The sequence below is a fragment of the Centrocercus urophasianus genome, unplaced genomic scaffold, assembly GCF_019232065.1.
Source record: "Centrocercus urophasianus isolate 14NV4802_14NV808 unplaced genomic scaffold, USGS_Curo_1.0 seq_12, whole genome shotgun sequence".
In the NCBI taxonomy this organism is placed as follows: Eukaryota; Metazoa; Chordata; class Aves; order Galliformes; family Phasianidae; genus Centrocercus; species Centrocercus urophasianus.
The window spans coordinates 55,570,753-55,642,841 of NW_024884364.1; the positions used below are offsets into that span (position 1 = coordinate 55,570,753).

Here is a 72,089-nt window from a genome sequence, read left to right on the forward strand (position 1 = left end):
CTTTGACCTTCAGGTGGCACTTAAGCACTTGCATCTCTGAATGTGTGAGATTTAAGAGGAAAGTGCAAGATGGTTTGACGATGCTCGTGGATTCATTTGGACCTAGGGCTGTATTCACTGTAGGTGGTGAGAACAGTCTGCTGAGTGCCGTGAGGTGTTTTGTTGCAGGTGTAAATGACATCAGTAGCCCGATACTGTTCAAAGTATATCTGTGATATGTTTTATTCTGGTGTAGCTATGGATGGTAAGCTCCAGGAGGTTAAGCTCAAGGAGGAAAGGTTGAGATTGGATGTCAGGGGGAAGTTCTTCACAGAGAGAGTGGTGAGGTGCTGGAACAGGCTGCCCAGAGAGGTTGTGGATGCCCCGTCCCTGGAGGTGTTCAAGGCCAGGTTGGATGGGGCCCCAGGCAGCCTGGTCTAGTGCCAAATCTGGAGATTGGTGGCCCTGCCTGTGGCAGGGGGTTGGAGATTCATTGTCCTTGGGGTCCCTTCCAACCCTGGCCATTCTGTGATTCTGTGATGGTGGTTATGCCCAACTGATGGATATGTAGGAATCTTGAGGTTTCTTACGGTTTTTAGGCACGTCCAAAACTTGGGCAGGTCACATAATTGCCTAGAAATACAAAGCTCTCACTGAAGTGCTGTTACTGCAAATATACTTTTCCTGTCATTCTTTAGCATTAAAATAATGCATAGTTGCGTTAGCCTTTAAAACTGTAGGTTGTTTCTTGAGGAATCATTTTCAGGTAAGCTATGAAGACTTTGCAACTGACAAGTTTTCCATGCAAATATTTGCCCTCTTTCCCAAAATGCCTCCTTATCTGCTCAGCAGTGTTATAAGTTTCAGCTAATCCTCCAACAGCAGCTGCCACAGTTCCAGATAAGCAACTTTTGAAGTGGTGCAGCTCCAAGCTGCTCTCCTGCTCTACAGGAGTTCAAACGGTCTTCTGTTTGTGGAAGGGCTCATCAAGGTACAGAACGTGCCATTTCAGTTCTTTTTTGCTGGGCTCTGGGAGCAAACCTGAATGTTTTTCACTGGTTTTCGGGAAGGTTGAGCAAATTCTGGGTCTACAGAAGCATCACAAGTTTAGGTTTATTTAACCTGTCTTTAAAAATCTCTCTTGGGTACTTGGAAGAGCACTGAAAGGATTGGTTTTCTTAAACCTAAAGGTGTAGTAGTGGTAGAATCTCAAGGGAACAGAGACGTTTTAGGTGAAGGCGTTTGTTGATTGCTAAAAAGATTTTAGGAAAAGCCACCAGTGTGTGAACAAAGATCACTTAATGAAGGAATAGCGTTTTGTGAATTTCTGACTGGGCTTATCTACCCTTTGGCAGGCACTAACATGAGCCTGGACCACCACAACCAAGGAGACCGCCTTCCCTCCCCATGTCTTGAGGAGAGCAGACACTGATGTGGGCTAGCATGAGCCAGGGTTTCCGTGAGTCACACTTCTTCTAACAGCAGCCTTCACCACTGCAGTAAGAGCCTCAGACTGCAGTAATCCCCACCATAGGGGGATTAAAGACTTCTGGTGGCTTTGAGTGCCTTCATCCTGAGGTTTCGGTGTGCTTTGGATTGTGCCTCATTCATCACATGGAACAACTCCAACTTTCAATACAAAAGATACAAGAGAAGCTTCTCCCAAGTTTAGCTCCACAGTTCTTTTCTGATACGAGCTGTTTGCTCTTAGGGTTAGCCTCAAACCCACAAAAGGTTGTGATCAATTACCTGCAGTTCCCACTCTGTGTCTGTGATGTACATCTACACGTCTGTCATGGAATCATTCAGACTGGAAAAGATCAAGTCCAACCATCAGCCCTTCCCCACCACACCCATTAACCATGTCCCTGAAGTGCCACATCTACAGGTTACTTGGAACACTTCCACGACTGCTGCCTTCACCGCTTATACCTGTGCACAACTTCAGCTATAATGGATGGGCCTCTCAGTGGTACTGAAGCAACCAGATACGTTGAATTGTAAGGTCAGTAGCAGGACATGTGCACAATGACCTGCCTGGTGTAGCATTGCAGGGATGTCCCCAAACCCCTGCTGTATGAGGCTGCATTGTGTGGAGCACTGGAACAGTCTGCCCCAAGACTTGCTCTTAATTGCCTAAATCTGTATATAGTATGAAAATAGTGGCAATCTTTGAAGTTCGTTGGACATATCTGAACTGCAGGGGAACTGACAATTGGCTCTCTGAAAATGAGTGGATCTTTGCAGCACAGCTTTTTGCAGTGCCAAAAAAAAAAGATGCTTTAGTGCTTCTCCGTCTTTTTGTGTGCAGAGGCCTCTGGTTCTTGCTGAACTGGGCACCTGGAGAGGCTGCTCAGGGTGAGTGGCCTTGGTGGGGCAGCTTCTCCAGCAAGAGGAAGGGGAGAACAACTGCTGGTGATGAGACCAGAAGACTAAAGAATTAAAGCCTAGAAACAAATGGGCCAGATGTCCAAAGAGGCAAAAAACTGAAACACAAACTACACGTAGGGCAGATCTGTATTGGAGCTGAATGATGTCTTCAGTATCCTGGAAGGATAGTTTTGGTGTGAGTGCAGTGACAGAGCACTCGGAGAAAGTGTCAGAGCTGCTGCTGGTTCTGGTGCAGAGGTAATTGTGTTTGTTCTGGAGGGTGAGGACAGCCTGCTGTCCAGTGCATGGGGCTGCAGGAGCTGGCTTCCTCATGCACCCAGTCTGCCCTACCTCTCCTCGTGCTGCAGACCTGACTGTGGAATCTCCTCCTCCGCAGCAAAGCCATGAGGGCAGCTGCAAGCCTCAGCATTTGGCTTGTGAGCCCACTGAGTAAATTTGAGCTGGAAATGGTTGCAAAATCTGAATTTGGGGAACAAAAGGTTAAGCTGGCTGTAGACCTTCAGGGTGTTCCTTGGGCTGTGTGTGTGTCCTTCCACCTCAGGTAGCGTGAAGGACAGTGGGGCTTCCCCAGGCTCCCTGAAGGCTCCGCTGCTCAGCATCCTCCTTTCATCTCTCTGCTGTAAATTTAGGGTGGAAACGGGGATTCCCAGACTGACAGTTTCCCTCCGGAAAGCCGCCACAGCCCAAAGCCTGGCTTCAGCTGCCTGCGCAGTTGCCAGACCCATCTAGTAAATAATTCATTTTGCTGTCAGGAGCACACAAAGGGTTTTATGAATGCTGAATTATGTAAACATGGATCTGATTCTTTTTGTCTGTTCCAGGATGGAAACGCTCATAGTGCCAGGGGACTCTGAAGCCAAGTGCAAACGCTGCCATGTTGCCAGTCCAGACGTGGAACAGCTCTCCTGCGGTCAGCGCTGCCTCCTGCTGTACTGCTGTGCCCAGCATGTAAGAGGTTTGGCTGATGAACTCCCTGCTCATCCTGGCCAGCACTGTGGGAGCAGATTTAAGCCTGTAATGGACAGACCAGCTCAGAGAGACACTGGTGTGGGTGTGGAAAAAGAGTAGTTTGTTTCTTAATGTAAAGCAGAGTCCTCTGCTTGCCGGTTAATAAATATTTGGCCAGAACAAAACTGTAGAGCTGATGTCTGAGAGTGTTAAGTGCAGGGGCTGTTCCTCAGCTCTTGCTGAGTGAGGTCTGCACAACCAGGCTGACCACAAACGCTGGCTGTGTGAGGCTGTGTGCATGCAGATGTGCTGGTTTGCTGTCACCACCATTTTCCATTGTTGCTCCCTCAATCTGGCCCTCCTGCACCTGCAGAAGGTATTAAAACCCCTGGGTCTCCTCTTTGAGCAATACTACCAGGCAGAGTCCCCAGCTCCTCCCCAGGTTCTGTCTGGTGCTAACATGCGAAGTAGGTACTGGGCTCACTGAACTGCTGGCTGCCATTTCAGGCTGTGTGTTTATGTAGTCCCTAACAGCTTTCATGTTCCTTGCTTTTGTGCTCTTGGGTGGGCTCAAGGATGAGCCCAGCTCCTGCCAGGGGAGGAGCTTTGGTAGCAGAAGTTTGTAAGTGTGTATTTCTGCTGGATGAGGCCCCATCCCTGCTGTGCCTCTGGGAGGAGAGCTGGGCACAGAAGCAGGGTGCTGCCCCAGCTGCCCTGCAGTAAGCACAGAATGCAGTGGTCCCCACTTGGATTTCTGTCACATCAGGGTCTTCTGGGCTATGTAGTACTGGAACTACTGAAGTCTGTGATAAAACACTAAAGAAACAGGGTGAGGGATGAGAAAAAAATGCACGGTGCTACTCAAAATAATTTAATGTACATGCTATATCCACATTAAGAGGAAACAAGTGTCTTACAGAGATGAAAGACGGCAAAGGATGTGATTTCACAGTGCCAAAAGCTACACATTTTAAAGTGACCAAAGCCAATTATATCAGGAGTGCTCTTTTTCTGGCATGTGATAAGCAGAGAGAAAGGAAAAGGGAACAGCAAACACTTTCCCTGATGGCTGAAGCTGTTGGACCCATCTGGTGAACAAACGTTTTTGTCTTTGGTGTGGTGAGGGGCTTTGGTAGGCACGTGTTTGGTGTAAGTAATATTTGGAGTGGTTCTACCTGTGTTAGTTAATGAAATAAAGAAAACAGATCCAATGCCAGAAAGACTTTTCAACAGAGGGTCTGTTCCCAGCTTGCAGGAACCCTATGGGGAAGGAAAGGCGGCAGGCAGAAAGGGACATCCTTTCCTGCAGTCCTAGCAGCTTACAGAATTGTTAGAGTTAAAAGGAATCCTTAAAGACCACCTAGTCCAACTTCCCTGCAATGAACAGCGGCACCTACAGCTACATCAGGTTGCTCAGAGCCCCATCCAGCCTGACCGTGTCTCCCTCCAGGTTCAGGACATCCACCACCTCTCTGGGCAGCATAATTTCCTAGCAGTGTCCTTCCAGCACTGAGCAAACCAAGTGTCCAGGAGCTGCAAGACACTCTTTGCTCTTCCCAGGTTTTCTAATGCTTATTGTTATACAGACATCTTCCATCAGTGAGCTTTTGGGGATTCCCTCTCGAGTGGGGGTTGTTGTACACAGATCTACACTGTGTAGGCCAAGCGCCTTCTTAGCTGTAGTCCTACAGCTTGTGCAGACTGCTTCACTGTGAAAGAAGGATTCTGAGAAGCCAGGCTGTGTATCCATGCATTTAATAGTCTAGGAAGGTAGATGTACCCTATAAATACTTTCAAAGCCTCAAAAAAAAAGAATCATAATAATCCCTCTACTTCAAGTATAACGCCTTCTTAACACAACGTGTGTGTGAAGAGACAGTGTGTCAAGACCTACACATGCCATACATGCACCGGATGGTCTGAGCATAACTTAGAAGAAATCCACTCCCAGTACAAAAATGTACCCAAATGATGGACCAAATCTCCCCTACGAAGAAGGTGACATTATCCTATTTACAAGAAAATTCTGCTTCAGTTAAAAATGCTAAAAACCATTCTCAAGTCCATATAAAAATAATCATGGCTATGTATGCACACACTTATTTATATACATTTATGGCTTTCACACATTCCAACCTTCTCCGTTAAGTAATGAAATTTAAATACTCTTATCAGTCCTTTTTCTGCTCCTCGGGTTTTTCAGGCTCTTCTTCTCCAACGGATAACGTGCCACTACCGTATTTTCTCACTCTGGTTTCTACTCTGGCAAGTCTCTGCTTAACTTTTTGTTGAGAAGAGCTGTACTCCGCCAAGAGCCTCGCAAACCTCGTCTGCAGTGTATCCAGGGCTGTTTCAAGCCTGTCTATTTTTTCTTCCAAGTCTTTTGGATCAGCTCCTGCTTTTGCTGCTTCCTCATCTATTAAATTGTCTTTCATCAGAATTTGTCGGCCCTTCTCTTCCAGAGCCTTTTTGGCTTCTGGGTATTCTGTGAGGGCTTCCATTAAATCATCTTTAGACAAGCAGAACAAATCCGAATAACCGATACTCCTTATGTTGGCTGTCCTCCTGTTGCCCGATTTGCTGCCTTTGATGTTGAGGATGCTGATTTCACCAAAGTAGCTGCCATCGCTCAGGACTACAAATTGGGTTATACCATCATCTGCCACCACTGCCAACTTTCCCTCCTTTATAATGTACATTTCCCTCCCAATATCTCCCTTCTTGCATATGTAGTCCCCAGGACTGAAGACAGTAGGTTTCAGTTTCAGCACCAGCTCGATGAGCAGTCCAGCTTCACAATCCTGGAATATACGCACTTTCTTCAGTGTGTCCAAGTGGACATTGATGGCAATTTCAGCTTTCAGCTTGTCGGGCAGATTTTTGAGAACTTCCTTTTCATCCACTGTTTTCTTATTGGTCCAGAGGTAATCAAACCACTTAATAACCCTGGCTTCCAAATCCTTCGTTACTTTTCGGAAATGCATGTACTGCTTGATGGAATCGACTTTGGCCTGGAACTCCGCCCTGGAGGCATTCATGTTGGAAATCATGGAGCCCACGTTACCGACGATGGTAGCGAAGATCAAGACTCCCACCAGGAAGTCAATGACCACAAAGAGATACTCCTCGTCCTTCACAGGCGGAGGAGTTTCCCCGATGGTTGTCAGCGTCAGCGTTGACCAGTACAGGCTGTAAATGTACTTCCTCGACAGGCGCCCATACTCCGGGATGGAAACATTGGGGTAGACCCAAGTGTCGGTTCCGAAGCCAATTACCTTTGAAATTGCAAAGTATATACACGCGTTCCAGTGGATGATGATGAGAATGTACAAGACAAGATTTCCAATACGAAACATGTTTGGATAATTTGTCCTGGTTTCTGTGCGGTCAAAAAATTCAAACAGGCGGGCAATCCTCAGCAAGCGGTTAAATCGCAGCTCAGGGTAGTTCAAACCCAGCTTCAGATACGCCAGGTCTGTTGGCAGAAGAGACAGCACGTCCAGCTTGAACTGCACAGTTTGGGTGTAATTATCTCGTAACTTCTTTTCGTCCTTTACCAGCAAGCCTTGCTCAAGGAAGCCTTTAAAGAATAGAAAGAGATGTTCAGAATTACCACCAGCGGTACGGAATGACTTATGTTTCAGACACCTGAGAACATGAAAGCTTGTGCTGTTAAGCATACGGCCAGGAACACGCTGTGACATCATGCTTTATTCTACATTTAAATACTTCAGTTCAGTAAATAGCAACGTAGAGTATGGGTGTCCAACCTTTTGGCTCACCTGGACACACTGAGCAAATAGGAATTCTCACAGGCCACGTACAAAATATATAATACAGTAAACGTGTTTAAGCAACAAAACCTAGTTTTACTTTTGATTCAAACCAAAAAAGAGGGCAACAAAAGCATGAAACTACCAGGTTGGGCATGTATGAGAGCAATGACTGCATTATCAGCACAGTGCTCCCTGCAGTTTTGTGCCCCACTCTGGGACAGCCGTACCTTTGCCTTTTAGGTATCTCTGCAAAAAGAACAGGGAGGTTGGTCTGCCTCGTATTTCATGAATCATTGGCATGACTCAGAACTGAAGTTAAGCGTGTGCTAAGCAGTCGTGCATAAAATCAAAGTGGAATATTTTTAAATAAAGGTGCAATGAATTGCCAGAGAGTTTTGTAGAAGAGTTTTTTGGATACCCCCAAGGCCATGACAACCATTTTCCCTGGAGCCATGCCTTTTCTCTTGCACCAGTGTAACAGCTGACTTCACTTTTCATGGTGCAGCAAATGCTTTGCTTTTCCTTTTGTATGTTCCAGTGAGAGAGCTGCCTGAAAGCAGAATCTTATACATTAGTATTTCTTCATTCCAAAGACTCTGAAAAGCATTAGATTTTAAGAGCTATGGGAAGATGCAAACTGCAGTATGACCTTAAACTGTACCTGCGGAAGAGTGCTCACAGGAACACTGCACGAGCAGCACAGCTGCAGGACTGGATCTTACCTCTGAAAGCTCACAGCATTAAATACATTGCACAGAGAGCAGCCTACACACTGCAAAACACTTGCATCCAAGCGTCTGCCCGCTAGGGCAGGCAGGAGGAAAAGTGCACAGAGAGATTTCCTGTTTATCAGAGCTTATCACATTTTGCTCCTCGTTCAGCAATCTTGCAACAGCAACTGTCTCAGAGAAGCATCTGCTGCAGGGGACCCAGCTGCACTTCGTTCTGCCCTGTGCAGCACTGCTGCATTTCTGGAATGTCTGCATACCTGCACATCTGCCTCATGTATGTGTGTGTCAGTCCGTAGGTAGTTGTAAACTGATGGTGAGTACAAAAAGAATCAGTTGCTGTGCCACGGATGTGTCACCTCACAGGAAACTGCTAGAAGAGCTGCTCAAATATGTCCTTATTAGCACTGCTATATACCTAGACAGAAAAGCTGGCCAGGCAACTGGATTTCTGACTCATCGTTATTAAAAATAGCTCTGAAAACACATCCCTTCTGAAGGTAGGTAACAGCTCCTCAGCTCTGTTTTGTCCCTTCATATAACTGCATTGTACAGAAAAACCTCCTGAAAGCATCCAACCATGGTGTGAACCAATGATGATCAGTGAGAGGCGACGCCTTTCTGCCTCACTGCAGTCATCAAGTAGGAGAAATGCAATGAAGCTGCAGCACACCACAGAGAAGCTGCCACAGATCACAGTAGCTGTGGGGCTGCTCAGATCCCAGTGTGAAGTCAGTTCCTACCCTGACGCAGCACGGAGTCACGCTCTTCCCCAGTGGCTTCCTGCACCTTGCAGTTACAGGAGAAGACAAGCAGACACATGTGGAGCCAGGAGGGGTTGCAAAGTGAATTGTCAAAGATCTCAGCACCTAAAAGAACCAACTCCCCCATGTGAGTGCCTGAAGTTGCAGCATACACTGCACCAAAGCTCTCAGCAGATCTCTGAGGTATTTCTGTGGTCCAACTCAGGCCTGCAGAACAAATCTGCTCCGACAGCCATCACCAGGGCAGGCTGTGGAAAGCTTATAACTTGTACTGCACAGTTTCTGCTCAGTCCATTCCCATCACAGTGACATATACAACTGCAAAAGAGGAACTTAGAGGGCAGAGTTGGCTTTTTAGCAGAACATAGCCTAATACAAAATTGTCCCAGAAATGGCAGTCATGAGGGTTAGGCTTCAGTGTGACAGACTTACATCTCTGCTGAACAAGGTACCTGCTAGATTTTAGAATTCAACTTGCTGCTGTGAGTTGTGTGCTTCTCAAACTGACAGCATTTTTAGCTGCTTTGTAATTATGTTTACAACTTGTCACAGCCATAACTGGTGTCAAGCTGTCAGCATGATTAAGAAAGAGAAAGAAAGAAAGAAATGTAAAATTCGAAGATTTAAAAGAACTCTCATTTTTGTAATGATCAGTGCACTTTTGAACCTTTTCAAGTGATGCTTTGGGCTGTAGATGTACCAGTAAACAGTGCAAGCCAGGAAACATTTTCTGGCCTGGAGACCAGCTACAGAGACAGCTTCTATTCATGCTCACAGATTCTCCCAGCCCCCTCCAAAAATAACACCAGGAACAACTCCCAGCCTTTGCTGTCCCCTAGCTGTGCCACGATGCTGCTTGAAAGAGTGCTAGCTGGAATAGGTCAAAGTGCATCAAGGACTACTCTAGCAATTTAGTGGTATGGACCACTGTAAGCCTATATTATGAACTTGTTTAGTTTAAAACAGATGATTTTTTAAGGCTAGAATCAGTATCTGTTGGCACACTTCATTATGAAATCTTCTCAGCCTGCCTAGACTACAGAAACAAGATGAGGAAGCTGAAGATGAGCCAAGTGAAGTGCAGGTGTTGGTAAGTCTAGCCTTAAGCCACGACACTGCATTTTCCCAAAGCCTCCACTACTGCTTGAGACAGGGCACTACCTTGGTAGAGCTGTTTCTTGCTTTGATGTCCATGTTGTATCAGAAAACTTTGTAAAATCACCAGAAAACTCACCTGTCCTGAATCTGACAAACATGTCGAAAACATAGATGATATCAGAGCAATAGTCCAGGAACAGCCACAATTTGATATGATCAACTTGTAGCTCATCAAAGCAGGCTCTAAAGAAACAAAGATAGAAATAAAGAACATTAGAACAACTGTATAACCACAGTGTGCTAGTGTGGACTGGCAATGAAATGAAGGGCAGCACATCTCCATGCCTAGACATCTGCAAACTAAAGCTGTGCCTAAACAGACACTAGGATCTGGCAGAATTCACAAATGTGAACACACAGATAGGGGCATGCAAGTGCCCCTACATTTAAATGTGCCTCAGATTTCACATGAAAGATCCCCAGGAATGCTCATCTCATACCCATAAACATCACCATGAAGGTGATTCTCAACTGAAATATTTGCTTCTGGGAGGCCAACCATCTGCATCTCTCCCTGCCATTTGGCACAAGGTGAACCCTTTCCACAGCACTCCGTTAGTTTGACTGAAGTTGTTTCCCACATCCCAAACAGGAAAGCAAACACTTGAGTAACATTTTCCCGTCCTTCAAGCATCCATAAATGCCTCGCATTAATTTAAGATGACCCCTCATTGCCTGCAGCCTTCCCCACTGTTCTCTATTGGAGGATTTGCTGATATACAAAGCTGGGAGGATTGGCTGACACACTTGAAGGCTGTGCTGCCATTCAACAGGACCTGGATAGGCTGGAGATGGGAGGAGAGGAACCTGATGAGGTTCAACAAAGTCAAGTGCAGAACTCTGCACCCAGGAAGGAAAAACTGCATGCATCAGTACAGGTTAGGGGTTGATCTGCTGGAAAGGAGCTCTGCACAGAAGAACCTGGGGGTCCTGGTGGGCAGCAGGCTGGTGATGAGCCAGCTGTTTGCCCCCTTGTGGCTAAGTAGGCCTGGGGTGCATCCTGGGGTGCACTGAAAAGAGCGTGGCCAGCAGGTCAGGGGAGGTGATCCTTCCCTGCTCCTTTTCCCTGGTGAGGCCACATCTGGAGCACTGTTTCCCATTCTGGGCTCCTCAGATCAAGAAAAACAGAGAATTTCTAGACAGAGTCCAGCAGAGGGATGCAAAGAAGATGAGAGGTCTGGAGCATCCCCTTTGTGAGGAAAGGCTGAGACCTGGGGCTGTTCAGCCTGGAGAAGGAAAGGCTGAGGTGGGAGCCTATCAATGCTTATAAATTTCTAATGGGCGGGGGTCAAATTGATGGCGCCAGGATGTTTCTGGTGGCTTCCAGCAACAGAATAAGGGGCAAGAGGCACAAAATGGAACACAGAAATATGAACATGAGGAAAACCTTTACTGTGAGGGTGACAGAGCACTGGAATGGGCTGTCCAGAGAGGTTGTAGAGACTCCTCTGGTGATTTTCAAAACCCGCCAGGATGCTTTCCTGTGCAACCTGCTGTAGGGAACTTGCTCTTACAGGGGTTGGACTAGATGATCTCCACAAGTCCCTTCCAACCCCCACGACTCCGTGATTCTGCGATTACAAAGCTGCCGAGCCTGCAGTGGCCAAGGCACATCTCTGCATCCAGCCAGTAGGTGGCACACCAAGGCCACAGCCAGCACGGGGATGCTCCTTGCACCTTACAGTCAGGTTTTTGAGGCAGATAAAGGAGAAGCATTGACCGGTTTTTCCCAGAGGAACTTACAAACATATGTAAATCTTCTAGGTAAGCAATTCATAAAAAACTACGGGGAGATCAGAGGATGATTTATGCAGAAAACACAGATACTTTAAATTTGAATCCCAAAATTGTTATTAACTTAAATCCATACCTGCATATAAGCATACACCAGTTATAGAATACAGGTGCTGCGATGATGGTCAGCCAGTTGTAATACATATTGCTTGAAGGATCAATCACAAAGACCTCTTTCTTCTGCCTGGAAAGCAAAACGTACATTTGTAGTGGAAATTTCACAGTAGCCTACTGGTATTCCCCTCCTTTGGAGGCCGCTCGTCTCATGGTTAACTCGCATCTGCTTGAGAAAGTACCTAAGCCATGACCCCTGATGAGATACTACCTTCATCCTATTTGAGATGCTCCATTCCTGCTTGGCACAGCTTTGGAACAAGTAAGTGGGATTGGAAAGAAAAACAGAGCTATTCAAATTGCTGAGGCTGAAAATAACACCTTTTCTGCATATGACCCCCACTAAAGACAAAGCAGAACATCTAAAAAGTATCTAAGTATCTAAAATACATCTAAAAACATCAACGTAAAAATCTACCTACACGTTAAAAAAAGAAAGCAGCTTTAATCTAATGAGCATTTCCTTTGCCATCTTCACAGCAGCATCTGAGCCATTTCTTCTCAAAAAAACTGGTCATTATCACAAAACTGGTGACCAAGAAATATGGTCTTTATACAACAGAGAACATTACCTCTTTCACTCTTGAAACATTTATTTTCTTTGAAGCTACTTTCCAGTACTGTAAAACTCAGGTTGTCTTTGCGTAGTAACTGATGCTGAAGAACACAGATTTGAACACAGGCTTTCAAATCAAAGCTTTGGTTAAGAAACTTGAGATACCCAGATCAAGTAGATTCCAGTTGGAAGCTGTTCCTACCTACACATCTCTATACTGACACAGTACACACTTAAATATATATAAATCATATTGAGTTTAGGTCAGCCTTTGGGGAACAAAACAAGGAACTATTTATATCAAAAGCATGCCAATGGTCTCATTTTGTTGCAGAAATACAGCAGCTCTTCCTGGTCAGCAAGAGAAAACTTCAGTAATCAGTAGTAAAGAACTATGCCAAGTTTAAGTAATCAGTTGTGCTGGTCAGTGTAATTATAGTAACTAAACTTATTAAGCAAACCTGTAGTTCTCTACATGTAAAATTTTTGTTCTTCATCCAAACTTCATTTTTGGTGTGAGCTCTAAATCGTTACAGATGTTCTGGAACCATGAAAATCCAGTTCAGATTTGCAAAGAGTGCTGCTATCCTAAAACGCCCCAATAGGAATAAAGTGATCTTGAACACGAAAACCAAATGCCCAGAGGTAGACAAACTCCCTTTTAATGTCCTGGGGAGCTGCTCATGAAGATCTAAACAACAATATTAAAGACACAACAAGTCTGTTGAGCAGTTGCACCCTTTCAAAAGCAAAAACATATAGAAGGTTTACGGTATAACATTCCGCAGCCTACAGATCAATAACTGTAGTAGGAGTTTTCCAGTTCAATATCATACCATGCTTTGGAGTGCAGGAGAGGTGTTACAAGTACATTTGTTATACTTACTCTTCCTTTTTTTTGTCATCTTTTTTATCATCTTTCTTTTCCTCTTTCTTTTCCTCCTTCTTTTCCTCCTTCTTTTCCTCTTTCTTTTCCTCTTTAACCTCTTTCTTTTCTTCCTTTTTGCTGTGCAACATATCGAAGTCTTAGAAATATTATCAATTCTCTAATAGCTAAGGGAGAGGGTGAATAGTGAGGTACAGGGAACTATTGACCTGGATTCTGGATGGGGTAGGACAGGATTTCTCAATGATACCATTTATCCAACTGGTATAAATGGTTCTCAGGCTTCTCAAACCAACACCACTACATTATACAACCAATTGGCTGATTCTGTGCATTAGTTACCCATGTTTTCTTGGCCTTTTCATACAGCAGTGTACCAGGCTGGTTTTAATTAAATGCTTCCAGTTTGTTCCATCTTTAGAATTTGAGCACTTAAAAAGAAATCTATTTAATGAGAACAGACCACAAAATGGCTTAACAAACGGCCAATATTCATGACATATACAGAACCTCACATTGACCCTCTGAAGCTTTATTGGTGATTACATGAAATGAGGCTGAACCTCTTCTCACAGTTGTTTAAAACCAACATAGCTGTGATTAATTGATTACCTCTGCTTTCAGCAACTGCCTTGGAGAAGAATCCCTGTCCATGTTTGAACAAAAGCAGCAAATATAGAGGAACAAGGTGCATCTCATTTCACTTAATCTCTGACATCCATCTGACACATACAAGGAAGTTATTTTGTAAATGTTTTATTGTCAACACAATTAATATGAGCTATTTTAGATCTCTGTAACAGGACAAGATGACTTGTGACTGGAAGAAGATAGCACTTACCAATACAATAGGTCAGTGAACAACTTCTACCTATCAGCAATGTGTACATGCTCTAATTCTTACCCTTGGACATTTCCATAGAGACACAGTATCACAGTATAATTTGGAAACCCTCAGACTAATTTTGCTTAAAAAAAAAAAAAAAAGTTAGAAAAGTACCTATCAAATTAATCAACACCACTGAAACATTTAAAATTATACACTACAAGGGGCACAATTGGAAAATTATTCATACAAGCTTCCCAAGAAACAGTTTTTCATTCATCAAGGCTGACTTCTACACAGCAGCAGGAACTGCTACTCAAATGGTTTATTTCTCTGCCATTGGCCCCTTGGACTTCTACTGCATTTCTTTTAAATCTGTCCTGAAAACACCTTCCTACGTAGAAAACATGTCAGGATTTCTCTGTGCATTGCTATGCTTGGTGTCTGAAAAGCCAATGCACAGTTGCTGCTGTTAGCATTATCACGCTGCTGGGGAAAACTTCAAGAGTCTGGCATTCTTACTGGAATGGAAGAGATGGATACAAAGTAATACATTTCCAAAGGGCAGCGTCACCGCGTGTTTGTGGCTGTTAGCCAAGGAAAAGTAGGCTGAGATACAGAGTCAGTGAAAAAGTGGAAGTGAGGCTCTTCCATTTCTGCGGCTGCTGTTCATCTCTCGAGGTATCTCCTAACATCATAATCCCAGCTACCTGTAGTCTGGCAGTTGAGGTCACTTGGAAGAAAAGGTTGGCCATAATTGAAGTCTTGAAAGCACTACCTACAGTTCCCCAACAGCAGGAACTCACAGGTCTTCCGCACACGGGAAAAAACACAACTTCAGAAAGACCTGCATCTTTTTTCCCTTCTTAGTACAACTGAGTAAACTGTAATCCAGTTAACAGCTGTTTGTGCCTGTCATCACTGACAGCAATACAGTGGCATCTATTCAGTGTCTCCAGCACATTACAAGGAGCACCTTCAGACTCAGAAAATGCCGTCATTATCTCCAAAGAAACCCTGCCACCGTCTGTGAATGAGCTGAATATTTGCACTTCTCAGCTGTCGACTACTTTGCAAATCAAGTAATTTTCAGACGGTCAGGCAGGTAGACAGACAGGTGTTGTCTTCAGTCAGCAATAATGCAACACCTGAAGGATGTAAGTTGTGCCCGAGGTCCACGAGTCACTGTCAGAAACAGGCTAAGCAGCATTTCCATTCCCATCAGTCCTTTGGGCCCTGGCGAGTGTGCCAGGCTCCAGGCTTCCAGCACCTTTAATTTTCCCCGTCTAAATAAAATGCTGCACATTTCTGTCACTGTTTGCTGCACTTCCATTTCAGCTTTAACAAAATTTATGCGAGCCAAACCAAACACTGCTTCAGGAGCAGGAAGATCTATTGAGATATGTGCACAAAACTTTCACAGCATCACTTCTAAACGAAATTTGCTGCTAGTCCGTGACATAAAAATCTACTGCTAGACGCTACAGAGGAGGTATGTCTTCAAATAGCTGTGGTTTAATACATGCAACGAGCATTAATGTTGAGTGATTTTAAATTACAGGAGTTCTTCACCTTTTCAAGAGATTTCTCTTTGGTCTGAAACTGTAAAATATCCTTGCCAAATAAATAAAATAGAGCAGCTTCTGTCAAAACTTCTGTTGCAATGGAAGCCTTATTATGTTGCCTATCACACTCTCTACATCTACAGCAACCATATCAGGCTGAGTTAAAACACACATTTTAGAAAGAAGGTTAGTGTTCATTTTGAATGCCTACAGAAAGGGTTTATTGGCACCCTGCTCCGTATCCACATCTCATGTGACAACTTTGAAATTTTGGGGGCGCTGAAGATTTCCGGAAGGAGATTGAGTATGTTAGAAGAGGAAAAGGACCATCAGAAAATGAATATCTTATTCTCATTTTAAAATTGAAGCATTAATAGAGCAATTGGTAATGCAGTGAAATCAGCCAGTTGAATAAAAGGAGGTAAGGACCAAATGCTTAATTAATCCGATTCGTTCCTTGGAAAGTAAGGGTAACCAGACAAAAGGGATCACGAAGGATGCTTCTAATACTGAGAAAACTAGATCTTTCTTTATAATTAAAACCTTAGAAAGGCTTAAAGCCTTAGAAAGGGCTTAAGAAGAGACAAGGAGTTCATACTACAAATGTTACGAGGCTGGAAAGGGAAAAAAAAGGAGCTAGCAGCAGAAGGGCATATGGAAGTTACCAGTACTTACTCTTCATTGGTGTTGTTGCTAAAGTTGACATTAAACCTGGCCAAGGGCCACGGACTGCAGCGATTGAAATAAAACATGTTGAAGAGCGTAAAGGTTTTTGGCATTTCATACACGTGTTTACCAACATGACAGCCTGACTTACTGGCCTCTCACATATACACTGATAAGATTAGGAAGGTCAACTTTGACTGCGGCGCTAAGCCCCTTTGCATAACTATTTCAAGGCACCAGTTTCTCTTTATCACGTGCTGGGCATACACGTTTGTGACCACACCTGATGGCTGAAGCTTGTTCTCAGGCGTATTAGTGCATGGTAACATGCAACTCACTATTTTTAGCCCTGTAAGCATTCGGTTGCTATTTTGAACATTCTCCAGTCCTTCCAAGTGTTCTTCACAAATGCAGCGCCAAGGCTTCTGTGACAAGCATACCTACCAGTGCTGCAAAGTTAAATTTTCACAGCAGAACAACTGAGAGTTAATGTAATACAGCCACAGTATAAGCAGGAGAAGGCAAGGATGGATACTTCCTTGTATAGAGGCTTCTTGGCCCAAGATCAGCGCTCTCCCTAATGATTTGGAACCTGCAACTGTTACTGATAGAGGCACCTGAAAAAAAATTGTCTGCTCACTTGAGCAATTAATGGACAGCAGACTGGCTAATTCAACAAAATGTGCTTTTAAGTTGAATTTCTAAGGAGCAGATCAAATGAAGATGATGAGGCTGTGTTCATCACTGACAACAAATCAATGTCACCTATACTACCATGCAGAGCCTCTTGAAGTTTCTGCTTTAATTTAACTTATTAGCTGGACTCTTGAAACAAATGAAGTGATTAATTGCTTACATTCCAATCTTTAACTAAGTAAAAAGCCATGGGATTCTGTGCTCCACAGCATACTGCCAAGCAGAAGGCAAACTTTTGTCTTTCGACTTCATTTTCCTCTCTTGGCTGGAGTTACATTTAGAACAGTAATTTACATATTCAGTCTTCCCCTGAAATCTAAGTACATCTGCTTACCTGTTTACTCCCCCAGGCTGTTCACGGATGCCCAGGAAGGAGCGGATGTTACTTTGCCTGCTGGACACCTCTACAAGCTCTGGCCCTCGGATACGCTCTAGGAAAGAATCAGGCCTTTGGTCTTCATGGTGTAGATGTCTTGTGGCCCACGACCTCAGAGATACAACAAATCGTGACAGCCTGTGCAGAACAGACACACAACACTGACTGAACCACACAAGGATGGATTAAGTTTTCCCCACAGTATCAGTTCAGGGGGATTTTTCTCCACTTCTGCACCTGACACTGAAATGAGGCCTGATAGATTAACAGTGTGAACTTAAGACACTTTCCACAATTTCATACATCATCTCCTGTAATTGATCAGGAAAGTATCTCACACATCATCACTGTACCAGCACTGCAGAGGTGACAGAAAAACTCCGATTAAAGATGGATTTGCCAAGTGGTCACAATGGAGTCAAAAAACTTCTGACCTTATGTGATAATGAGGAATCTTGGACTGACAGATCAGGAGACATAAAATACTCACAAGAACGTATTCTCAGGGTACACACAGTAGAAAAAAATGCTGAATAGTTGGTGAAAAAGGATGAACTTTGCAAGAAGGAATGGTAAAATTTCAGTCACTTCCCCTTAGGTTGTAAAGAGTCTGTCTGCAGATACATTAATTGCACACTGCTCATAAACCTGCCTACTGCATAGACAGCACTATTTCCTCATCCTAAATTTCAAGCAGAGCACTGAAATTGGATAAGCAGAACATCATGGCAACAAAACTAACTTATCACTGTATTGTTACGACTCATTTTATGCTCCCACTGACTGACTGAAACACATCACAAATTCTTGTAATGTTACCAAAGTTCAAACAAAAACGTGCTTCTGAAAAACAACAGACACTGAAATATATAGATAAGATTTTATTGACTCCCCAAACAATATTCTTTATTCTTTCTCATTAGCAGACCAATTTGGACAAAAGTAGTGTTACTTCAAGTTTCCCAACCTTGTCCATGAAAATGCCGTAATGAAATCCTCAACAACCCGTAACTTCTTACAGGAGCTCTGGGCTACTCAAGGAAAGCTCTTCACATTCCCTTCATGTTGGACAATATTAAAATCTTATGATGAAGTACACTTGTCTTACTGCACTTCTCCAGGGCCTAACTATACCATCTCATAGATCTTGCCCAAGATTTCTTACCTTGAAACAAAAGGACAAATAAAGCAGGAACAATACCACATGTCAGAAATTAGAGAAAGACATTTTTAGCTCTTTATTCCTATACCAACAAAGCATCATATAAATCATCACCAATGTCCAACAACTAAGAGAATTCAAAATCTACCAGGAATGCAAAATTAAAACAAAGCTCCACGTCAAAGTCTGAGATGAATTAATAGATTCCTAACTCATTTAGAAAGCATTGCATAAAATTAAATTGTGATTTTTTTCCTCTTTATCTGAGCAGAACTCAGCTTTCACATAAGAAGTGGTGTGAAAAACCAGTGACATGGATGCTCTTACTTATATTAGAAAACAAGGCATTGTGAGAACTGTTAGTTAAGAAGCCAAACAGATTCCACAAAATAAGATTGAGAACTTCTCTATTTGAAGAAAGAAAGCCTTTTCTTATTTCTGCCATACTGTTTTATTCTCACCTTTTTTGTCCTAAGATACTCTCAGTAAGAAGTCCAGCAGAGGCTGTTATCTTAGGTCTTTGAGAATCTGCATTTGAGAGGCATGTTATACTACTATACTTTATTTAAACTGCTGAGCATTCGTGTTTGTATCAAAGGTTTCCTTGCAGATTCAGAGAGTAAGAAATTGAAGTTATACATACATGTAACTCAAAGTATTCTGGAAAAGGGTATAGAATAATATAAACTAACATTAAGAAGCTTTCAGTATTGATTTACACATGTAGGTGCTTTCAACATACACCAAAAAACATGTTTTCCACCTAAAACCAACTTCTTGCAGACTTCGTAATGTACACACAGTGGTGTCATCACCTGACAACCAAATAAGGCAACACAAGTTTGTTCTCTACCACCCAAAACCTTGAAATGTAAACTCTTTAAATGACTCTAGTTTTATAGCAATATTTTTCTTTGAAATACACTGTGCTTAAACTCAGTATGCTCTGTAGCATGTACCATCATGGCATCAGGAGAGAGAGTGCTCTGCAGTCTCAGTTGGAAATCCTTCAAGTCAACACAAAAAGTTTTTGAAGCTCTGTTTCAAGTTTGTGTTTTAAGTCTATGTAAAGTAAATGACTTGAGCAAATGGTTGACTTGAAATTCGTTGTCTCAGGCTCCCATTTCATTACAAACAAAAGTGGATTCTAGAAACAGAAATTCCTGCATTCACAACACAAACACCCCATCTCCTCCTTTGCCAGAGATACCCGTCAACAAGGCAACAATCGTTAGCCCATACCTGATAGGAAAATAACACGGCATCAGCTACCAGCCAGAACCACTTATCCATTTACTCTACAGTCTTGAGTCATTCCTGCTGTCACTTCTTGCATTTGCTCAGCATTCAATAATTTTCAAATCAGATCTTGTAAAAAAAAAAAATCTTTTTCTTTAATCAGACTAATTTGTGTGAGCTCATCCAGCACCTCTAGGATCCCAAGGCTTTTATTACAAACAAGTAAGCAATGAGTTCAGAATCGATGTCTAAAGAAGCCTCAGTCACGTTCTATACAGGATCCTGAGCTGCACTCCATCCATCTTCTTTGGAAAGTGATGGCTCTTCTTACTTTACCTTGAAATAAATAGTGATCTGTCTCTTTCAAATATGGTAATACTGAAAATGGTGTTAATTAGCATGTTACCTTGCCATTGCTCCCCTGCCTGTGAATGGGCTCGCTTGTGATCCAGATAGATGTCTTCCCTCCATAGAAATGACTCTCTGCAGCTCTGAAGATGTATCCTCGCACAGTGAATGGGTTCTGCAAAAGGAAATGGTTTTTAAATTATATTCAGCCTCCAGCAGATTTTCCCCCCATCCAATTATTAACACCACTGCACCAGAAAACAATATTGCAAATTATCCTCTTTCTACTAATAAGACATGCATTTGATAACTGTACAGTGAAACCCATATTCCCACTTTTCTGGAGCCATCCAACATGAATGAGGCAGACGAGGCTCTGCCATCTGCCCCCGCAAGGTCAGAAGCTGATTTCTTACATGTCAATTACCACTCTGGTGATACACAATTAAGAGAAGAACACTTCATAGAATCATAGAATCACAGAGTGGCCTGGGTTGAAAAGGACCACAATGATCATCTGGTTTCAACCCCCCTGCTCTGTGCAGGATCACCAACCACCAGACCAGGCTGCCCAGAGCCACATCCAGCCTGGCCTTGAATGCCTCCAGGGATGGGGCATCCACAGCCTCCTTGGGCATATTTGCTAGTCTCCTAGCACTCCTCCTGAACTGCATCAGCAGCTTTCCTTCAGCAGGGAGGAAAGTTCCGTGCCTCCAGGGGGCTTCAAAGTGACTGCCCACTGTTTTTTTCAGTATTGATCTCCTAGACCTTGTTTGGGTTTAACAGTCTGATATTTCCACCAATGTGGTTCCATTTTATGACTCAAAGCAAACACCTCTTTTTCCTTTTGCTCCTTGTCTAGACTGAAATGGAAAAACACTGATTCTACAGTAGATAACACTGAGTAGCACCACTACTGTTCTTACTCGCTCCATAAGTGAAAATCAGCCTACTGCATGGTAAAACAGGCTTATAGATGTTCAGAGCTACTCTGGTGGTGATGAGACACAGAAAACAATGCAGAATCTCAGCTGCATGCAACTGCAGATAGTGATTATACTGTCAAGTCACATGCAGTGTCTGCCAGCTCACGTGAGTTCTTGTAAGACTGCTTATTAGCACAGAAATAATTAGACTGAAAAATAATAGATGAAGCTTTGGCTTTATCTTTCTGTAATGGAGTTTTGGAACTGACTTCAGTGGAACCAGGACTTCATCAAAGCTCACTGTGGATTTTTTTATGACTCCTGAGGCTTTCTCTGTGTTTTCCTTTACAAGATGCCATCACCACGTTTCATGAAGGATCACGTTTTTCTCCCTTCGTAACGCAAACAATCTCTCACATGACTCTGTTAATCCACACTGCCACGAAAGCACTGAATATGATGATACTTACACTAACTTCCTAAGAACTGGCAGCAGCATTTTGAGTGCCAGCAACAGGATAATTAGCAGCTTAGTTTTGTCTGTACTCACAGCAGGGAAGCTGGCAGACAAAGAATTAAAACTTCATTGCATCTCCACACTACAAAAGATAGTGACTCCTGGGATTCACAATTTCTTAATTGTTTTCTTTTCCTCTTCTAATAAGACACCAAGAGATACAGGTTAGAATTGAAAAAGTTTTACAACCCAGTTTACGTTGTGGGCGCAGTTCACGTTGTGTTGGGGTTGCCAAGGTCAACCCAGCTCCTAGGGGACAACGAGCAAACTCATGGGACAGAAACCCATTACAGGCCACTGGATACACAGGGCCTACACCCAGCTTAGGAATTCTGCTGAGCTGGATGCTAGGACTAAGGCAAGCATAGATACTTGCAGTTTGCTCCTTTATCCCCGCTCTGTTTCTTTTCCTGAAGCATCTGCACTCCTGCTGGGGAAGGGTTGACAGCATCCTTTAGACTGCAGTGCTATGCCTGTTTTTACTACCTTGTATTCCTCCTTACAGGAAAATATATATCTTGCTTGTTCTTAAACAGCATGGATTCTAATGTTGCTATTGTTCTTACTTACTGATCACCATCATTTTTGAGTCCTGAAAAGACATTTTCAAAGGAGGCAGAAAGAATTCTTAGAAAATTATTTTAATTAACAGAACACAGGTTTGAAGAAAAAAAGAGGAGTATTTAACCTGCAGCAGCTTAACTGCTTTTAGTAAATTCAGGTTTACTTCACAAAAAAAGTTGCAGCATGTACAGACAACTCAAGAATATCAAAAGAAGTTTGCAGAAACAGCACTGAAGGGCTTGCATTTCACCTTTACAGTAATACTCATAGGACTCTACCAGGCAGCTGCTGTGGAAGCATCTGTCCAACATTACACAGCAATTATAAACACATTCCACTTTAATTCACACAAGCAAACTGAAAAGTAAATCTAAAATGCTCTCTTCCTTCCACTATTGTAACTCCTTATAAAACTCACAAGCTCATTTCTGATTTTTCTCAACCACGTTCACACAACACAAGAGAACTCATTTGTAAACTGACTTTCTATCAGTGCAGAGGAAGGTTACAGACTGGGCTTCTGAAGTAACACCTTCAGTGCACGTGGCCTAATTCTGACTTTATTTTTATGAACACAGACTCACTCCTATGCCAGACTCCATGAGTTTGGCTGGTATCTGCAGCAGAACAGAAAGGACTGCCATTATTGTCCCATTATGTTACATAGTTTGAAACCACCACGAGAAGAGACTACACAACGTTAAGAAACAGAGAGCAGGTTACAAAATAGGAACACTAGATAACTGAACCTCCTCAGCTTAAGTTGAAACCCTGGATATAAATTCAGACTGGGGGATGAGAGGCTTGTATAGCAGACCTGCAGAAAGGGATTTGGGGGTTCTTCACCAAAGTGTGGTCAGGCCCTGGAACAGGCTCTCTTGGGGTCAAGGCACTGAACCTACTGGAGTTCAAGAAGCATTTGGACACCACTCTCAGAGGGCTTGAATTTGGGGTGGTGCTGTGGGGAGCCAGGAGTTGGATGATCCTCATTGGATACTGTTTCCCACACCTTTCTCCTAGGGAAACTGGCTGCTCCTGGCTTGGAGAGATGTATGGTTCACTGGAGTAAAAACTGGCTGGATAGTCAGGCCCCAAAGGTCATTATGAATGAGTTAAATCCACAGATGGTGTGCTCCAGGGCTCAGTACTGGGGCTAGTTTTGTTTAAAATATTTATGAACAAGTTTGATGAAGGGATTGAGTGCACACTGAGTACATTAGCAGATGACACCAGGGTGGGCAGGAGTGCTGATGTGTCAGTTGTTCTTCCCTTACCCACCAATGCTCTAACCCCATCACAGAAAGCCACTACATTTGGCAGGCAGAATTTGCCCTTAGTGGAGCCATACTGCCACCAACCACCTCTTTGTCTTCCATGTTCCTTAGCACAGTTTCTATAAGGATCAGCTCCATTATCTTGCAGGGTAGAGGCAAGACTGGTCTGTAGTTCCCTGGATCTTCCTTTTTCTCCTTGTTTAAAAATGGGGGTTATGTTTCCCCTTTTCCAGTCAGTGATAATTTCATCAGACTGCCACAGCTTCTCAAATACAATGGATAGTAGCTTAGCTACTTCATCTGCCAGATGAGCAAATTACAATTTGAAGACCACCAGCAGCTTTCTGTTAATTGTTCCAGTGAGTGCTTTTCTTTGATAACACCGCATTCCACTACAGGAAAGCACTTAAGCACATCTTAGCATTAAGCACAAAATTAACACCCACCGACTGTAATGGGAACTAAGTAATGTGCTTAATTGTTTTCTTGAACTAGAGCCAGCAGGACTTAAATGAAAATAAGGAGCAGTGTCACTAGTCTAGAAAACCTATGGTTGGCTGGATTGATTGTTTGTTTGTTTTCCCCTGTGTTTACGGTTTTAATTTTTGCTAATCTGAATTTCAAAAATGCGTATCAGAATTTCTTGCATGAAGTTGCATGAAGTCTTGCATGAAGACCAATGCCCCACAGCTGTCTTCAATGCGAAGATCTGAAAGTGGCAGTTTCTGCTGACAGTGATTGAGGTTTTAAGTTCAGAACTGGAAAGAGAAACAATCTGCGATGTTCGTGACAGATAATGCATGAAATACGTTTTATTTGCTCCCCTCACCATAATTCCCATTGTCTTTTTGTGGAAAAAAGGATTAACTTTTGCCAAAAGAAACAGAATGGAAGGTTTCTATCTTATAAAAGAAAATTAAAAATTGTCTTCTGTTAAATAACAATCATATTCTCATAGATTCAGTGGTTTAAAATGCATGTGTGTCCTAATGAACACAAGCATATTGAGTTTTGCCCATATACATACCAATTTTTTAGCTGTATTACAAAAGTATTATATAACCATTTTTTGGCATTCACTTCAGCAACAGAAAAACCTTAAATGTGAGATCTCTTTTACAGAGCGACCCTGTAATCGTTTTTTACTCATCTATGAAATCCCATAATCAATGCTGACCACAATGAACTTCATTTTAAATAAATGGTCCATCAAGACTCTTATCATCATAAAGTGTAATTCATACTTTCGCCCCCTTATGTTTAAGTCATTGCCTCATTGACTGCAGCCATTTAATTCTACATTCAAACCTTTGTAACTACGCTTCTCACTTCCACTAGTAAGTTCTAAGCTGCCAATCACTGATATTTTCTACCAAAAAAAAGGGGCATAAAATGAAGGCTCAATGCAATGTGTGTTTTCCCTGCTTCTGAGGTACGGTTGTAAATGAAGACAAAGAGACATGATGCTTGCAATCTCTCGAAGAACAACATGAAGCAGTATTAACTAAATCAAGCAAGCCATACTGCAGAGAATAAAAGCAGTTCCATTTTCACTAGTGTGAGTACACCTACATACCAGAAGGTATCACATAAGCAAAGCAGAAATGGAAAAAAAATAAATAACGTGAAGAGGACAAGGATCACATCCACACAACACGCTAGGGGCACATGATCCCAAATTATCACAATATAAGCAGTTCTAACAGGCTTTTAAATATTTGGTCAACAAGAGTCAGTCTGACAAAGCCCCCACAGCTGAGGCAGTTGGCCACAAGAAGCCAAAAGCAGGCAACGTTTTCCAGCCTGCACAAGTGCTGTATATCATCAGACAATTTCTTTCAGTAGCATTTGCCCAGACCAGAGAAATGACTGGAACTGCATAAAATACAAGTGTACAGCACAAAGGCATATTTTATGCAGCCACTTAAAAAAAAACCCTGAAACAGAGAAAAGTGAGTGTAAGGAAACAAGTACAGCTCAACTGTACAGTGTGAAGCTCTGAAAAGCCAGTAAAAAAAACATTGTTATGCTTTATATGCTACACATGTTTCCTAACAGTGGAGCTAAACAGTTTGAAGAAGTTGCTTTTAAAAACTTTCCTAAGGCTTTTCACTGCAAAGTACTGGCAAGAGCCTTTTTTCTCCTCATCCCATACACACTCCAAGTGCAGGTTCTTGCAAGCTGATTCAAGAAAGATGCTTATCCTTATAGAGATGGTGTAATTCCCATCAATGGGAAAATGTGTTTTATTCCTCAGGTGATATAGGTCCTGGATACAAAACTGCAAACCATGATAACCTTCCCATTGCTGTCTGTTCTGTACTTTGGAAATACACCATTAGGTCATTTAAATACAAAGGGTCAACGGAGATGTGATCACTTCCAAAATACAGATACAGAGAACTGCCCCAAATTCTGTGGCTATCTGATTGCGATGAAACAAACGCATTACCTGATAAAGCCATTTTCAATCCTTTCAATATCTTCATCAGTAGTTCTGACAGACAGTCCATGCATGCCAGGGTAAGAGTGCTGGGTGTTGATTTTTGCCATTTTGCTTTACATATCAACATCTAATTGATAGCTGAAACACAGGGGAAAAAATGCATTTAATGAAGGCACCAAAAGCAATGTAACAGTTCTTAGAAACAGTGACTGACTACAACAAGAGGGCAGTAAAAAGCTAATTTAACCATTTTCATGGACAGCAATATTTATATACATAGTATGAGAGCCGTTCCCAGATTTACTTCTACCAGACAGAAGTGCTCATGAAACACATAACAATGAAAAAGCCCTGTAACAAGGAAAATCCATCAGGACCAACAAAAAGGTTTACGTGACACGACATTTTTTGTCTCTGGGGTTTCTGAATATCCACAGTGTCAGACATATTATCCACAGAGAAACTGCATTTAAAATTTCATTCAAAGACTACAGTTAGAAAGCAAAGCGGTTACGTGCTGGGACAACCAATCCGCTTCAAGTCAGTCCTCTTGTGCTAACCTGTTTCTGTTTTATGATGAAGTCTCTTATTCTGAAATTGCATAGGAAGCAAACAGATCATTAACCAAATGTGTCCTTCAGCTTAATACACAGCATCCATTAATCATACATTATCCAAACAATGTGCTAAACATTTCTTCTGTTGCCTTCTCGTCTATCATTCTTATGGCAGCGCTTCAAGACAAAGTCTGTTGAGATATCTAACCATCCAACTCCTGTAAGATTTAGGAAAGTTATTCAACTTAATTCCTTTCCAGATGTGCCCCTCAGTGCCTTACCAACGTAAGTAAAACAGCTTTTAAGAGTCAACACAAGTGCTTTAAAAATGGCAGTCTGAAAGACTTCACTGCAAGTTCTGAATTTTGAATTTTTTTTAACTATTGAAGCCCTGGTCAGGGACCTTTTCTATCCGAGACATCTCTAGAAGCAATTTCTCCTGGGATCTGGCCACTGCTTCAGATCATCTAATGTCCTTTTCTCACCTGTATGGTCTTAAGACCACACAGCATGCAACTAGCGGCAAACAAAATACAGACACAAAAACTCTCCCCTGCATCGCTCCTGAAGTAAAACTCATTGCCCACTAACAGGTCTATGTTATGCACTCAGCTTCTTAAAAGACAGATGCTTGACTTACCCTCCATCCAAATCCCAGAGACCTAAAGGAAATGGCATATAACTTTTAAAGGAATTTAATATATTTCAAAACGTAAAACAGACTAACTTAAATTTTGCATCCAGAAATAATAAAATTGGCCTGGAAATAGCCCCTGGATATCTTACTTAACACCTGAAAATCTGGTTAGTGTTTCTTATTTCTAATCTTACCTCAACACAGGTCAACTGATACATGTCTGATCTTAAACCCAGCCCTGCACATACCAGGTAACTTCAGCTTTTCTGGGGAGAAAATCAGCATTTCTACGACACACCGATATAAATAGAGGATTTTCAACCCACTCTTAGATCTGAATGTTCACTGAGAAGAACTGATTCCTAAGACATGGATGATTTATACTGAAAACTGCACACAAAAATGTTAACTGAATCATTTTCACAAGATGAATCAATTTGTTATGTTCAAAGAATTATTTCTACAATTCTGTTAAGGTATATCCATTATAAATATCAAGGAATACCATTTCTTTTCAACCAATTCAGCCTTGGATGGACAAACATTTTAATAAATTAACTAGCTGAATGAGCAGTTTCCAAAGTAGATATGATACCAATTTCTCTTATCTCTGAGAAAAATTATCGTTAACTATTTGTGAGTTACAATTATTGCTTCTATTACAGGCTTTGTACAACAGAATTAGATAAATTACATGCAATAGTGACTTGGTGATGAGTAGATTTATTTTGCTACAGCAGTAACTCCCATTTCTCATATATTAATTTGAAGATAGTTCAAGGTAAAATGTCTTTGTTCTTTTGTTACTACTGATGATGGCCTCCAATTTATGTTCTCACTTCCCAGGTTCCAAGGCTTGAAGTTATACTGGTAGGCTCTAACACAGTAGCCAGGTTGTCACAACTGCTTCACTTAAAAGCAGAGCAGCATGCCCCTTGCTGGCAAATTGTTGTGCTCATACAGAAAGTAAGGCACAAGAGCAAACTGCTTCTTTCTGTGAATAGTTACTCTTGCTACCTATTGCATTTCCGCTGTTTTCAGCTATACACTGGAAGTCCAATGCAAGATAATTTAGGAATAAGAATGGCCAGCAGGGAGAGGGAGGTGATTGTCCCCCTCTGCTCAGCTCTTGTGAGGCCCCATCAGGAGTACTGCATCCAGGCCTGAGGCCCCCAGCAAAAGAAGGGCGTGGAGCTCTTAGAATGGGTCCAGAGGAGGGTCGCTAAGATGATCAGAGGGCTGGAGCACCTCTCCTGTGAGGAAAGGTTGAGAGAACTGGGACTGTTTAGCTTGCAGAAGAGAAGGCTCTGGGGAGACCTCATTGTGGCCTTCCAATACTTGAAGGTAGCATATAAACAGGAGGGGGAATGGCTGTTTACGAGGGTGGAGAGTGATAGGACAAGGGGGAATGGTTTTAAAATGAGACAGGGGAGGTTTAGGTTAGATATTAGGAGGAAGTTTTTCACAGAGGGTGGTGACACACTGGAACAGGTTGCCCAAGGAGGCTGTGGATGCCCCATCCCTGGAGGCATTCAAGGCCAGGCTGGATGTGGCTCTGGGCAGCCTGGTCTGGTGGTTGGCCACCCTGCACATAGCAGGGGGGGTTGAAACTAGAAAGAAAACATTATGATCCTCTTCCACCCAGGCCATTCTATGATTCCTTCAAAACTCAGCCAATTGTTTGTTGTTGTCATTTAAATCAAAATAGAATTTTGAGAGAGAAATTATTCCCCCCTATTCCAATCAACACCATAACGCATCCACCATTGGACTTGCACGTTATTCTACTTCAAAGCTTTAAAAGCTTGATAATGAGAAAATCAGAATGATTCATAAGTGACAGAGCACAAGCTTTTTTTAAGGGTAGACTTCCAAAACCAAGTTAGTGCCAAGTTAAGATCATAGCATCGTAGAATGGCTTGGGTTGGAAGGGACCTCTAGGATCATCAAGTTCCAACCCCTCCGCCACAGGCAGGGTTGCCAGTCACTAGATTAAGTACTAGAGCAGTTGCCCAGGGCCCCATGCAACCCAACCTTTACCAGTACCTGCCACCGAACGTAACAAAAACCTTGCCACTAGCTCCAATGATTCGCTAATTCATGTCTATCTACAGCAGTTCTTAAACCAGGATCACCTGGCTTAGAGTCTCCAATAAAATGAATAACTGCACAGACAACAGAAGTATGAGATAATAAAAACCTAGAGGTGTAGGCATGATGTAGCTTGTTTGCTGTCAACATGCAGCATCTCACTAAAAAGAAACACCGGGAAAGCAGCATGGCATGCTGCAGGAAATTCAGGAGACTCCAGGAGTGCACTGAGGATAACCTCAAGGTCCAGGTAGTAAATAAATCAACCAAAGATGAAGCATTAGTGGACCTGGTGCTGACCTACACAGAGGAGACCATAAAAAAAGGTTAATATTGGAAGCAGAGATCACGGCCTGGCTGAGTTTGTCATCTCAAGGAATAGAGGCCTAGCAAAAAGCGAAGTCAGGAACCTGAACTTCAGGAGAGCAAAATTCCAGCTGTTTAAGAAATTGCTGGACAGGATTCCCTGGGAAGCTGTCCTTATGGACAAGAGAGCAGAGCTGGCAGCTCTTCAAGGACACCTTTCTGAGAACACAAGAGCTCTCTGTCTCCCAGTAGAGGAAAACAAGCAGAAGAGGCAGGAAACTGGCATGACTAGGCAAGGACCTGTTGGTTAAACTGAGGGGAAAAAAGGGGGCATGTACAGGAAGCAAAAGCAGGGATTTGAGACTGAGGAATAATGCAGAAATGAGATCAGGAAAGCCCTAAGGCACACATGAAACAGAACCTAGCAAGGGATGTGAAATGTAACAAGAAGGGATTGTACAGGTACATTAGTTGGAAGAGACAGGCCAAGGAGAGTATACCTCCATCTGGTAAATGAGAAGGGAGAACTCACTACAACAGATGTCACTCAACATACTCAACGAGTTATTTGCCTCAGTCTTCACTGGAAGTCAGCATGGCTTCACAAAGTGCAGATCGTGCCTGACCAACCTCATGGCCTCCTACAATGGAGTCATCAGTGGATGAAGGAAGGGCGACTGATGTCATATAGCTGGATTTGTGCAGCACCTTTGACATGCTCCTACACCACGTCCTTATCTCTAAACTGGAGAAATACAGATTTGAAGGGTGGAATATTCAGTGGATAAAGAATTGGTTGGACAGCCACAGCCAGAGGGTTATGGTTAATGGCTCTACGTCCAGGGTGGAGGCCAATAACAATTAGTGCCTTTCCCCAGGATCCTGTTTTGGGAACAGTGCTCTTCCATATCTTTACTAATGATAAATACAACGGGATTGAGTGCATCCTCAGCAAGTTTGCAGACAACACCAAGATGAATGTTGCAGTTAATATGACAGAAGGAAAGGATGCCATCCCAAAGAACCTAGATACACTTGAGAAGAGGGCCCACAAGAACCAAATGAGAGTCAGTAAGGCCAAAGTACACAGTGCTGCACTTGGGTCAGGGCAATCCCAGATCCGAGTACAGACTGGGAGAAGAACTCATTAAGAGCAGCCCTGTGGAGAAGGATTTGGGGCTCCTGGTGGACAAGAAGAGGGACAAGAGCCAGCAGCACGCACTTGCAGCACAGAAGGCCAGCGATATCCTGGGCTGCATCAACAGAGGGGTGGCCAGCAGAGAGAGGGAGGGGAATGTTCTCCTCTGCTCTAGCCTCATGACTCCCTGTCTGGAGTACTGTGTCCAGGCCTGGCACTCCTGGCACAAGAAGGATTGCAGAGCTGTTGGAGAAGGTCCAGAGGAGGGCACGAGTATGATCAGAGGGCTACTAGTAAGAAAGGCTCAGGCAGGTGGGTTTGTTCAGCCTGGAGAGGAGAAAGCTCTGCAAAGATCTTACTGTGACCTTCTAGTACTTAAAAGGAAGCTCGTAAACAGAAGGGATACTGACTTTTTACACAATCTGATAGTGATAGGACAAGGGGAAATAGCTTTAAGCTAAAAGAGGGGGGAGATTTAGATGTTTTAGGGAGAACATTTTGCCTCAGAGGGCAGTGAGGCACGGGCAGAGGCTGCCAAAGAAGCTGTGGGTGCCTCATCCCTGCAGGTATTTGAGGACGGGTTGAATGGGGCTGCAAGCAGCCTAATCTGGTGGGGGGCAGCCCTGCCTTTAGCAGGGGGTAGACTAGACAATCTAAGGTCTGTTCCAACCCAAGCTACTCCATGATTCTGTGCTTGCTTCTGAACCAGCTGAGCAGTGAATAGTGCCTTTCTATATTTTAAAAGCTGTAGATGTTATGTACGTATTTTCAGACTTGTAATTTGTCTACAGGGAAGACTGGTTAAAAAACACCGAGTACAGTTTTTCTTTAAGCTTGAAACTGGCATGGCTTCTCCAGCAGTTATTAATCTCCTGGAATTAGATACTACTAATCTGGAATTAGACACTACTAATAGATACTGGAACTGGATAGTCCTAATCTCCTGGAATGCTCTGAACATACCATTTGAGCAGTGAGTACAGAAAATAGTTGCATGCTTTATTTAGATGCTCCAAAGCCAGGCTACTGAAGAAACCACACAACTCACAAGATATAAAACCAAATGCTATTTTGGATGAAAAACTATTAGCCTAGAAAGCAAGAACCGGATTTAACAGTTGACCTTCAATGCTGCAGAAGTTTAAGAATAAGGTTTTCATATGAAAATCTGTCATTAATGACACTGAAAAGAACAAGCAGTGAGACAAACACCTCAGGACACCAAAGTTACTGCAGAAACAAAAGAGAAGTGCAGGGAATTCCAGTGACCCACACCAACTAGATCAAATTCACAACTTGATGGCAAGTGACATGCAGTGTAGGCAAATGCAAACCAATGGATGCTGATGAAAAGCATGTAAACTACTATCTTATGATTCCAAAGTGATAATATGCTCTCAGAAAGGGAATCTGAGCATTATATATTTATATACATACAGCTCAGTGAAATGCTCTGCTCAGTGCCAAGCAAGCTTGCTGACACAAAAGCTAAAAAGGTGGAAGGATTTATACGTGGCAAGTGTTAAAATCAAAAAAGAATATTAAAAGTGCTCTATGAAATGACAGCATGGACCTCTCTGGAATACTTCTAGTCCTCCCCTTAAACAAAACACACTGCAGAGCAAATGCACAACAGGAATTATCGTGAAAGGCAAGAAATAAGCTTTTAATAATTATTACTTGTTATGGCTATTTTATTTATATATTAATATTTACTATTATAAAATATTTTCATCTGATAAAACAAAATTATGTAGGCAAACTCAGAGTTCATTTTAGATGCCTTACAATGATTTCAGCTGTAAAATCCGAATTCAACATACAGTGCAAGCTGAGCCCCTATTCTACACTAGACCAGAGGAAAGAAATCACAGTAATCCAAGCCCACTATTCATCAGTAAAGTGCCTCAATTTTTGGAAGGAGGTAGGAAGAGTGCATGGATTGTCATCACAAAACTGTGCTACACGTGTTCAGCTGTGGTGGAGAGAGACTGAGCACAGGACTCAGAGACATCAGCAGCGCAGGAATTTGGGTACAGAGCAGGTGGTGAGACTTCCCAAAACAACATGTTTTGGTCTTGCATCAAGCACATAAAACACTGGGAAAATTAGTGGTAATCTGATTAATGAGAAATATTTGTTCCTTCCACCCCTAGGTTCCTGAAGTATTTAGAAATAGCAGTGTCCTCCCCAGCCCGTTAAACTGGATCCAAACCTGTTAGAGACCAAATAGGGAGCAGCTTATGAGTATGGGGCTACCAGGAATCAGGAAAATGATGAAGAGATGAGAGGCCCTTCACATACTTTTTGCAGGGCACACAGAGAGACAGCTCCAGCTAGCTGGAGCACACAACCCTAAACCTTTACTGAAAGCAGACAGTTACAAGACAGATTCAAGAACTGCACAGCGCTTGTCCTTCTGCTTACAACCATGGCTGATGCAGAAGGTTGGCTTTGGTTGGCTGCCAGCTGCTTTCCCACTCCTCCTCCTCAGCAGTCCATGGGAGAAAATGAGATGAAACATCTCATGTGTTGATAAAGATGGGGAGATCACTCACCAATTACTGTCACACACTAAAAAGATTTGAGGAGAATTATTTTAATTGATGCCATCTAGAACAAAGTTGGATGATAACAAAGCTAAGCCACCCTCTTCCCTCCATCTCACTGCCTTTTATCCCCAAGCTCAAGTTCAGTCCTTTAATCCCCACTCTAACACCTTGAATTTTCTAGAGCTCAGTGACCTGTTTTTCAGCACACTGACAAAACAAAACTGTCTTAGGCTGCCTCGACTTTTCAGAAGTGAAGAATCTTCTGATATCAGACAGCAAAATAAAACCCATCTGAAACACCCCAAGCTCTTGAAAGACTGACACCTCTACCAGTGACTTCAGCAGAGTTTCAGCATGCTTTCTCAGTTTTTCTATTCTTGCTACCAGCTACTTGAAAGAAACAGATAGTTTCATGATTGTTGCTTTCTGGTGCACAAGCCACCAAGAATGAAACAGGAGCTAAATGAGAAATACATATTATCCTACTAAAGATGCAGCAAATCACACATTACTGATAGCTCTTCCTATTCCAAACACAAGTAGTTAATACACTGGTCAGTCCTCTTCTTCATGGGTGAAATAGTAACTAACGCTGCATCAAATTATTTTATATGCACTGTTTGGTATAAAAGATCCATTTTACCCTGGCAGTCAGTTGTCTAAAAATAAACATGAGTTCAAGCAAGAAATAAAAATTTCAGATTCATATGAGCATTTCCTGATTTTGAAAATTAGGTCCTATTCATTTCCTTATAATTACAATATTAAAGACTTAGGACTAAAGGTACAAAGGCTGCAGGATCTAACTTTTAGGAACTCTATCACTCAGCAGCTTTGCCAAGTCAAGCATCCAGGTTTCCTAGAGAAGGCATGCAGAAAATCAGGTACTCAAGACAAAACAACCAGAGAGCATCCAAAGAAGTGCAACAAAGATGGGTCTGTAGGGCAAGGTGTGTGAGGATCGGCTGAGGCCCCTCGTTGTGCTCAGCGCAGAGCAGAGGAGCTGAGGGGAGGCCTGATGGCGGCTGCAGCTCCTCACAGGGAGCGGAGGGGCAGCGCTGAGCTCTGCTCTGTGTGACAGCGACAGGGCCCGAGGGAACGGCATGGAGCTGTCAGGGGAGGGCAGCTGGGGGTCAGGGAAAGGGGCTGCACCACAGGGCAGAGGGCGGGGAACGGGATGCACAGGGCTGTGGGCACGGCAGTATGGAGCCAGGAGTTGGACTTGATCTTTGTGCATGCTTTCCAACCCAGGACATTCTTTGCTCCTTTAAGGAAGCCACATATACCAATCCATAGTAAATGAATGAAGCTAAAGTAGGAGACTCTAAAAACAACTAAGCATCTAACTCCTGCCTGAAAAGTAGGCGGCTCATAGCTCACGGCCCTAACTCCATCTCTCCCTTTCTGAAATCTAATCACCCATGGGCGCCAAACTGCACTGTGCTTAGGACCTGCACCTCAAAAATGAGGAAGTTTTCAAGTCTGCTTCAAATCAAGCAAGCCAAAATCAGGTTCTCTCCTTTCTTCGCAGCCTTCCACGAGCACACTGCAGGATACACTCCTGCGTACTCACGGGTTCGCTGTGCTCTGAGAATGCCTCTGAGCAGCTTTATGGCTTAGGATTTTGACAATTTGGCGCAGGCTTAATAGAAGTAACTAAGTAATAAAGATGTGAATAAATAAGTAGATAGACACCACACACTGGTGCAGATATAAAGAGTACAAATTACATCAAATTTAGGAATTTGCTGGCTATCAACAAGCCGCCAAAATGAACTGGGTAGCTTGTCCACATTGTGCAACAATACATTTCAGCTTAAACATCTGTGAAAGAAGTTTTGAATCTGGATATTCTCCCTGCATCGAGATGCCACATTTGGACTACTATAGCAGCTCCCATTTTGGACATAATATGTCGAATCTAGCTCAACTGAAAATTGCTAACCAAGCAAACATCTGTTAAAACTTCTGATATTATGTGTCAATGTTTATCAAGTCACCATGGCAGACAAAGCTGTTTCTAAAGCTTATTTGTTTAGATGAAAAGCACTGCAGATAACTAACACAGCAGAATGCAAAAACAGCTTTTCAAGGTGAAATATTTATCACTGCCATAGAGTAACAGGTGACTTTCCACGTAATTGTACATTGGATCTTATGTACTTGTATAGTTGATAACATACTGTTGTTCTTGAGGCTTTCAAAATTGTTTCACTTATTGCTAATGGAATGTGATAAGCTGCATTGGATCACTTACATCATTTTAGTTAAGACACACTCACAAATCCTCACACAGCCTCTCAGGTTCAACCCTAGTAAGCCTTTGGGATTTATTTTGGGCCTTGACCTCCACCTACATGATCCTTGTTACATCATCTGGTAAGAGTTGTAGTTCACCCCCATGAGTGCTGTGTAGATTATGCATGGCAGCCAACAGTTCACGATGTATTAACCAGCGCAGGCAGCATGTGGATCTCTGAGACTGCAGAAATTAAGCAAGTGTGTGATTTGAAGATGGTTCAACTGTTTCTTTCAGTGACTTGGAGGTTTCTAAATTAACCTGCAGACTGTATGGTGGCAAACTCTCACAGAAATCAGCTTTGCATGAAAGCTACTGAAGCAACCCCAATGCAATGGAAAAATAACAAGCGGGCTGCACAACCACCATGCCCTCACCTACAACTAACACCTTAGAATACCAGCTCTTAAACCTTGTTAGCTCTTTCAAAAGAACACTTTTCAAATGTTACAATTCTCTGGTAAATCATATTGCATTTTCTACAGTCTGTAAGCACTGCTCTCTTCTAAAAAATGCATGTTATTTGCATTCATCACCTCATAAACCCAGCACTGAAGATCTGTCAAGGACACTTCTCCACACAGTACTCCAGGATGTGAATGCATTACATGCAACGCTGCATATTCATGCGTGTGTAACTGAGTTTCAGAATGAGACGCATACAATTATCCTTGATCCATTCAAAGGCTGCATCCTTGACGCCCTGAAGCAGCAAAATAATCTTTTAAATAATAATCTTTTGAATGATTTGGCTTGGGTGTCCCTCTGTTTCTATGAATTATTAACAATACCTGACAGTTTTCTGATTTACTCCTTTTTGCAGAATGTTTTCTATGAATTTATTTTTCAGACTGGAAGCTGTTCAGGAGAAAACAGCTTTGTACATTGAACATAGCATTGTAAATTACAGCACAGTAAGTTCCAGATTACAGCTAGGTGGACAACTAAGGTACACCGTGCTTTTTCTGTTGCCAGCATGGACTACCACGCTGCAGGTATCCTTGTTTACGTACAGAACACAAGCTCTTTGCAAGGCTTCTGGCTAAAATCTGGCCCTTCTGACATTTCCATCAGGGTGTTTATTTGCCAAAGAAACTGTTCAAAGTGAACACAACAACGGCATGAATACAGCCTGAACACATCGGATTCACATTTCTGTAAGGATATTTATAAAAGGCAGTATTATAAAAGGCACATGCATGTGAATGTCACCCCTCAAACCCGCTCCCTGCTCACGCCATGCAAACTGCCCCAGCCATCCCGGCCTGGCTGGGGAAGGAAAGTGGGAGAGGCGATTTGTCACGTTTCACAGGCAGCAAGGAGGCAGTGGGCTGAAGAGGATTTAAGAGATGCTAATGAAAGAGACGGCAAGGCTGGAGAAGCCTGCAGGATAACGTGCTGAACTGAAATGACAGCGTTGAGTGCAAAGTGGATGACAAAGCCTGAGATGCACAGGGGTGTAGCGAAGGCAGAGCAGAGATGCTGACATGGGAGGATGCTATGCCATTTTTTAAGCTGATGCTTTCTTTCTATCTCCTGACGCTAACCACTTGTTTGCCACCATTACCCATGGCCGATCAGACATCCTGACAGCCCGCATACCACTTGTGTTGCTTTCTAATCGGATGGCTTTAGCTGCTCTTAACATCATTTCTCCAGAGACTGAAAGCACCATCCAAATCACTCTTCCACATGAGTCACTCTTCCATGCATCCCTTTGGCTTCTTCCTTCCAGCCAGAGCTCAGGCTATGCTTCAAAGAAAGACACTGACCACAGCAATTACTGGACCTCGCACACTCGCAGGCACATTTTGACATGGCACAAGTTTTGCAACAGATGTCACACTACCACACACAAAGCCAACGGACGTGTTTCAACCGCACAAAAACAATTCGCTTTTGCAGCCCTCGTAGCATTTGCTCCATTCTCTTTGAGCAGGACAGCCCCAGGTACATACCTGACCCTCAGCCATATACCCTACATACCGCAAGCCCCACGCTGGAGACACACACTAACCGAACAGCTGAAGTTACACCACAGGCACAAAAGAGCCGCCAAGCAACGTTCTCACTGCAAACTTATGAGTTACGGTCTCTCACCAGGTAGGACGCGACAGACGCTGCTTTTTCTCCTACTCACCCTCCACGCCTCCCTCGGCAGTATCCGGACCCAAACTTTCTCGGCCCCCGCTCCCAGCGGCGCTGCCCGCTGCCCGCTGCCGTGAGGCGGCGGTACCCCCGCGGGGGCGGCGGGGCGGGGCAGAGCAGCGCCCACCGCGGCCGCCCCTGAACGCGGCGAGGGCGGATTACGGGCAAAACCCGCGCGCGTAAGCCGGGCTGACGGGGAAAAGCCGCTCGAAAGGTTTTGCGATCCTGTTAAGCGCTCGGAAAGGATCAACATGTCAAAGCCGCCAGGCGGCCCCGGCACATTTCTTGCCACGCCGAGCCGCCTCAAACGCTCTCGGCCCGGCGGGCTGCGGGGGGCCGGGAGCGCCTCCGCCGCGGCACCATGCTCCGTGCGGAGAGGGCGGGCGGCGGGCTCCGCGCCGTGCCCGCCAATCCCGCCGTCTCGTACACGCCGTCTCCGCCGCCAGAGCCCGGCCCACCCGCCGGCGGCGGCCGTGCTGAGAGGGCGGTTCTCATCGGTAGCGCTGCTGCCGGCTGAGAAGCCGAGGGAGCCCTGCTGTGCCTGCGGGTCCGGGCGGGCAGCGTGAGGGGGCGGCGTCCCACGGCGCGGGTGGGAGCGGCGCCTTCTCCGGGAGGGAAAGCGCCCTCCGCTCGTGCGCTGCTGAGTGAATTTTTTTTTCCCTAGTATTCTGCCCCTAAACCGATACCAGGCTAACTGTAACAGAATCACGGAATCGTGGAGGTTGGAAGGAACCTCTGCGGATCCAGCTCCAGTGGAATACAACTCCATACTAAAGCAGTTTCCTGCAGCGCGTCCCTCAGGAAAGCGTCCAGGCAGGTCTTGAATTCCTTCAGAGAAGGAGACCTCTCTGGGCAGCCTGTTCCAGTGCTCTGTCACCCTCACAGTAAAGTAGTTCTTCCTCGTGTTTGTGTGCAATGTACTGTGTTCCAGTTTGAGCCTACTTGTTGGTGCTCCTTATCCTGGAGCCTGGCCCCTCCAGCTGACTCCTACTCTTTAGATACTTACAGACAGCAGTGAGATCTCTCAGTCTGCTCCGAGATTAACAGCCTTTCTTCATAAGGGAGGTGCTACAGGCCCCTCACCATCTTTGCTGCGCTCATGGAATCATGGAATCATAACGTCCAGCCTGAATCTCCCCCGGTGCAACTTGAGGCCATCCTCTCTAGTCCTATTGCTAGTTACACGGGAGAAGAGACTGACTTACCATAACTTCCCTTCAAGTCATCGTGGAGAGCGATAAGGTCACCCCTTCTCCAAACTGAACAATCCCAGTTCCCTCAGCAGCTCCCCATAAGACTTGTGCTCTGAACTGCTGAACAGCTTATTTGCCTTTCTCTGGACACTCTCTAGAGCCTCAATGTCTTTCCTGTAGTGAGGGGCCCAAAACTGAACACAGTACTCAAGGTATGGCCTTGTCAGTGCTGAGTATAGAGGGACAATCGCTTCCCTGCTCCCGCTGGCTGCACTATTTTTGATACAAGCCAGGATGCCATTGGCCTTCTTGGCCACCTGGGCACACTGCTGGCTCATGTTCAGGCATGTGTCAACCAACACTCCCAGGTCCATTTCTTCCATGCAGTCTTCCAGCCATTCTGTCCCAAGCCAGTAGTCTTGCCTGGGGTTGTTGTGACCAAAGTGCAGGATCTGGCACTTGATCTTGTTTAACTTCATCCCATTGGCCTTAGCCCTGCAATCCAGGCTGTCCAGGTCACTCTGTAGGACCTTCCTTCCTCCAGCCATGTTGACACTTCTGCCAGCTTGTTGTCATCTGCAAACTTACTGAGGGTGCACTCAATGCCCTTATCCAAGTCATCAGTAAAGACACTGAACAGGACAGGCCGCAGTACTGACTCATGGAGAGCACCACTCATGACTCTCTAGAAGTTCCCTGTCTTTCTTGAGCTGAGGTCGACACAGCACTACAGATGTGGCTCACCAAGGCAGAGGAGAGACGGAAGATCACCTCCCTCACCCTGCTGCCCACACTCTTTTCAAGAGTATCCTGGCACCCCAGGATACCATTGGCCTTCTTGACCACAAGGGCACACTGCTGGCTCATGGCCAACATGCTGCTCACCAGGACACGCAGATCCTCCTCTGCAGAGCTCCTCTCCAGCAGGTCAGCCCCTGACCTGTACTGATGCATTTTCCTCATTTTGTCACACTTAAGATCACTGAAGTCTTTCACACTCCTCTGAACTTCATCTGATTCTGATCATGCTTTTTGTCCAGGATCCAGAAAAGCTGGAAACAAAATGCTGTGTGTGAAGGCTCCATAAAATGCCTCTTGAGCTGGAAAAAAATAGAGTTATTAAAAGGCATGTCATTCATCACTGTGAAGCTGTTGCACACTGATTCAGGCAAATTGAGCAAAACACGACACCAAAAGTGCATGTAACTGCTTGGGTTCATGAAGAGGGACAGAATTTCCCGTGGCTCTCTCTACCTTGAGAATTATTTCACATAAGAAAGATTAAGAACATCACACAATAAACACTAACCAGAGAAAAACCCCAAAGTCTTAAAGTCCAATCAGAAATTCAAGTCTTTCTGAAACACTTATCACAGCCATCTTCAGAGTTATAGGCTGGGGTTTTTTTGGTCAAAGTAGAAATGCACAGGAAGGTAGAAAATCTCGAAGAGCTATTTCTCATCCTTTGCTGCCTTACTGTCCCCTGTAGATTCCCAGCAGTTTCTTGGAAGCTGTGACATGAGAACAAGCCTACCAGGAGGGCGAGAAGTGCCAGGTTGGTGTTTTCCCTCAGAAGGCTCAGGCTGCAGGTTCTCCATTTAGGTATGTACTGTTTGCAGATCCTTGCTTCTTCTTGTCATAAGGGTGTGTTGCCCCCCTGTTCTAGTTGCTATATGGAGGGAGCCTGGACAGGGAATCCAGCAAAAAAAACTGTGGACATTTCCAAAAAGGTCTTAAATCTGATCCCTTAGACAGAGAACTTCAAGGCAGTGAGGACTTGTGGCTGCATGATATGTTGCTTCACCACTAAGTCTGGGATGCAGTTTGATGTGCTGATGAATGCCAAGAAAGGAAGGCCACAGCCTGCAATTTAAGAGAGGACAAGTTCTCAGCTTGTACATTTTACCGTATTTTGGGAGAGAGATGCTGTTTCCTTGGTTTTGAAATGATTGGCTTCAGGTTGGTATTTGGCCCAGGAATATGTGAATTTGTGACGTAGCTCTTACTTTTGGCACTTAACCTTGATAAAAATGTAGGTATTTGAATGAACTATTTGAATGAACTTAAATGAACTATTTAAGGGAGGCAGTCAAAAGTGAATTATACATGCATACACAATTCTGTCTTTTGAAGTCAGGTCCTTCCCAGATGCAAACAAAGCATGAAGTAAGGTTGTTATTGCCCAAACAAGTTCAGAGGAGTGATTGTAAAAGGTAATAACACAGTAGTAAAGGAGATAGATTGTTAGTCTAATATGCAGTAATAAGAGCTCATTGTATGTGCTTCATTGGTGACTGGCAAGAAGCAGTTTTCTTGTAGTGATAGTGATGGTATCTGAGAAACTATCATGGATTTGCAATCGAAGTATTCAAACAAACCTCAACAAACACATTTGTTTCACTGTCATTCCAGTTAAATGAAGCATTATCCAACGTTTTGGTAGCAGTGCCCCATGTCATGAGATTCTCATTTGAATATGTTTGGAAGAACAGACAGAGGGAATCTGTGCTCTGTTTGTGTTCTTCTATCATTGGTTAAACTTAGGTTAAAGAAGAAAAAACATGAAAGCATGGCAGGGAATAATATAAATTTTCTTCTTTTTGCTAAGCTGGCTACATATCCTAGTAATCTATATCTATTGGTGCATTTCATCTATCAGGTGCAATTTTTCTCCAGAGAAAAATACTGAGGGACAGTCTGTCATATTAGCTTTCTTCCACTGCATGCGCTGACTTTAGGCTCAACCATAACTTTACAGATAAAATAAGGAAGTTCCTAGAAGTGGCCAGTCACTTGGAAAAGTCACTAATCTTCCAGGGAAAATATCTGGATGCTTTGGACCAATGCGAATCAAAGGACTGTCTTCTCAGTGAACAACACAAAGGCACCATATTTCAGTCATCTGAGCAAATACCTTCTGCACGTGGACAGATTATAATTGACCCAAAATAGAAACACTCCCTAAAGGATTCAGTTGCTTTAAGATGAGGGTCCAGTTCCATTTTAGATACCTCAGTTTACCCTCCTTGGCCTCAAGCTGCTTTTCAAAGGGAGCCCAAGTCTCCTGTAGATCTTGTGTTATGTATGCAAGTCTCACTTAGTTGTTTCCTTTATTTATTGCATCTCAAGTGAGGTGACACCTACATTCATGCAACTGAAACCCATTCCCATGTCACAAGTCCTTTAAAAATCTTAACAAAAAGATGTAGCCATATCTAAAATTACATTATTAATAGAGATCAAAGTCTCACAGAAGTAACGGTTTGGGTTTTGGGAACATGGGGAATAAAGTTTATCAGATGTTTTCTCTACTCTTGGAAGAATTCAATTATTACATACAGATTTTTTTTTGTACTGTGAGTTACATGAACAGACCTTCATTATTTTTTTCCATTCTCAAGTACCCACTTTGATTATTAAGAATAACAAAAATGAATGTCCATGTCTAGAATGCATCCCTTTACAAAGTCTGTCAGGATAATGTGATACTGGTGTGAGAAATTTTAGAGAAAGTACTGTGTTAAATTTATAACGCATCTTCATAATACCTCCATTTGCCTCCATTATTAAAAGTTAAATCTCTTTAAGTCTTTCATATCACAGAATTGAATCTTTGACGAGATACCTTTGAAAAGGTATTTCAGAAAAGCAAAAAAAGGTTTATTCTCTACGCACTTAACACAGCATGCACGTTTGCTTGAAAATTGTTATTTTCCATTTGAGGAAATAGTTCACTCTCAATATAGCTACTTCATTTCTTATGTATAGGATTATTTCTCAGTTTTTAGGTGAAGCTCAATGACATGTGTTTAAGAATAGATAATTATTTCTCAAAATGACAAGGGAGCATACTCAAATTAGTGTAGAAAAATTACAGCATGCACCGATTGTTTCCTTTCTCTCTTGGGTTCTTCCTGGAATAGTCTGTATAGTTTAAGAGAGAAGTCATCAATCTCTGTGTAAATACCAGTTCTGCTCTTCCAGATCTCTAGAGGAGTAGAAGCCTCAATCAAAGCCTACACAATATTCTTTGTGTAGGTAGTTAAAATGTATAACAAAGATATCAGCAATATTAAGCATTCTCCATTAAGCATCCCACCCTATTCTCAGCCTTCCTGTTGCATTAGGCACACTGCATGTTTCTCCCTTGAAACAGGGCCTCTCAAAAGCAGTGACTGTTACTAGCACAGGATACCTGGGACACGGTGCTCCATGGCACTCCCCAGACAGGGAGGATGATCACTGCTGCTGCAGAAGAATATATGATAAAACCATTTGATGTCTAAATAGCAAGGCATGCCTCACTAAAGCAGCACAACAGACACAAAGGGGAAGATAGAGCAAGGGTAAAACCAAACTTTTGGAGGCAGTAAGAAAGAGTGAGGAAGAAAAGGGAAGGATAAACAGGAGAAATTAGGATTAGCTGGGAGGTGATGAAGAGAAGGACAAAGTGTTAGCAAAGCCCCTTAGCAAAAAAGAGAATCGCTGTTATAAAGGATGCAGCCGTCATTAAAGGATTGAAAAACACAAAAAAGTGAGGTAAACAGAAGGTCTAAACTTGCTCCAAGTTTATGAAGGCTTATTACAGATGCCCCCATTACAGGCCAAGTCACAAGAAAGAAACCTTTTCCACCATCGAGGCAAAGTTTGTGCTTTGGAATACACACAAGGTGAGAAGAAACTAAAGGTAGGGGGCTACTTATCCAGCTGCCACTCCTTCTGGTCCCCTTGCACCAGAGGTCTGTCTTGGGACCGGTGCTCTTTAACGTCTTTATCAATGACATCGATGACAGAATCGAGCGCACCCTCAGCAAGTTTGCTGACGACACCAAGCTGAGTGATGCTGTTCATACAGTAGAAGGAAGGGATGCCATTCAGAGGGACCTCGAGAGGCTGGAAAGGTTGGCCTGGGTGAACCTGATGAGGTTCAACACGGCAAAGTGCAGAGTTTTGCAGTTGGGCCAGAGGAATCTCAGGCATCCATACAGACAGGAAGGAGCGGTCCTTGAGAGCAGCCCTGTGGAGAAGGACCTGGGGGTCTTGATAGATGAAAAACTCAACATGAGCCAGCAGTGTGCCCTTGTGGCTCAGAAGGCAAATGGTATCCTGGGCTCCATCAAAAGAGGGGTGGCCAGCAGGGACAGGGAGGTGATTGTCCCCCTCTACTCTGCTCTTGTGAGGCCCCATCTGGAGTACTGCGTCCAGGTCTGGAGCTCCCAGTACAAGAAAGACAGAGAGCTGTTGGAGAGGGTCCAGAGGAGGGCCACAAAGATGATCAGGGGATTGGAGCACCTTCCCTATGAGGGCAGGCTGAGGGAGCTGGGCTTGTTCAGCCTGGAGAAAAGAAGGCTGTGGAGTGACCTCATTACAGCCTTTCATTGCCTAAAGGGAGCCTACAAAACTCTTCGAAAGAGTAGATAACAGCAGGACAAGGGGAAATGGTTTTAAGTTGAGGGAGGGGAGACTTAGGTGGGATTTCAGGGGGAAGTTCTTTACTGTGAGATTGGTGAGGTGCTGGAACAGGCTGCCCAGAGAGGTTGTGGATGCCCCGTCCCTGGAGGTGTTCAAGGCCAGGTTGGATGGGGCCCTGGGCAGCCTGGTCTAGTATTAAATAGGGAGGTTGGTGGCCCTGTATGTGGCAGGGGGTTGGAGGTTCATGATCCTTGAAGTCCCTTCCAACCCTGGCCATTCTGTGAGTGTGTAATTTACTTATGAGGCACAGGAGCCACTGTGAGCATAGTATCAATTCTAAGCGCTGTTGTTCTGAAAGTTGCCTAAAAATGCTGGGACATGCTATTCATTGACATAAATTTACCCAAATGAAAATGATGTTAGCTGGATACTGCTTTTCTAAAGACTGATGTCTGATCCAGACGTTGGTATTAGGACTATCTCTCTCCAAAGAGAGCCTCAGTGCCTGTGCCTAGTAATTATATCTGAAATTATGTCTAAAATGTAACACAAGTGGTTGCAAAGCTCACAGATTTAATTCTACTAAATAATTCCCAATGGGAATAATTTAACAGGAATCTGTGTAAAATGACATAGACAAAACATGGAGAAGCATTGGTATGGAATCATCGATGCTCTAAACACACTTGGCTAATAGCACTAAGTATACACAGCAAACTGATGAAGGTGTTTAACTGTTGCCAGTTACTGTTATCAGTCACTGTCTAAGTAGTAGACATGAAGAAGCAGAAATCCATCCGGACTGCTGTAGTCAAATATGGCAACATGTTCCAGTTCTACACAATATTTATTCCTGCGTGACAATAATGCTCTTATTCAAACCTCCTTACCAGTAGGTATCAACATGCTGGTAGCTGGATTTCGCCAGTTATTTAGGTATCAAAGATAACAGGAAAAAAAGAAAAAGAAATATCTTTTCACTTTCCCATTTCCTGATTTGATAGATATATATATTTGTTAGCTGATCATTTAACTCACTGATCTGAAATTATTGCTCTCTGATAACAGAAAACATAACCATGAATTACCATGTCTGATTTTAACAAAGTATTTTGTAGTTTTCTACACAGATTAAATATTAATTCTGTTCCACACTGTCTGAAATCCGGCAGAGCACCACTGGTAGCTTGCAGCTGGCAATTATGATCAATAAGAAAGGGAACATCTGGAGATCAGAATAAAAGAGAAAAAGAGAAAAGAAAAATCAACTCCTTGTGCTACAGTCTTCCACCTTTTTCCTTGGCTACCTGTTATTATTCTCTCTCGTACCTTTCTTTTTTATTTTATTCTTTTTCAAGTCATATAGAGCTTCCCAGTGAAATTCCTCAGCTGTCAGTCCATTCTGAATTCTTTCTATTGTTTTATTTCGTCTCTCATGTTGTGAACCCTCTAAGCCCTGTTCAACTGCACTCATCTACTTCTGTCTTTCATGTTTTGCTTTTGTGTCAAGAATTTTGTTTTATAGTGTTTTTATTCTGGCTTCACTGAACGTAACTGCCAATGCCCATACTTTGGCTTTTATAGTTTATTTTGAAGTGCAGAAAGATGATAATATTTAAGTGATATTTAACCAACGCCTTTCTGTCTAGAAACTTCAGAGAATCACAGAATCACAGGGTGGCTGAGACTGACAGTGACCTCTGGGTCCCTCTGGGCCAGGGCCTGCCCCAGCAGAGCCCCCAGAACAGGGTGCCCAGACCCATGTCCAGGCGACTTCTGGAGATCCCCAAGGAGGAGACCCCACAGCCTCTGGGCAGCCTGTGCCACAGCTCCATCGCACACATAGCACAGAAGTGCTGCCTCGTGTTCTGATGAAACATCCTGTGGACTCATTTGTGCCCTTTGCCTCTCATTCTCACACTGGGCAACACCGAAAAGAGCCTGGCTGTGTGCCCTCCAGGTATTAATAGGCATTGATGAGATTCACTTTGAGCTTCCTTTTCTCCAGGCTGAACAGTCCCAGCTCTCAGTCTCTCTTCATAGGAGAGATGCTCCAAGCCCTTCAATATCTTTATGACCCTATGCTGGACTCTTTCCAGTACGTCCAGGTTTCTTGTTCTGGGGCCCAGAACTATGCTCCACGTACAGCCTTACCAATGCTGAGTAGAGAGGAAGGATCACCTTCACCAACCTGATGAAAATCCTTCACCTGCAGGCAAAGAGAGGTGAACTTGTTGCATTAGGCACTAAGCTTCTGCTGCTGATGCCTGCTGCCACTCAGGATTTGCTTCCTAGGTAGTTTGGAGGAAGGAGTGACTTCTGAATAAGGAACCAGCTGGAATGCAGAAGATCTGGATGCTGGCTCTTAGCTTTTTTACTAATCTTTTTGTGTCTCAGTTGACACTTTTCAAGCAAGAATCATTTTCCAGCTTACAAACGTTAACCAGAATAATTCAAGTCATGTCTATCGGTTGTTAGACATAACACTTCAACTGTTGAGCATAGGCAGAAACATGCAAGGTGCTCACTTTTTTCCAGAGCGAAGTGACTCTAGTTTCCTTCTCTGTGAGAAAATTCTTGGGATCTGAGGCAAATCACTGAGGTCTGTCTCCACAATGAGGTACATGAGCATTAAACTGCTGGGGAAATAAATGTGTCTGCGATAACACACTATATTTCCTGATGCACCTTAGTTGTTGATCACTCTCCAAATCTGAAGCTTTGGTGATGAGGTTCTACCATGAGAGGCGTTAGCTATTATAGCAGCAGTTCTCCCAGGACTGCTGTGATGTAAAGCTCCTCCAGGATGCTGACAGAAGAATAAGACTGCTTAAAATCTCATTTTCTTCAGGTTCAGAAGTCATCATTTCCTGTTTGCGCTGCAGTTGTTACCCATTTCTTCTGATTGTTCCGCTTCAAAGAAGTTCAATGAACAAAAATCTGTGCAATAATTGGATTGAATTGCAAACTTGAGGAGAGCTCATTTGGTTTCATTCCCAAGAGGAACACGGATTAACTCGGCCTTAAAAAGCCACTGGCATTTAAACAGCTCCAGTTATGATTTGGAGCCCAGCTACAAGAAAAAAAAGGTTCAAATGGTACGTGTGTAATAAGGTGTAGTAAGGAGGGGAGGATAGAGCTGTGTGCAATACTTACCTCAGCTGAATGAGCTTTTCCTTGATTTGAATAAAAATAAATGCAGAATCCACAGCAGCGGGCTCTGTATCCCACTTAAATCAATGGATTGCATCCTACAGAGCTTTGTACCATTGATATATAAATGGAAACCCTTAGCAGCCCCCAGAAGGCAGTCATTTTTACAGGCAAAATCGCAGTATGAAACATTACACGCTAAATTTTCAGAAGATTGTTTGATGTTAGTGCCAAGGCAATAGAGGTATTTGCATAAGAGTAGACCAAAGCCCAGACAGATGAGGACCTTGGCTGCCTGGTGCCTTACTGAGCACTCAGCTCTGAGGGACGGAAAGCACTCAGCTCCTGGTCTGGAAGCTGGCACTGCCTGCAGGCCTGCCTGGAAGCTTGTCTGTGGTCCTGTGCAGTCACTGTGCCCACAGACAGGGGTCAGCAAGCCGTGCAGAGTGCTACAGGTGTGTGGGGAGCTGGAGAGATGCTGCTGTGAATTCTCATACAACTCTGCTCAACCAAGCATGATTTGCAAATGCATCCTTGTTGGTCTTTCCCAGGTGAGCAGCTTGGGATAGTTGGAGCATGCTTATATTTTATGTTGCTTATCGGGACAGTCCTCTCTTAGGGAATATGTAATGATTCTGCTCTCTCCAAAGGAATTTCTGTGAAGTGCGTGTCTGGCCTGACTGGTCAGGACACAGCTTGGTTCTTCCAAACAGGCATTTTCAGTCACATAACGGTGTTCCATTAGAAGTAAGCAAAGGGAAAAGAAATGCTGATGTGGAACTTACAGCAAGGCTTCAAAGCTTTTCTCATCATGCTTTGGGCAGGCAGCTGCTGTCACTGCCGGGCCTCAGTAAGGAGTGAGGAAGCTCAGGTGGCAGTCTGCAGTCAGATGTCGGTGATCACACAGTGAAAACATCTCTTTCACAACCCATAAATATCTGTGCTTGGATCTAATAAGGTAAGGGCATCGATATGCCTCTGCTAAATTCACCTGTGTTTTGACTGAGCTCCTTACTGGACTGTGCACAGACCACAGAGAGGAGTGTCAGTGTGCCATCAGTGTTGGGGGCATGAAGAACCAGCTTTGTGGAAAGCTTACACTGGATGACCTGAAAAACCCATTGATAGCTCTTACAATTTTCCCTCTCTTTCAGTTCAGGTTTTCCTATGAGGCACCTTTGTCTACTTATTTGTGTGTATTCATATTCTAACATAAGTAGGATTAGCAGCCTGCAAAGGGGCTGCTGCTGATCTTCTGATGCCTCCTGAATAGTCAAATGAGAAATGGCAGCAAAGCTGCAGCTGGGAAAAGGGATTTCTGAGGACTGTGCCTTTTGCACAGAGGAAACCCAGGGAAAACTTTGGGTGGTCAGCAAGTCTGACAGTTAGGGAAGGAGCTAAAGAGTTTTTGGAAATAGCTTCAGAGGCTGGCAGTGAGACAGAAGAACTCATGCAACTAATCCTGCTAAGACCCTGCACAGCTGATAAGAATTAACCCTGCTTGCACCTGCCTACACACAGAATAACAAGTACTGGCTGAGTTGATGCTGATTATGACAGGAAGGAAAGGAATGTTTTGGCAGAGAATATTCATAAAGGTCTTCTGTCTATTTATTGTCCTCTATATGGAGAATAGCAGCAAAGAACAAGATTCATGCCCGTAGAAAATAGTGTTTTCAACTTTATTCTTAAACCCTTTCCTTACAAAGAGAGATGGGGATTCCTAGAAAGCAGCATGTGCTAGAAGTTTTTCTGCCAAAGTGAGAAGGCTGAGCTTTAGATACTTTTGCTGTGCTACTGAGTGGCTGGGGAGAAGTGCACAGCAGTTTCTTCCTGCTGCTTGCATTGCCGTGTAGCTGTCTTTCAAGGAGAGGAAGCTATAAGTCCTTCAGACTTTAGAACTTCTTTTTCTGTGACAAATAATGTTACTGTTGGGATGTTTCATTTGCCTCAACCTTATCCTCAAAGCATGGCTCATTCTGATTACATGAACAGCAGATGAATTGTGTGTTCCTGTTATTCAGAGGTATGCAGCCTAGATGCCTCTTTAGATAGAGATTCTGATTGTGAGAGCTCATTCATGTTTGCTCTTTGAACACGTAAAAGAAGATAAGTGTCATCTCCAAAATCTCTTAAAAGGAAGTGATTGCCACCTGCAATGAAACTCCACTGAACTCGACTTCACAAGTTTCTGTTTGCTAAGCTAAGGCTCCAGCACTCAGCAGTGTCAGTGTGATTGGGTTATTCTTCACACTGAAGGTATTTTCAAAAATAATCCTCCTATATTTGAACTACTGAAAAGTGGCATTGCTGCATGTTATTTGTCAAAAAAAAACATGCAAGGTAGGTCAGATGGCTACATCTCTGCTCTGCTTTTTTCAAAGAACAGCCAGAAAAACCAGCCAGTGGTCAAGAGATCACTGTTCCACACAGAAGTCTGCAGTTACTTTAATGCTTTTGCTAACATATAATGTGCAGGAATGAACAGTAGAGGGTGTCAGCCTAAAGGAAAACTATAGTTTGTTGCATGGGCTATGTCCTGTTTGACATAAATAGCAAAAAAGTCACTCCCTGTGAAGCTGTGGCTCTGTATAAAGACACCAAAGGATCCATGCAATGTCTTTTCTTCAACACTGAAATAAATGGCGTACAGATCCCTTTTCCCAGCCTCAACAAATTATATAATTTTCTGGTGCATCAGCCACTTAACCAGGAATAAGTGGATGGGCATTTCTGAATGTCCTCATAAGTTCCTGTCCCTTTAGGTTCCCCAGGGGCCATGATTGCCTCTGAGCAATCTGGGAGCATCTGGCTCCTGGCAGGATTGAGATGCCAGCGAACGGCCCAGTGCTCTTCTGTGAGGCAGTAACTTCCTTTCTCATTTGCTTTGCCAAGCTGACATGGGAAAAGAGCCATGGGGGCTGCTTCTGCTAGTGCAGCAGAAAAGCAAACACAGGGAGAAGTTGAAAATGCACGCCAGCAGAGAGCAGCACTTGGAGAGCCTGAGGCTCCCTGTGCAGCTGAACCCTCCCACCCATGTGGTGCAAACTAAATCCGATGCTGCTTTCTCAGGCAGGAAGCTGCTGTTTCTATTATCCAACTGAAAGACCTGGCTTGCCATCAGAAAGTGTCCAAATAAAAGTTATGTTAATGTTTTCATGTCATTTATGACTGTATTTCAGACTTGAATGATTTTTCAATGCACACTGCAGGGCAGATAAGTGTTCCCTTGTGACTTTCTGGGCAGCAGCTCATTAAAAGTTTTAGTGGCATCTTTTGTTGTGTGCCTTGGCATCAGTAGGTATGCCTTTGTTTTCTAAGAACAAAATTATTTCTTCCATTCTTCTTAAAATAATCAAGCAGTTTCTTTTGGATATAATGGATATAAGGAGACAAATCTGAGATGTTCCCTAAGTATTCACCAAAAGAACGACTCCACTGATAGGGCTCAGAACTCTTGTGAGTGCCGGGGATTATCTGTGGATATAGTATTCATGAGCATCGTATCTACAGCCCAAATCACTGGATTTTCCTTCAGCTCCATTCACTTAGATACTAAATCTGGATCCTGGACACCCACATACCCCTCACCATGGGGGTACATTTAGATACCAGCTCTCAGAAGAAAATTCTCAAGTGTGGCTCTCACCTCTAATTCAGCTAACATTCTTTTGCACATTTTAGTACATAGAAAGACATAGAAAGACATTTAGGTCACTGATGAGGCACGTTTTTCAGGTAATGCGTGGTGAAAAGTATTGGGTGAATATTATTGGAATTAATTGAAGTCATGCACACTGGTGTCTACAATGCCTGTAAAAACAACCCCTTCAAGTTATTTGGGGCCATGCTGAAAAGAGCAAAATTGCAGTGCTATTGAGCACCTCTAACCCCCAATCCAAACCCCTAACCCTGTCCCTAACCTTAAGTCTATCCATAGCCCTAACCCTATCGATAAGCTAACCCTATGGACACCCTACTGCACAGCTCATCAGAAGGCCCAAGCCTCTGTAGAAGTTCCCATAAACTAATCCAAGGAAAAGAAAAGGCAAAGCAGCAATAGATGAGCGTGTGCACACGTATAGGATGTAGTATAAAAATATACAAGATATGATTGAAAGTATGGTAAAGGCTGGCTTTCTTTTTGATTAGTTACTCCACCTTAGCTACTACTCAGCTATTCTCAGGTCTGTGTTTGCCAGTTTCTGCAGAGTGATTAGACCCAACCTCACCTTTTTTTCTGGCTTCTTTGAAGTTGGAAAGAGCTTGCCACAGCCCGTATAAAGCACATACACACAAAAGCAAATATATACGAAAAGGAAAGTTTCAGTGTAAGACACAGCTGATGGTGAGAGATGAGGAATACCAGCATGAAAAGGAAAGAAACCTACACGTGGCTTCTGTACTTGGGATGAGAGTGTATGGCCACAGCATGTAGCTGCTGTGTGTGACCACAGAAGCTAGCAGAGCTGTACAGGAGCAGCAAGCGTGGCACCACTCATCCCATCCAGCACCAGCACAGCTAAGTGCACTCAGACACGTATTTAATTAAGAGAACAAGCAGACTAAGTCCCAGCTGCTAGCACTGCAGGCCTATTCACAATGCAACTGTATGATGAGATGCTTTTAAATCCATGTGCCAAAAATTATTTAAGCACCCAATTCCAAGTAGTTAAATTGAAGCGCTGTATCTTGTTTGGTAAGGGAAAGTCTGAGATTCTTTTGTGCTGTAAAGGAACTGCATAAAAATAGAGGGTGCTGTTAAGCCTGGGCTTAACCTTTCTTATGAAAGGCATTTTCTCCAGTGATAAGCATCATAAAACACATGCACATGAAAACTACAGCCTGACCCCCTGTCAGCCTTCTTGATATGAATGAAAAACAGGGAGTAGGCACCTGAATCTCTATCTGCTTGGAAAAAAAAAAGGGATACCAGAACAAATTCTGAAAGGTATGACACACTCTGCCTTGTTTTCTCATCTTCAGGCACGCTATAAGTTAATCTAATGTATCCATTGTCATCTTGCCTTTTTATGGATGTCACATATTCAGCATCCATGACCTTCTACAACAGCAATCCTTACAAAAACTTGCCTAGCCCTTGTATTTTGTATGATAATTTTTATATTTTCTGAGATTTTATAAGCATAGCAAGGGCAAAGCTTCTTCAATTCAAGGTGACTTTCATGTTAGATCAATGGAAACAACAGGAAAGAACAAAGAGGCAGCAACTGCGGGTGGTAAATGAATGCAGTATGTATGAAAAGGCTTTCAGAACAAAGCCAGGCTCTGCAGACAGGCAAAGAAAATGAAAGATGTGAAGAATAGCAGAGAAAAACAAACATTTACAGCTATATTCGCCACCTGTATTCACAACATTGAATCACCTATATACACTCTATACACACATTTCTCTTGGTAAAAGGTTTGGTGTTCCCTTGGTAATTTTTCCATTTGGTAATTTCAGGAATTGCTGGTAGTAGGTGAGGAGACTGTCGACCCACAGAAGCCCCTCTCTGTGTTCATAGAATCAAGAAATCATAGAATCACAGAATGGTTTGGGTTGGAAGGGACCTCACAGCCCATCTCTGCCATGGGCAGAGCTGCCCCACACCAACTCAGGCTACCCAGGGCCCCATCCAACCTGGCCTATGCCTGCACTTCACTGCCTTCTGAGTGAAGAATTTCTTCTGAATATCTTATCTAAATCTCCCTTCTTTTAGTTTATAACTATTCTCCTTTCTTCTATCACTATTAGACTGTGAAAAAAGTCAGTGTCTATCTTGTCTTATAAGCTCCCTTTACGTTCTGAAAGGCTTCAATGAGATCTCTCTGAAGACTTCTCCAAGCTGAACAAGCCCGGCTCCCTCAGCTTTTCTTCACAGTAGAGGTGCTCCAGCCCTTTCATCATCATGTTCCCAGCAGACAATCCCTCTTGCCTCGAGCAGGCAGGCTGGCTCTGCAACCCACAGCTTCCCAGAGTTGCAGTGCCACAGAGCCATGTCCTACTCCATCTTCCTGGGCTGGGAGTTGTGGTGGCACCACACAGAGCCTCAGCTGCAGCTTCAGGCAGATCCTAACAGGACAGGACTATCTGAGAAGGATACAAACATCAGTGATTTAACCTCAGGAGAATGCTGACCTTGAAAATTCGTCATCTGCAAGCATTTATGACTAACTGCTAACCCACATTTTGGATTCAAGAACCAGCAACCAAGATCTGCTTTAACTTTGAGCCTCATTGTAGCTCCAACAGCACAGGTTGGACCCCAAGCCAATGCAGGCTTCTTGTCACCAAGGCTGATCAATGCAAGCTCAGTGGTGCAACATGTGGATTCTGGTTGACCAACAAAGCAGAAGAAATCTGCGTGGAAGTATTAAAAGAGATGAACAGGAGAGGTATAAAGAACTGCAGCACATGTGAAGTCGGATATGCCATGCTGTGAACTCAGAATACATTCCAGGATAAGGGAAAGCTTAGCTGGAGCTTGTCATTCCATGGAAATAAAGCTTGGTTCATCAGTCTGATCTGCTCTGTATCTTTACAGTAAACCAGGGCAGATCTGCCAGACTGTTCAGTTTGGTCTTCAGTTTTTCAGTTCTGACAAACCTCAAACACGCAGCTTACCTCAGTGTAACTAAAGATGTTGGAATTAGCCACATTCCTAAAATCAAAAGCTTTCCATCAAACTCTGCCATAATTCCTCCTGTGAAATTCAATGACAATAATTGGTTCTATTTTAAATAATGAAATTGAGAACAGTCCCAACATAACACCACAGAATGTGTCCTGCATTTCCCAACATCTTTCTCACAAAAGCCTTAGGGTGATATGGAAAACAACGAATTAGAGGGGTAGCTGCTCAGATGCTGCATCTCTCTCCTCTGAGTTCATCAGGGAGGATGCTGCTTGGGGCAGGGAATGATGCTGGAGGTGGAAAGGTTTCTCCTTCCTGAACATGCTACAAGAGCAGCAGTAGGAGTAGCATGTGGAGCATCTTTCAGGTGAGAGGATGGCTCTGACATTTCTAAGCCCCTCCCCAGCCCTTGGAGCTGCTTCGAATGCAAGGGCTGGTCAAAAAGAGCTGATATTCAGTTTAGGTTACAGATGTGATTTATGTTCATTTCTTACTAACCATACTAACCTTACTAACAGGCTTGTAATTAGAAGACTGATCTTATGATGTTTCTGGTTGTATATTAGGAAAAACTTCTCACAAAGAGCAGTGATGCAGTGGCACAGGCTGCCCAGGGAGGTGGTGCAGTCACTGTCCCTGGAGGTGTTGAAGAACCGTGTGGATGTGGCACTGAGGGAGGTGGTCAGTGGGCTGGTGGTTGGAGTAGAGGGTCTTTTCTAACCTTAAAGATTCTATGTGCTGAACTCATCCCTCACACAGTTCAGCCTGGGCACTACTGAGTACTCTGAGATGCATTTCTCTAGAAGCAATGTGGCCTCGTAAGCTGACTTCATCTTATGCTTCTGTTAGGTGCCACTGGCCTGTCTCCAGGTGTTGGGTTATGAGGAGGTGAGCAGGACAAGTACCACCTCAGTAGCTGGAAAAGAATCATAAAGACAAGGCCTGAGCATAGCCTTAGCCTGTCCCAAAGCTGGATGGGCAACCCTAACCTCAGCACTGCCAACTTTGTGTGAGGCAGTATGAGGAACCAGCAACATGGGTGTTCAATGATCTAGTTATGCTCTAGTGATACAACATGAAATTAAGCTGTCCTGGTCAAGCTCAGCCATCTGGCAAATCTAATTGGAAAATCCATCATGTTGACAGACTGCCATAATAATAGTTGCCTTTTTAAAACAGATTGGAGGAAAGAAACAAGCATATAAAAACTTAACTTCCTGTACATCTGCAGCATAGTGTGGTGCTCAGGACAGAGGTTGGGCTGTGCAAATAGACCAACCAGAGTGTTCAAATGAAAAGAATAAATCATCCTGACAATTCCCAGGTTTAATATGAAACAATGCAAGAAAACACTTAACCAAACATAGGCTGGAAAAAGGTCTTGTGTGGCCTCAGTAGGGAAAATTAATATGTTATCCCACAACAAGTGCTTCTTGAGGTTAGAGTGCATACCTGGAAAAGAACAGTGAAATGGATCCTTAATAACAGTGAAAAAGGAACTCATCCATTTCCTTCCATATTTCTGTGATAAATCAATATTTGCACTTGGCACATATAACAAGACAACAGTGATTTATCACCCCCGCTATGCAGAAGGAGAATTCAGCATTCAGACTTCCTGTGCTGCCAGTTTTGATCCTGCACTTGGTAAGTTTTCCCATCTATATTTTTGACAAATTTCTATTGCATCCAGTGGGACTCTAAGGTTAGGTTTTCTTCAGCCATTTTTACAAGGATATCCCAGTCTTCATCACTGTGGGTGGCATGCAATCCATCTGCCACATATATTTGAGCAGTATGCATGTGCAAAAACCCTAGTCCTAACCCTCACCCTCCATTTTGTTCATGTCATTGGAATTGCACGGCTTCAGCCTCAAATGTTCAGAGCAGACACAGGTGAAGCGATCACAAGCCCCAAAGCAGTCAATGTTGAATTAGTCTGACTGAGGCACATTTTCAGCTAAAAATGTGAGTTGTTAAATTTCAAAGTTCATGTGATTGAAAGCAGTTTTGGAGGAAGAGTTCATTTTCTGTTCACTAAGATATCTTTTCTACCAAAATTTGTATGGCTTTTCCTTTTCCTTTTTCATCTCCAGTAACTCCCTATGATGTGGGACTCCAGGTATGTGCCAGCTCCGTTCTCCAAGAGGAGACTCCAGGACATCCTGAAGCAGATAAGGAGCATTACTACCCACCAAACAGAAGGTATCACAAACTATTCAAATTTCAGCTTCCAGAACAGACCATTTCAGAACTAAAGGTTCGAAAACGTTCCCTGAATCATGCTAGGGAGAAATTTCAACTCTCTCTCACATATCCCATCAAAGTGTTCTGGCTGCAAGGTCATTCTGGTTTACACAAACTCTCAAATTCTCCTTTACTAAATAAAAATATCTGTATGCCTGCCTTTTTTTGCTCCACACTGAAACAGAAACAGGTATGAAAGGCTCAGTTTTTCCCCAAAACTAACAGCTAATTTTTCTCCAGAGAAACACTTATCTGCGCAGACACTGGATAGTACTCTCCTGGTCAAGAGTACACCTGAAAACATGAATATATACATCTGCCTGAATATTGCACTGGTATCTAAAGTCAAACTTGTGAGAATCCTTAATGTCTATCTAGGTTGATATGCCAAAAATGTTCAGAATCTGTCTTCACTCTCTGAACAGAAAGCCCTAGACAAACCATAGGCCACTACATCCACAAGTAATACTTCAGTTGAGGTGAGGATATTTAGTGCCATACAAACAAGTCCCCCCTGCCATGTCCCATTTCAAATGTCATCTTGCAAAGTGAATTCCACGTTATTTTTTTTCTGATAGAGACTCTAACAGTGATACTTTTCAGCAGCACAGCTGCACCTCTAACATTTTCTCTTTCGTATCTCCAAAGTAAGTCTGCAAAATGATAAATATTTTAGCATGAACTAGTCAGTTTATTTTTGATTCAAGCAATAAAATTTCACAGCTGCACTTGCTAAAGATCTTTCCTATCTGCATACTCATCCATTCTTCACTAGCTCCTTCATCATGCACTCTTACTGCAGCTTCCTTTGTTCTTTGCTGTGGTGCTGAGGCTGCACTGCCAATCCTTGCTGCTCCAGGTCTACTGCAGTAATTCTGGTGGTGTTGCTTTTACTGGACACAGGAGACTTTCTGCAGAAGGGCTGTACAAGCAGCAGGCGTGCTCTGGTGAGCTGGGTCTTGAAGAAACTGAAGGCAGCAAAGCTTGACACCTTGATGAACACCAGGACGATGAAATGGAGAAAGAAGGTGCTAAGGGAGAACAGGTACTGTTCAGTGAGAGAAAACAGTGACCCTCCATGAGCTCAGGTATTATAGTCCAACATGCCCCCACACACACATGCACACACCCTGCAGTTTATCGCTGAACAAATGACTCCATGACTATGGCCACAGAGCAATGGTTATTGACTTTTTTCTTTCATTCTCACAAGTTCAAAACTGGTTTGCTTTTTAAGTGTTATCATCCTCTAAGCCTGCGGATGGGGTTTTTACATGCCAACCTTTGTTCCAATTCTTCATTGGGAACCATCTCCTGGCCACTGCTGGGGACAGGGCACCGGGCTGTAGGACCTCTATTGGACCCACTATGACCATGCTCAGCTTCTCTGGTTTACTAGTAACAATACTGTGCCCCTGGAAAGTCACTTTTTATGATCATATTGAATGTGGCCATGAACTATTAACCTTCTGGCACAAAAAAAAAGACAGTCGTAATGAATGAGTATCCAAAGACCAGAAGCAGTGGGAAAAAAATGAGAAACAAAAGCAGACAAACAACAACAAAGCAAAAAATAAAATTAAAAAAGGAAGAAGCAAAACAAAAAAGAAACAACGCAAAGTAATCACAGAATCACAGGATATCCCAAGTTGGAAGGGATGTATAAGGTTCATCGAGTCCAACTCCTGAGGAAGACAAACATATACAATATTTTGATGTCATTCTTTATGGTTTGGGTTTTTTGTGGTTTTTATTTGGTTTTAAATGATCGTAAGAAACACCTGTAGAGTGGAAAACAAAGCTGGGAGGTAGCTGAAGAATGAAGATGTGGCACACACAGTGAGAAAGCAACAACGCATATGGAGTACATGGAGGGCACAAGATACAAGTATGATTAGTTTTAGAAATTAGTTTACCACTGAAAAATCCTGAAGTAAAAAGCTTGATAATCATGGAATCACCAAGGTTGGAAAAAGACCTCCAAGATCATTTAATGGAAGTGTGCCTTTGAAAATCATCTTATACATGCACAACATCAGTGTTTAGATACATAAAAGGCACATTTTGATGCTTCTTGGGCTACCTAAGAGACAAAAATCTGAAGTTCACCTTTGGAAAGTTCAGGATATTTCTTGACTGTATCTGTACTCTGCAATACAAAAACACCGCTGAACTAAAATACTGAAAGCTACTGCTGCTGTACTGCTACCTTGAAAAAAATGAAAGACATGCTGTTAAAAGAGGGTGCCCCATAACACACTATTCACAAACCATTTATTGTCTTTAAACAGTGCACAGTCTCCCTGTGCACCTTCTCAAGATGCTGAAACAAACCATTCTGGTCTTGCTGTAAGAAACTGGGGAAAATGGCCTTTCCTCTCCCACCTCACCAGCACATGCCAGCTTCAATGGACCTGCGTCTTCTTCCCTTCCACATCTGTATGCTTCCATCTTTATGGCAATGTAGCTGATTCCCACTTCAGTACACTTTCCTCTTTAGATGAACAGACAGCCTTGACAAACAGAGATCCGTTGTGGGTAAGTTGTAACATGCTATCAACAGAAAAACAAAAGCTAAATCTGAAGGCTGCTGGGGAGCCCTTGACAACACACAGCTGCTCTAAGTAGCAGATGCAAGCTTAGTTGGACTGATATCAACTGCTTATTAAACAAGCCATGACCAACAGATGGGAGCACTGCTTTGTAATGATGGCTCCAAATGGTGAATGAACTATCTGCAAAATGAGATTGGAAAACAAGTGGGTGCTAAAAATGTGAAATCCTGATTTGGGAAATGCAGCCAATACCCCAGACTGCCAGGTGCCACAGCTGTTAGTTACACTTTTGAACTCAATTCAGCTGAACTAGATTTGCCTCTGAAAAGGATGGAAACTGATCATTTTGAGAGGTCTCCCACCTATCCCATATTGGCATTACAGTAATCATCAGTGTAATTGCTTCAAGTTACATCTCATTATAAACTGGAATGAGATTTGGTTTCTGCTAGCTACGATTTGCTGGTTTGTCAGGCCCTACAGATTATTATTGCATATCACACCTGTACTTCACTCAGAATTTTTTTTCTGATTCAGTTTTTACCTAGACCACTATTTCAGAAAATTAACAAGGGCATATATGAAAAGGACATTCATTTTAGGCATTACACAACAGAGGGGTGACTAGAAAGAGAGGAAGAAGAATTTTTCTGTGGAAACAAACACACATATTTAAGTGCCTATAAAAATAATTGCAGTAGCCAATGAGAAAATAGGGATTTATGATCTTGTTCAACCAAATATATTATAGAGCTACACAAAAATTCATTGGCTCTCTAAAATTTAGCAAGAATTTGCCAGGACTTCACTCTCTTACAAACAAACACACTGAACTAGCTAAAACTACAGGAGCAGTAGGCATGGACATTAAAATAATACTGTGTTAAATACAATAGTTCTGGAAGAAAGAATTCAAAATTTCACATCCACACAATAAGGAAGCCAATGTACACTAAATACAATACAATTACTTGAACTTTATTAATTTCTGTTAGTGTTGTTTCCTTGTTTCCCTGAGTAGGAACAATAGGAGAGAGTTATTGATTCTTCAGGAATATTTTGTCTCAGAACAAACCCAATCACAAACAATTCTAAATGTCCCATTAGTTCACCCAATGGCCACAGCTCTGTGGAAATCCAAGGCTTCATGGAAATGAAAGGCTTCATCAACCAACTATGTAAGAACCATGTTGCTGAACCCACATCATCTCTGTGAGCAGAAAAATCCAGCTCTGTGTTGGGCACTGCTGACTCGAGTTCAGAAATTACTTTCTCATAGAACACAACAGGAATGTACACATGAAATGAGCAGAATTGTTTGCAGGAAGACATGCTGATTAACACATGAATGAATTACAAAACACAGACCAAAGATACATTTGTTTATACATATATATGCATATATATATATAAACACAGTTGAAACAGATGTGTGTTGCACATCTGATATAATTTACAAAACTATATACACAAAATACTATGAAATCATTAGCATAGTTTGAAAGTGGAACAAGAAAGCACCCAGAAAGGATAAATACACAATCCTATGCAGAGATTATATCAGAAAGTATCTGATAAAACTCTGTGAGGATGAACACACACCTTAAACATCTTTATCATCTCTTTGACCTTCTCCTTTCTAATGAAACACTTGCAAACAGAAAGAAACGTAAGAAAAAAAAAAAGGAAAAAAAAAAGCCAGCAGGGTCCATGGTGCAATCAGAAGAGGTCAGAGGATCCTCCTCAGCACATTCAACCTGCGTTCCACCTTGAAGTCCTGACAGAGTCTTGATAGTACATTATGAAATTATTTGGTAAGGCCAAGCAGGATTAAAGTGATAGATATTCACTGCTCTTTTCATCTTTCTATTCAACCTGAACAAAATCAATAACAGGATTTTGCTGATCATGTCAGCATTTCATATTTACACAGCATCTGCATCTCAAGACATCCAAGAGAGAGGAATCTGGAATAAACGAGGAATGCCAGGCACTGGGACAGGTTGCCCAGAGAAGTGATGGATACCCCATCAGACTGGACAGGACTCTGAGCAACCTGATTTAACTGTAGGTGTCCCTGTTCATTGCAGAATAGATGATCCTTAAAGATCCCTTCCAACTCAAATGATTCTGTGATTCTCTGACTCTGTAAAAATCCTGTTATCTTTCCACTGACAGTAGTCTCATAAAAAGGAAGAGCTGGCTGTGGCAAGCTATGGTGTATCAGACTAGCCCAGGTCTCTACTGGAGAAGTGGCAGGCAGTACAGATACTGATGGCTGCTTTAGCTGAGCTAGCTCAGACACGGAAAGCAATTTAATCTTAAAAGCATAGAGCTCCATGTACAATAATGCAATATCTGAGGTAAAAAATGTACCTTTCATCTAAAAGTAATAAATAGTAGAAAGATCTCAATTTACAATATGCTTACTAGTAGGTACTAAGTGATACAGTGATACAGTGAGAGTGGTACAGTGATGTTACTGCATCTTCACTGCTGCTGTAAACGTTTGGGAAATTAAGGTAGGATGTGCCAGAACATGCTTTATTCATTTATTCCCTTTAATGTGGAATCAGGCAAAGAATGATAAGTGTAAAAAATGGTTTCCAGATGAGGTGGATGAATGCCATCACATAAGACAAGGGAAAGCAGACTGGTCTAACACCCAGAAAAGACAACAGAAAGCTACTTTCTTTTGTGGGGATAAACTTATCAGACCTGTTTAGTCCTTAACACTTAGAATCTAAATCTTTACCTTCAAATTCTTCTTCATTGCTAGCCAGTGAATTTCTTCCTCTGTGTTTTACCACCTTCCTGGAGTCAAGCAAAAGATCAGAGTCCATCATTCTTCCCTTGGCATGTCTTTCATCCTCCGCTCTCTTCTTCTTTTTCTGTTTTCCCCTGTTTCCTTTCACAGTACTTTTCTCTGCTACTTCTCCTCCTTCATTTTCCAAAGATGAGTGTAGACGGGGCTCTGGAGTCTCTTTATCTGGGCTAGAAAGTTAGCGAAGGAAATGCACTAAGCTCACATATCGTATACTATTTTAAATCCTTTTTAATATGACACAGATTTTATCCTCTCCCACGTCTTACACTGCTGACAAGAGAAGGACTTATCGTACTCTTGAGCATTTAACAAGGCTATGAGTGCATTATAATTCAACTTCCTTTTTAGTTACAAAATATGGACAGAACAGCCCAGCTGTTTCTCTCTCGTCTGTAGATATGATATTCCTTGCTAACATATTTCATTCAGTTACTCATCTAAAAATACTCTGGACAACGTCCCTGTTAATCTCAATCCTAATACAGTTCAGCAAAAATTCATACCCTTCATAGCCCATTTCCACACCACTCGAACTTTCTAGAATTTGCAGAATAGTTGTGACCCAAAACGTAGTTACAGATGTCTCCCTGTCCACACTAAGCCCCACGTTATCAGAAGTGCCTCAGAGCTGAAACAAAGATTCAGTTACCTGGATTTACTGACATCAAATGAGAATGGTTCCTCAATTTCTGTCTCAGGCCCCTATTTCTATCTACCTTATGATTACAAAGGATTTGAGAAATAACTGTCTTTTATTGTGGGGGCCCTGATTCTGTGGTGTTTTGTGTACGGAACTTGTTGGCTACATTTGCAGACCCAAAGTTATTTCTTTCTACTGTGATGGCAGACAGTGCCTGATGACATTAAAATAATGGGATATACATTAGTAGCTCTAAAAATTAGTGAATTAAACACATCTCCTAGTACACACCCAAAAACAGACATCAAAAAGACAATTCCAAAGAACTCAGAGCTGAAGATTTGAAATGCAAGAGCCATGTGTGCTCTCTGTCAACAGAGAAGCATAGGCTTTCCAATTCATGTTTTAGTTCTTACTTCTACAAGACTTAGCACAAAGGAACCATTTCGCTTTGAGCTTCTGATATCAGTATTGCCATTAAGCCTTTTGTTTCCATTCTGATTAAATTATGCTTCTGCTTTGTTTATTTCTAACAGCAACATCAGTCTGTCCTTATTATCTGTGCATGTGGATGAGCAGTACACTGCACAGCCTCTCTCTGGTCAGTATGACACGAGAGGTAGGTATCTCACTTAGAATATAAGGAATAATAAATTCCAGCTGGAGGCACACATCCATTCTCACTGACAACTGGAAACTCCAGCTCAATCTGAGCTGGAGCTCTGCCATAGCATTGCTAATATTAGTAACTGATTAATAAGTCACTAATTAAACAGTTATTTAATGTCTTTGAATGTAAACCTCCTTGTAAAAGGAAAACAATCTTTCAACATAGCATTCTGGTTACAAAAGCAAACAAATACAAGTAAAATCATGGCCAGTACTAGCTTTTTGTGTTGCAGCCACTGAGTTAATGCAGTCAGTGCCCAGAAGAGGACAGTATGTATGTCTACATGATACTACAGTAACACATTAAGTACCAACAAAGGAATGGGATTTCACTTCTCAAATATGTGGATTTACAGAGAACATCAATCCTAGCTGAAAACACTGCAAGCAATAGCAGAGCATTCTGAATTACTGAGTGCATTGTCAGGGACTGTCTACACGTAACTCACAAAGCAACTCACTGCAGAGAGCAACAGCTCTAACAAGTGGGAAATCTGTAAGACTGTTAACTATACAACCTCTAGAGTGCAAGGCTTCTATTGGTAATTCTTGAAAAAGATGGATTGAAATATACTGCATTACGTGTTGAAGTAGGGAATGTGCAAAAGAGCATGCTGCGATTCTGGCAGCAGAATTGTGGAATACTGTGGATCAGCACTAACCACTGAGGTTTTTATTGGTGCTTTAATATGCTTCACCTGAATTCCTCAGGTTAGGTCTATCTACATTGACTGTATGCCAAAAATTAACTATTCATATAGCGTATACGATGCCAAAGAGGACCCCATGAATCCAAATGTCTCGAATATACCAAGTTCAGGGCTGCAAGTAGCCATCTAAGGTAAGAGAGTCTTGGTTTTAGATGCTCAGCTGTCTTCATCACTTCTCAGTACCTGCCTTAAACTCTGCACCACAAATTGTGGCATTCGATATACATCCATAGAGCTAAGGCAACTCAGCTCCCCTCTCATAACTGCCAGACACTCAGGTTTTACTGGTCTGAGTCCCATGCTATCCCTTTGTGTATCTGGGCCTCATTGTCTTTAAAATACAGCCAATCAGACATAAGTAAAAGCATTAATGACATTGCTTGGAAGCACTTCTCATGTTCCTTTAATATGGGTAATTTGAGGACGATCTGAACAGTGATGTCCTCAAAGACAGAGACATTTTACAGGCCAAATACTAAAATAGCACGTAAGTTGCCATTTCAAAAATCACTGTTTGTTTCTAAAAGCTACAGCTGCTGAGAGAAAAACCAGAGATGATGTAATGAAAACTTCAGACTCTAAAGCTTTGGTGTGATCAACCATTCGGCGTGAAAAATTTATGCTATTTGGGGTTATGCCAAAATCTGTTCTATTTAATTTAAAGCCTGTAAAATGCATGCTTTAAATGAAAATCTATTCTTTTGGGCTGTGGGAACAATATTGTTTGAAACATTTATTTCCTCTTCATTAATTTAATTTCAACTATCTTCTCGACAACCTGGCCAGTGAATATACAACCAAACCTGTGATCACAATCTGGAAACATTATGTAGAAATTCACATTTTGGCAATCCTGCAACAACTTCAAGCCATGATGTATCTCCAGTGTTTCCAAAATGGATATAGGACAACAAATTGCCAGGTAATAAAATTTGCACATGCGTGCGGGTTGTATCACTTGCTGACACGTTAAGAGCAAAACAGATCATGGCAGCAATAGAGAATTATTCGTGGAAGTCTGAAAGCACAGTTGATCCAAAAGTGCAACATTTAGCATTCATGTGAAGCAACTTCTACATTTTTAGATTTGAGCATACTCACACTGTAGAATCCACCCTCTGCACCATTCTTATATACCGACAGGAGAAGGCATATTTGGTTTGGCTGATTTTAATAAGGCAACTTCTTACGCAGTGTTCCTGCTGTAATCACAGAATCACAGAATCACCCGGGTTGGAAGGGACCTCAAGGATCATGTAGTTCCAAGCCCCCTGCCTAGCAGGGCCACCAAACACACACATTCAGATCAGGTTGCCCAGGACCCCGTCCAACCTGGCCTTGAACACTTGAAATCTAAACTCAGAAACAATGAAGAAATATAAGTATAAAAAGCCAACTGGTTTCATGCAACTGTTATCAGCCTCTAAAGATAATATTTTCAAGTACGAGATACATTTTCTTAATATTGCACTAAGAAAAATGCAGTATAATTATCAGAATGGCTTACAAACAAACGTAGTGAAATGAAATGAAGACTGTACCAACTGTGATGAAAACCCTGTATTTCTCATTAGCAGCATGGAGCTTGTGAAAGCTGCCAAATGAACTATCCTTCAGGATTTTGCATTTTGTATTTTTTCCATTGGCTCTACACTGGGCCCCAAATTCTGATTTACTTCAGTTAACTGGAGACAGGAAGCGGGACAGTGAGCTCCTTAGCCTGGAAAATTATGTCTGCCTCATCAAAAACGGAATGATTGTAACACAATTACCAAAATAGTTTCATTTTCTAGTCATACTTACTTTCCTGTTGCTGAACATCAGAACTGTGTAGAGTTTAGCACCCATTTTCCCCATTTCTGGTGCTGCTATGACAATGGCAGGCACATAACAATAATTGTTCCCTGTCTGTGTCCCAGTTCTGGCAAATACATAGTCTCCCACCTACACACCAGGGAAGAACCACATAGCTTGTGAACAAGGCACACAATTAAATATTAAGAAATATTTAAAGGAATCATCATTCTGGTGTGTTCCCATGCTTTAATATGAATCTTAAAAAGAAAATGAATTTGGTCCTTGCATGTACTGATCACTCATCATTTCCACTGAATCTGTGAGAAAACACAGCAAAAAAAAGAAAAAAAGAACAAAGTCCTACTAAAGGACTTGGCACCAAGGCTCAGCTAGCAAGCTGAACAGAATGAGAACACTCTTGCAGATCTTTACCACCTTGAACTTTTGCAGCTTAGTGGACTTCTAAACTAACCTTGAGAATTTCAGGTTATCGCATGTATATAAAAGTCTTATATAAAAATCAAGTTAAAAACGGAGATGGAAGCTACATTTTTCAACTTCAAATTCTGCAGATCTTCTCTGGAATAGGATGCTCAACTCACAGAACACCAGGAACTACCTGGTCAGGATTTGCCTTCATTCTGAAGGGAAAAGTAATATGTGCCTACATTTAACTGCATTTAAATATGCTATCACTAAAGACTCTCTTATCATATACTATCCTTTTTTTTTCAGTGTGTTAACAAAGAGACAAAATTAAAAACGTGTATTTGATGTCACAGAAAATACAAACTATTTTTCACCTGTAGATATGTACATGGCATGGCACCTCCCACAGGCAGAATGAACTTCAGAGGTACAACCCAGCTCTCCCCATGGTTGAAGTCAACAAGTGCACAGGTAGAACTGATATTCTTTATCACAGTTCCTAAAAGAACAACACTATGAAATACCAGAATTATTTTTGTCTCTTGTCATTTTGTAAAAAAAATCCTACAGCTGTTAGAGATCACTGAGTTCAAGTGTATCTATACTATATTCTTCATTTACATTTAGCCAGGATAAATTGTACCAAGACAATAGAGGAATTTTTCCCTCAAAAAGGAAGACTTAAAAAGCATTCTTAAAAACACCATAAAACAAAGTAGCCAAACAAGTAATGTGTCACCCGTAAATGTTTAAAATGTGGACAAAATTATATACCTGGATAATAAAATCCTGTGATGTCTGATCTTGCAATCACTTTCTGGTTTTTGAGAGTCACAAATACTCTGCCCTTTCGTTGCTTTTTAGACTTTGACTTCACAGTGTCTTCTTCAAGTCTCTGCAATTTGATACAGTTATTTTATTATTTTTTTTTCTTTTTCCACAACAGCCAGTCAGCCCAAACCTACCCTTTGGAATCAACTAAAATTTAGGGAATATAAAGCACTGAACTCTGTTACCATTCACAGAATAGCTATAAAAAGAACACTGTGTATTAGCGGAAGCACTCATGGATAAGATTACCTTTGCGTTTTCACTGTTAAATCTCATTTGATACAATCACAATAATACCTGTGTTTGAAGTGTTTAGGAAGAGATTCACCTTGATGAATCACGGCTGTGGCTGTCATTTTTGTAGGAAAACATTTAGGAAGTTGGACAATTCAGATTCAAGAATGAGGTAAGGAAAACTCTACTTATCTTTATTCCCAGTAAGGTATGTCTTCAGAGTAAACTTACCTTTAAGTTTAAAAGTAAACTTTTTTAACTTATTTTTTTTTATTTATGTCTACAAAGGCACATTTGATTTTGATACTTGGTTTGCCCTTTTGGTACTTGGTTTGCCCTAAATAACAAGCAGTAATGATGTAAAAGATAGGAAAAGCTTTCACTAATTCATCTGCTCTGTTTTAATATAAGTATCACAAAATTATCACATTTGTTTCCCCATCTCTCACACCCCTCCCCCCCCCAAAAAAGGAAAAAAAAATCACAAAAGATCCTAAAAAAAAAATCCCCCAAATAAGCAGCACACACACAAAGGAGGACATGCAAAGACTTACAGTTCCACAGACACAACAAGGTCTTTGGGTAAACCATTTACTTCACTCTAAAGGGACAGCTGGTGCTGAATATTTATTTTAGACTAATTTGTAATGCTTGACTAATAACTTGGGCAACCTCCAGCGGCCCTCTTTAACTCAAGTGCTAAAGAGTGCGTGAGCACCCACAGTGAGGGCTCCAAGCAGTGCCGAATCCAGGTGGCTCAGGAAATGTGAAGCCAAACCCATCCTTCTTACTAGCACACAGCCTTTAGGTACTGGTGTGACTGACCCAGGCACTCCCAGAGTGCCTATTTCAGGAATATCATTGTCCAGGATTGCTGTTGCAAAATTTTTCACCTGAATGACTGGAATTTCCACTCTGCTTAGCTCTGCTTCTGATGAAAGAAATGCATCAAACCACACGGGGTAAAGCCAACTTTGTTTTCTATGGCCAAAATCTGCTGTATTTTAAAATTCTCTTTCAAATACATGAGTTTTTGCACCTTCCTACTGTAGCTGAGAGTGGACAGGCTTCGTGCTGAAACTTTGGCAATACACAGATGAAATACCTCCAGGACCAAAAAGCCACTGCTCTCCATATGATGCCAGTGGCAATGAGGCCTTTCTGTGTAGACCACAATCCAGTTTCATGAAAGAGCCTAACTTTTTGTACCTACACTTTTTTGTCTGTTCAACAGATTACGCCATTGATGACAATGGAAAATTTGACCAGACATTTCTAGGTAATTAGGAAAATTAGTTGTAACTTTCTTGTTGTTGTGCTACTTGGGATGCTCGTTTTACCTCGTCTCCATAAAGAGGCATCAGAAGAAAGACAGGAGATGCCAAGATGTTTAGGAAGCATATGAAATGTAGAAGAAGTGTCAACAGCTCCTTAAACAGCATGGAAGAATGAGAAGTGTAAGAAGTAGGACACCAGGAAATAAAAGAAACTGCCAACAGAGAAACAGAATTTCCATTCTTGTAAACAATCAAGTATCTGCTATAAATATTTCACTAGGAATGATTAAATCAATCAGATCTGAAACACATTTTTTCAGAAAGAATGGAATCAGTGAGCTGCTAGAGGTCCCTTTCTACCCAAATCAACATGCTTTGCAGAACACATTATGCTTATTAACCACTTCAAATTATTTTTATCACGTGGGTCACAAGCAAGCATTAGCCTTACGAATCCGGGCTTATCTTGTGGGAATCACAGTACTTTTAAAAGTCCCTCCTTAGTTAGTTAGAGTGGATCCTTTGCAAGGGATTCAACTTTATTTGTTTGCAGAAATGGACGTCCATATGCAGAAACATTAATTTTTAGTATGAGGAGTGCAATGGTCAGATTATAGCTTAGGGACTGGAATACTTTCCATGAAATTGTGTTGGCCATTAACAGGATGCACAAAACTGACCTGGAAGCTATTTTTGAAAAACAGTAATAGCAGAAGACCTGAAGTGGTCTAATTGAGAAGCAGAGGATCTTGAACACGTCTCTTACCAGGTGAAACATCATGCTGTAAACAGCTTTATAATTCAGCGATAAAAACAATAGGAAATGGCAGCTGACCTTTATGCCTGTCAAGTTCAAAAGAGAAGCCAGATAACATATCTAATGCCAAGGCTGTTACTTATTACAGCATAGTAAATGATACATTCCTCATTTTTAAATGAATGCAAAGTGCCAGATTGAAGAGGAAGATTTTGGTCAACGTACACTTTAACAGTACATAAAGAAATATCTGTAAATAAAGAAATAAATTCTGAGTAAACTAAGATACAGTCTACAACTGGCCCTCCAATTAGGCAATCATCAATTTTCAGCATTTTATATGTTAAATATAATAATTGTGATAATAATTGTGATTATGGCCTTGTGCAGATGGATGTCAGCCTCTCTCAACAAAGCATTGCCATAGCCTCCCTGTCAGACAGAAACAAACAGAGCATCCTGAACACAGCTTCCTGCGAAGGTCAGAGCACAGAGGGAGGATAACCAGAACATTAATTCAGTTGTAGGCTTAAACAGAAAGCTCCCATAGCAAGGACATCCAAAAAGGATTAGTGATTCTTTTAGGAACTTGTGAAGGTAATTAGGTACACTGAAAAGCTAAAAACTAAGATGTTTTGAGTTTAGTAAAAAAAAAAAATGAGCAATCTGCCTTCTCGATAACTGGATTTTTCTGCTCTCTCATAATGGTAGTTCTCACCGCGTGTCATATCTGCTATTTTGTCACAGTAATGTAATATATTTCAGCTGGCAGATTAGTTTCTAACCCATTTTGTAGACAGAAATTACACTTGGAGAAGCTTTTGGCAGCATTTTAAAAAGGCTCCACAGTTTTTTGCTGGTTTTTTAATCTTCTTTTTTTTTGCCACATAAACAGAATTCTAATTACATCTGCATTTCTGCCTCTCACTCTTAAAGCTTTTCAGTTGCAGATTAGCAATTACTGAAGATGAAGCTCTGATTAAGCTCCTAAAGCAGGTTGATTCAGGATAAGAGATTGCACAGTGTTAATCACTTCATGTCTAAGAGCACACGTTGGTGTTTCAAGGCAACACTGAAAGTACAGGGTCAACAAATGACAGATGAAGATATTTCTGCTACTTTTGTATTGGGGCAATATATGGCAAAGATAAATCAACAATTAAGATAACCATGCAGGCAATGTAATATTTTCAGATGAATGTAATGTGAATCACCTTCTGTTTTCTAAAGACATTGAGATGTTTTCCAACATACACTCTTAGTGGAATAAATTCTCCAAAATGACCAAAAATGAAATGCAATCCTTCCCTTTATCATTTGTTTTCATACACGGACTGTATTATTGTAATATATTCTTGTCAATTTAATATAATTTTTTTAAATAATTTATGTATGTAAAAACCACAGCTCATCACAAAAACTATTGTTGATGTCAATGAAAAGAAGGGTATATTTCAGTCACGAAATGTCAGATAAGAGATTGCTTTTTTAAATACTGGCACTACATTTCTGTGCACAGCATACTATGCATGACCTCCTAGGTAGCACATAGCGATACTTGGCATAATTCACAAGTCATGGTAAATTCCAATCGTATGTACCTGTTCTCTGCTTCAAAGTCACACCATAGTGTAGTACTGTGCTCATTGCAATTTCACCTAACCTAACTCCTCACATTGATGCATGCGTGTATGTATATATATATGTATGTAGATACATCCCCATGCACATACATCAGGGCAACAAGGAACTGTTATCATCGTTTGATCGTGATTTCCATATGTAACCATAGGACTTTTTTCAAAATTCATGGTATCTATGTGTATGGGAACTGCTGAGTCACGGCCTGAACCTCTGATTGATCACCTGAGGCGAGCCATGAGTCAGCCAGAGGAGCACAGGTGAAGGCAATTCACCTGTGCTGCCGGAAGAGGGGGGAGCCAGGCTGCACCCCTCCTAGACCTATTTAAGAGCTGGCTACCAGTGGGGAAGGATCTCTTCTGGAGATCACCTTTCTTGGTGTCTTCTGGTGAGGTCAGCTGAAGGGTAAGCTCTTCCACTTGTTCTCTTTTGTGATCGTTGTCTACTTTGCCTAATTCTCTTGATTATATTGTGATTAAAGCATCTTGATATCTATTGATTATACACAATTATATTGTGATTATAACATCTTGATTATACACTATGCTAACCTTGCATTCGAGCTTTGTCAAAGAAAACTCCCTCACTCAGTAATATAAAAAAGAAAAGGAATGTACTAATGTGAGTTTTATGATGACTTCTCTATTTGTTTTTACTCATCTTCCTTTAGAGGCTAAAACGCTTGAGAGATTTTCTTCCTTAGTAACTTCCTAGCGACCTTATTTTAATATTATCAGAGTACAACTCTAACCAGAAAGCTGTTCTGCAGAGCAGCAGCACTTCTAGTGAAGTCCTTTTTGATGGAGGTTTTAGATGTAAGTAAAAGTTGAAACCAAGTAAGAGATGGTTTGAATTTTTCAGAAGAACTCTGAATTTTAAAGCATCGAGTGTACGAAAATCTTACCACTGGGGAATGACAAACCGTTCCTTTATACTTAAAGGAATGTTCTTGACTTCCCTGAAAGTTCACTCACTCTTTAGTGAAGCCAAAACTCAGCACAGAAGATTGTGAATTTTTCAGATCAAGAGTAAGGTTTTAAGCATTCTCTGGGATTTTAACAGCACACACATATATTCCTGTTTATAAAAGTTATTATGCAACATAATTTAAAGGTAAAAGCATAATATAGACTCAATCCTTCTTCAAAATTACCCTGAAAATGATAACAGGAGAATCCAGCATTTTAACCTATGTTTCCTGAACATATATTTCGCAACAGAAAAGTCTAATTGAAAAGTATGCTCAGTGTACTTAGGCTGCGCACTTCCCAGAACGCAGAATAAAATAATGTTCTTAATATTTGTTGCTCCAAGCATTCCCATGGGCATTTCATTACATCTCTCAATAGCATTCCACATAAAACCTGAGGTTCAGCTGGGGGATGTATACATAAGATTAATCAAACTTCTCACATTTCAGTCAGTTTTCAAGTACTTGGTCTACTTTCTGCTAATGTGTTAAAGGAAGGGAGAGAGACCTACTTGCCAAAAGTAGGTGTTCACTTCTGGATGCGATCAACAGCTCTCCAGATGCAACTGACTGTCAGCTCCATTCACAACAATGTGAGATTAGCTACCTGTAGATGCCTATGTTTTAAGGACAGCTAAACTTCTGTGTCTGCGTACTGAGCTAAATCTCATCCCTTCTCTTT

At 42.2% G+C, this 72,089-nt stretch overlaps 2 protein-coding genes and 1 long non-coding RNA gene across 3 annotated transcripts in view; 1 reads left to right on the forward strand and 2 right to left on the reverse strand.

The window, feature by feature from the left end:
* Positions 1-447: 447 nt before the first annotated feature.
* LOC122155900 lies at positions 448-3,508 on the forward strand. The gene is made up of 2 exons (XR_006167332.1): positions 448-1,984; positions 3,192-3,508. It is a non-coding gene; the product is annotated as an uncharacterized LOC122155900 (long non-coding RNA).
* Positions 3,509-5,489: 1,981 nt separating this feature from the next.
* On the reverse strand, positions 5,490-37,479 carry CNGA3 (cyclic nucleotide gated channel subunit alpha 3). The gene is made up of 9 exons (XM_042810515.1): positions 37,420-37,479; positions 25,706-25,837; positions 20,031-20,147; positions 17,182-17,361; positions 16,161-16,214; positions 13,095-13,214; positions 11,615-11,722; positions 9,821-9,927; positions 5,490-6,898 (listed from the first exon to the last, which is right to left on the reverse strand). The coding sequence occupies exons 2-9, from the start codon at positions 25,804-25,806 to the stop codon at positions 5,490-5,492; spliced, it is 2,196 nt and encodes a 731-aa protein (XP_042666449.1). The 5' UTR covers positions 25,807-25,837; positions 37,420-37,479.
* Positions 37,480-56,692: 19,213 nt separating this feature from the next.
* The window catches only part of VWA3B (von Willebrand factor A domain containing 3B), a 68,567-nt gene continuing 53,170 nt past the window's right edge, over positions 56,693-72,089 (reverse strand). Inside the window, exons 24-29 of the mRNA XM_042811042.1 lie at positions 66,472-66,592; positions 66,072-66,196; positions 65,275-65,415; positions 64,573-64,673; positions 61,381-61,619; positions 56,693-57,101 (exon numbers count right to left, since the gene is read on the reverse strand). Of these exons, the coding sequence (XP_042666976.1) occupies positions 56,932-57,101; positions 61,381-61,619; positions 64,573-64,673; positions 65,275-65,415; positions 66,072-66,196; positions 66,472-66,592 (897 nt within the window). The 3' untranslated portion in view covers positions 56,693-56,931. The remainder of the gene's footprint in view (positions 57,102-61,380; positions 61,620-64,572; positions 64,674-65,274; positions 65,416-66,071; positions 66,197-66,471; positions 66,593-72,089) is intronic.

Bases quoted from the DNA above. Each gene is read 5' to 3' on its own strand.
- CNGA3 (XM_042810515.1), bottom strand. From the start codon at position 25,806: ATGGCAAAAATCAACACCCAGCACTCTTACCCTGGCATGCATGGACTG. The intron at 20,148-25,705 runs GTAATGCGTTTG...TTCCTTTTGCAG, and splicing joins ATTGAAAATGGCTTTATCAG to AACCCATTCACTGTGCGAGG. The intron at 6,899-9,820 runs GTGAGTTTTCTG...TATTCTTTAAAG, and splicing joins GTTTGTCAGATTCAGGACAG to GCTTCCTTGAGCAAGGCTTG.